This window comes from Dreissena polymorpha, chromosome 3 (genome assembly GCF_020536995.1).
Source record: "Dreissena polymorpha isolate Duluth1 chromosome 3, UMN_Dpol_1.0, whole genome shotgun sequence".
Lineage (NCBI taxonomy): Eukaryota > Metazoa > Mollusca > Bivalvia > Myida > Dreissenidae > Dreissena > Dreissena polymorpha.
Genome location: NC_068357.1, coordinates 61329430 through 61395231, shown reverse-complemented (window position 1 = coordinate 61395231; position 65802 = coordinate 61329430). Strand labels below are relative to the sequence as shown.

The window sequence follows — 65802 nt, the reverse complement described above, 5'->3', positions numbered from 1 at the left end:
CGATGAACGATGTGTTTGATTCAGATCAACTTTTTTTGCCAACTGGTCTGCAAGTATCTTAAAGAAGGTAAATATATGTTTTGTTCCCTATAAAAATAGACCTTTAGTTAACATGCATAGATTGCTTTACCAACATCCAACTGAAATATTTTTGGAAATGGTTATTATTTTCAGAAAAAAAAACACTACTAAATTCAGTTTAAAAAACAACAATCTCTGTAATCATGACTAGTGTATTTATAGTGTTTTATAATTTATGACATAATTGAAAAGTACATCCATGTGACTATTTTGAGTTAATTTGGTGTTCAAAATGTAGAAAAATAACAATGGTATCATTTAAATAAATTGGTTGCCATGGAAGCAAATGTACTACACAACACAAAATTGTATATTTTCATATGTTATTATTTTTATTTGAACAAGTCAATGCATTTTAATCTTACACAAATTACATTTACTTATAATAAGTAGGGCATTATAACTCAAAAAAGTAATTAAATGTTAGAAAACATAAAAATCTCAGAATTGCTTTTCACAATTTGAGATACAATAAAGAAGGGCTTTGCACGTTTTACGGCCTTATTGTTTAACAAGTACTTACCCGTAATCTCATTTACTATTGAAATGGTATTAGGCATTCTATTGATCACAAAACTAAAAATAAAGATCAAAAGGAATTGTGCACAGATAGTAAAACTGACCATTTTCCAAATTTAAGGAACAGAAACAAAATAAAAAAGAATACATGTACTGTAAATCAGGGAGCAAAATGCCACTAATGATGTAGACTCAAACTGAAAATACAGCTTTTTTATGAGTAATCATCATGTGTAATGGATGCAATTAAACAGGGTGATGATTGGATAATTTTTAATGATTCTGTTTTTTCTGTTAAATTTTGTTATTTCACATGGGTCACATATATCAAGTATAAAATGAATGCTTAAATATAAAATTCAAGATGGCCGAGTGTTATAGGTTAAATAATTTAAGGACCCCCATGGATACTAATATTTTTCTGGTGTTTTTATCTCTTCTAAAATTCTATTTTGAGGTTAAAATCTAGCAATTTAAGGCTGCTACTGACATACTTTAAAAAAATGCCTGAATCTGTGAACAATTCCCTTTAAGGTTAAAACCCTTTGGATGTCAGCTTATGGTTTTTTTGATTACCATTACATTCAACATAAAAAAAAACATAGTTAAGGTGTTAAAGGTGCCTTTTCACAGATTTTGGCATTTGTTAACTTATTCATTAAATGCTTTATATCGATAAATGTAAACATTGGATCGTAAAAGCTCCAGTAAAAAATCAAGAATAAAATTAAAAAAAGGAAAAGAACATTGCCCGGACCAGGTTTCGAACCAGTGACCCCTGGAGTCCTGCCAGAGTCCTGAAGTAAAAACGCTTTAGCCTACTGAGCTATTCCGCCGAATACACTTACATAACGTATTTTATACATTATATAAGCAATCTTCGTAGTTTCACAAAATTTAACGAAAAAAAACAGAACTATCCAAATTATTCAATCGTTTCGCGTTGCAACGCTTTATAATTTTTAGGTTTTAAAATCGTCAAAAGATACATATAATGGCTATATTAGACCATGGTAAATGTTCAGTATTACTGTTTCCTCACAAATATCATAACTAAAACGAAAATTTGCGAATCTGAAACAACTTTTTTCAATTTTGTCAATTTACCAAAGCGTGAAAAGATCCCTTTAAATAGGTCAAACACTTAATTAAATGCATCACTTAAACACTGATTACTCTTAAGTTTATACAATTATTTCTATAATAAAACTGTGTTTGTGTTTAAAAATAATTCTAAATTATTTTAGTTCTACACTTCAAATAAAATTCCAGCATGTACATGAAAATGTTTTCTAATTATAATAATTCAGGTTTGAATTTCCATTGTTAGAATAAATATTCACAGATGTTCTCCATTAAAACAGTACTTGGTGATCTTAATCTCCAACCAGCTGTAGCACTTTATGTCCACATAGTGAAGAGACATACACAGTTACAGCAAATTCTTTGACTGAGTCTACATCAACATTTCTGTAAATAAAAATTGAACATAAAAAAGTACCAGTGCAAAAAAATCAAAAATGTAATCCGACTAATGTATCTTAAAATAATTTGGAATAACACAAAACTGACAGTCATGGTTGAAACTCTTATGGCTGGTAATCATCAGGATAAACCAAACTTTAGCATGTACAAGTTTCTTTAATCATTAAGATATGTTATGAAATCTTTATCTAAAATGGATTCCCTTCACATCGGAATTCTTAATTTAAACTTGTCAATAAAATTAACTTAACATTTAAACTTTTTTTTTTTTTACTTTTGTAGTGTTCCGATGCATATGTTTTAGTAAAACCAAAGTTACAAAGAATCATTTAAAGGAGTAAGAATTATAACAGTCACTATATGCAAAACATAAGTTCTTACAAGCAGTTGAACAATCTGTTGCCAAAGTGATCATCCCTTCTTTCACCCGCCAGGATGCATCTGTGCAAGTAGTCGGGTCCTTTCCCTGGTGATTCATATCATTCATGAAGTATCTGTTCACCTAAAACACAAACTTCTTTAATAACAAATATCCATAATTAAATTTAAACACGGTATTAAATTACAAAAAATGTATAGTATATTTACCCGACATATGAAACATAAAAATCTTACTTTTTACAAAATATTTTTTAAATCAGAAAATATGTCTTACCAAAGCAGAATTATACTTTTATTGAATTTAATTTATTATTGTCCAAATTACAACACACAAAGTAAATAACAGCTTATCTTAAGAGGATTTTGTCAATTGTTTAGTCTTATCTCAACAGAAGGGACTGTTAAATAATAAATAGAAATTTAAACATTACTTAAAAGTTTAACAGATGTAAATGACTTTTTTTATTCATGTTACATGTAAGTTTTGACAAAAATAGCTCAAACTTACACATATCTTTAATAATATTACAATCTGACATATAAACAAAGTAAGTATTAAACCTTTAATGCCATACCATCTCAATTTAAAACAATAACACACCTGCAAATTTAGCCAGTATTAATTTAACTTCCAAAACAAAACATTTGCTGTCAATGTTAAAGGGTCTTGTTCACACTCTATCAAAATGAGAATTTTTCAACTTTTTGTAACAGATTTAACAAATAAATGAACAATATACATCAGTGTGCGAAATAACACTAATGCCGCAGACTTTTACTGAAAATACAATTTCGTTTACTAAAAATCATCGTTAGAAATTGATAAAATTATAAAGCGTCTCATACGCGAAACGATTTTAAATTTTTGATTTCTTGTGTCATCGTTATATTTTGTAACAACACGCGGATGGTTTTACAAAGTATAAAATAAATGTCAACCCATGTGAAGACGGTTTGTCAGGTCCGCACATAATGTAGTTGTACTCAATGACGACCAGAACATGAACGCTGAATTACACAAACCCACATGTGAAGACGGATTGCTGAGCGGTTTCGGCGCTTGGCTTTTACTACATGGGTCAGTGGTTCGAGCCCCGCTGTGGTAAACTTTTTTTTCTGTTTGTTTTCTTTTTCTACTTTTATTCTTGTTTTTATATTGGAGCTATAATTTGTAACATTACAAAGATTGCTTACATAAAGTATAAATAGTACACCTGAGCGTACTATATCAGTACGGACAGCCAAGTGGTTGGTGCTAGACTTTTACTCCAGGTGTCAGTGGTTCAAGCCCTGGTGTGGATTACATTTTTTTCTTTCTTTAATTGTATCATTGGTTTATACTGAACTGGAACCATTTAGTTCCGATGTTTACATTTATCAATTAAAAGCATTTCATGACTACCTTCAAAACATGCCAAACTTTGTGAACAAGTCCCTTTAACAAAGGCGATTTTTACCATGGTGTCATGTAGATTCGTCATCTTACCTGATGCGGAATATCAACTCCTTAATTTAGAAATCCTCCATGTCAATCAATAGCAGTTTGTTCCATTGTTAATCAGCGCAAATCTATCCAACTTTGACAGTAAATTTCAACATCGTATTGTTACTCTACGCTCGTTTAACCCCAATGAGTATTTCAATTTCAACAACAAAGCAATTGTTACACTCAACAAACTTTAAAAACGTTGTTAACATTATAAGCGATAACTTCGCGAGGGGTCAGTGCCTTTTTCGTCTGAACTAGTTACCAAGATCACAAGTTATATATGTTTCAGTTCACCTGAATGAATTTCAACTAATCAAGTGCAGTTATTTAACGTCACACAAAAACACGTTTAGCGTCATAAAACGTCGACCTCATTTGAAAGCATTTCTGCTGACGACTTCACATTTATTTATTTTAAAAGAGAAAAATAAATGTATACATAACAATTAGTTTTATTGCTTTTCTACTAGTTCTCGTAGTGTTTATTATTATCTGGCAGACGGCGCCAAATGTTAGTTTTACGTCTTTTAAAACCTTCAATTAAAGAGCGCAGACTGGTTTTACGTTAGTAAGATTCGTAAGAATTCTTAAGTCTGCGAACGCGTTTATGAAACGTTCGTAGGAATTGGCGTAAGAACGTCCGTACGAAAAAATCGCAGAATTCTTACGAAAAACTTAAGAATTGTTTATGAAACGGGGCCATTGTCCCTCACTATTCAGACCTTATGATTGCCTTTTGGACTGCGCGCCTGCCATTGATTTATTCCGTATCGATACTGCTTTCTTTTCATAAAAGTGTCATGACTTTTTCCCAAATACATTAGAACTTACAAAGCATGAATAAATCTGCATCATATGTTCAAGATAAACAACTCCAACGAATGGGCAAAAGTGTACGACTCGCATATTAGGGCAAAGTGTCCAGAGAAACAGAGTTAAGCTGCTGAAAAGAACCTTATAAACCGATATACTTAATATGTTGCATGCAGGTAACACTTTCTTATTGACATTATTAATTTTACAACAAATGAAAAAGGAAGCCTTCACGGTCCTAATAATAGGGAAGTTTAGTTTTGAAGCATATACAAAGGATATGTTTCCTAATTGAATCGATATATTTCATCATTAATATAATTATCATTTGTTTTGAAATAAACTACAACCGAACTGTATCTTGAAACTGCATCAAATGGATACTATGACTTACTATAAACAAAAACCACCGTGAAGCTCTGATTGCTTTCATACATTTGCTAATCCGGCGATTTGAGTTTTGCATCAAATCATTTCGAACAACATTTATAAAAGCATTTTTTAAATCAAACAACGAAAGTCATTTCAAAACCTTTTCATTTATGTTGTCTTCAATAAAAACGTCGCTCGTGATCATGGATTTATTAATTGTGTTGTTAACTAAAACCCGAGGACAAAGATCGGATTTATGCACCAAACCGAACTATCGATTTTACTGGATTTTCACATTTTGTATAAGTGTGAGGTTTTATGACACCCTTTAAACTGGTTCGAAGCCTTAAACTTCTGCAGTTACCGTTCCTATTCATTAACACTATTTAAATAATTTAAGGTGTATTGTTTTAAATCGTATGCTACCGATAATTTATCATTTAAATAAGATGCTGTCCTGTGGTAATTAGAATTTATCGCCAATGTATGTCTCTAGCAATTAATAACCTCCATAGTCCACCTCTTGTTACTATGACGTGTAGTCTCCATAGATATAAAGTACAATACTGTCCACCGTCACCTTTTCCCCTCTAGCCAAGTACGCTTGATAAACACGCTGTAACTTCTCGGTAATAAGAAGTAAAATATAATTGCGAAATGCTGTCAATGATAGCAATAATAATAAAGAAAATTGTTATTTTATGAAACCAGAACTTTATGCCTAATCTTATACAAATCAGAGGGCGGAAGAGAGATTGCATTTCGTGTAAAAAAATAATCATGTGGTAATTATCCATATCCATTCCGAATTGCACACCATTCACAATGTGAATGCTTCTGATTGAATAGGGATACACCTTGTTGGCTTTGAAATTTTTCCAATTTAATCTTGAAAAAAATAAGCAACATTCTGTGTTCATTTTCAAATATTTATAATGTATATACGAAACAAATAGGCGTTGTTTTGCGTTCTTAAGGCCAGTTTTCTCTTTCAAACAGTTTATTTATTTAACATTAGTATTAATGATTTGTATTCATCTATGCCCTACAAGTGGACTTTAGAACGCGTACAAAACAATAAAGACAAAAACATTTATCTGGTGGCGCTCTTATAAAACGGGGCTTTATCTACTAGTATGTGCGTAAAGTGTTGTTCCACCTAAGCCTGTTCAGTCCGTACAGGCTAATATGGGACGACACTTTCCGCTTTTATTGTTTTTCGCGTTTAAGCAAAGTATCTTCATGATGAAAATCCGGTTTAGGCGGAAGGTGTTGTCCATGAATAGCCTGTGCGGATTGCACAGGTTAATCTGGGACGACACTTTACATGCATTAAACTCCGTTTTTATGTTTAATTAGAGTCGGTAATAAGTATAAGAGCGAATACTTTTCAATCTTCAATACTGCAAATATGTTCCATGGCGACAATGCCCTGGGAAAGACCACGTTGTCTTTTTGGTGTGATTTCATTTGGGAACACTTCGCTTTGATTTTTTTTCATAAAATGTGATTTTAATCACTTGTGACCCATATTTTTCAATACTGAATAACCGGTAATATGAATAGCTGTAACAAATCATTTGTCCGAATTAAGAAGCTAAGCCGATGGATTTATTTTTTAATGGAGAAGCATTCGAATGTTAAATATCACATCGTGTAGCACATTTTGAAAGTTTATGCAATCCATTTTCGGTATGATGCTCGTTTACTGAGCATAATGCTCGAATATTCGAGGGTGATGCCCGTTATATTCAGAATAATGATTAGTATTGTGCGTGATGCTCACTATATTCAAAATTATTACTGATGATAATTCTGCACCTATTGATACAGATTTAAAATTAGCTAATGAAAATAAACCCACAAGATGACCGAATGACGAAAACCCATTTATTAACGAAGTAAGTTTAAGAGCTAGCACATTGTACTTTATAAATAACAGTTTATATATGTCAATAACAAAGTGACGTTCGTTATGCGTGACTTGTGTTCAATACACACAATTTAATTCATAATCTATTACTCTCATGATTCAACTCATATTTGCATTTAAAATAAATTTGCTCTCAAAGCCGGTTCATTCTTAACGTTTTTTTATTCAAAAGACCACTATAAGTTTATTTCTGTCTTTCCATTTTTTCCTACGCGGTGCCATTGATATTACGAACTATCGAAATGCAAATATTTTGAGTAATTGGGTTAGTTTTTTAAACACATATACAACACATAGCATCCATCCATGAAAGCTTAAAATAAAGCTGCAATGAAGATAACGATAACGAATAAATCGTCAAAATGTACGAAATGTCCCTTATCCCTACGCATTCCCGAATTATCGTTCATGTAAAATTACGCACGGTTGTGCGGATATGCCGTTACCGAAAGGTTTAGATTACAACCGTAAGATCATTTATGTCAATTGTTGAACCGTAATTTATGCGCATATACAAATAATAAAGTTACTTCTACGTCATGATACTTCAAAGGCACAACATTAACGTTTAGCTTTTCAAAACGAATCATTTTATGTCAGGCAAAATGAGTTCAGGATGTAGAAATTTTAAAATCGCATTGATATAAACGCATGCGTAGTAAAGTATTGATGACAATACGTATGACGTATACGGACTGACTGATTAATGACCTAATGTGATTTCATGTTTTTACGGCCAGTTAATTGTATAGCTTGTTAAAGTTATATCACTGGGGCTATCAGAGAAGCCCATAAACTACTGTTCAGCGTCGACCTGGGATAACAGGAGTTACCCGGGAATGCGTGTGAGTAAAGTGTCATCCCCGATTAACATGTACAGTCCGCAAAGGCTTATCTGTTACATAATTTAAATTTGTATAGAAATTTTAGTTTAAAGTAGGATTATTCTCAACGAAAATCCAGTTTAGGCGGACAGTGTTGTTTTTGATTAGCCTGTGCGGACAACACATGCTAATAAGGGACGATAATAAACGTACTTGCATTATGTTTAGTTTCCCCAGAATTAGGTTAAGGTATTGTGAATTTAACTTATATTCAAATCACAGTTTGTACTCCTGTTAGCGGCAAATTAATAAGTTAATGCGATGACACGAACTGTCACAAAAATCCTTTAAAATGTAAAAATGTTTTCATATTGCTCTATTCAACATCGAAATAAAATAAAGTTGATTAAAAATGCGCTTTCTTTTGAAAATTATTGACCGCTTAATTGAATTGATCACTAATCATAAAATTAAGGCAATGTATTCATGAATGAGGTCGGTTCATTGGATTGATTACAAGATCGCTTGTATTTGAACATTCAAAACTTCTTTGCGTGAATAGTTAAATTATACGAGAATGGGTGTGACGTTCATATACATTATGTTTTTTGTGCACTGGAAAGTCAGGTAAAATGACTAGTTCAATGCAACTTATAATACATCACAATTCATTCATGTACAGAGGATTACTTCAGAGGAGAAATGCAAGGGTCGAAGATACGTATGCTTTTATCTCAAATGCGAGATGTTCAGATTACACCAGATGTAAATAACAATCGTGACGAATTAATTTGCGATGTAAAGTGCTTTGTTATATCTATTGCTATCAATTTCATTCGGCGCCGCAGTTTAATTCCATTTGCATGCACATGCGAGGTTAATTGAATTTTGTGTGCGATGTATGTAAATCTATTAAAATCAATTGCCTTTGAACAAATAAACGTACATCTATTATTTGTATTTCTCTTCTTACGATGTCTGTGTTGTTTCAATATTCATATTTGTGTTATTCTTATTTACAAATATACTTATCCGTTATTGTACGTTATTGCTATGTCTACGTAGATCCATAGAAATTAATGACATTAATTATATAACGTTTGCGATTAAATGAATCACGATGCCGTCTGTTTATTTAAATGGAATTTCATAATAAGTAATACGGAACAAATGTATTATACATGTTCAGTCAGAGCTGCTTCAAGTTATACAAAATGATTACACTCAATTTGTTGTTGCGAAGGTTGTTCACAAAATTTAAAACGTATATCATTTAATTAATGATACCTGAGCTTCTTGTACTCAAGGTTTGACTTTTATGCAATTAATATAATCCCGAGGGATGGCGAGGATTGCTTTTTGTCCTGAATAGAAAGTTATGAAAACGGGCGAGCGTTCTATTCATAATTGTTACCACGTGTGGCGTAGTAATCTTGATGATTAAAAACTAGACCTCGTGGACTTTTAAAGACCAACTATGTATTTAATAGAACCCTCTTTTGTATATTAATCCTCAACAAATAAGCGGCAGCGATATGCAATTCCTTCGAAAACTGTTGAGACTTTCAATGAAACTTAGTGACATCAAATCTTAGTAGGATGCCATTCAGAAGCTCGTGAAAGCTTTGAATTCAAATTCGTATGTACATTTACCAGTTAATTATATTCTTAGTTTTCGTTTAAAGGGAGTAAGGGACGAAAATCAGGTTTTTGACAGACTGTACAGCCTACACAATGAAAAACTATGTATCCTGTAAACTCGAACAAGGATTTCAAAATAGGTAACACGAATAAAATCTTGTACTTCAAAGACGCTAAACAGTCTGTGCTTCTTCAAGCTGTACACTTCTATTTACACGTATTTTGTAGTTGTGTACGATTAATAAAATGAGTTGCGTTCTGAGAAAACTGGTCTTAATGCATGTGCGTAAAGTGTCGTCCCATATTAGCCTGTGCAGTCCGCACAGGCTAATTAGAGATGACACTTTCCGCCTTCACTGGATTTTCGTGTATAAGAGACTTCCTTTAAACAAAACATACCATAACAGCGGAAAGTGTCGTCCATGATTAGCCTGTGCAGACTGCACAGGCTAATCTTAACGACACTTTACGCACATGCACAAAGACCAGTTTTCTCAGAACGCGTCTCAAATAAGAGCCTAGCTGTGGAAAACGGCGCTTCGTGACGTGCGTAAAGTATCGTCTCAGATCGGCCTGTGTAGTTCGAATAAGCTTATCAGGAACGGCATCTTCCGCTTTTAAGGTATTATTAGTGAAAAGAAAGTATCTTCTTAGCGAAAATCCAGTTGAGGCGGAAAGTGCCGTCCCTGATTAGACTATGCGGACTGCACATGCTAATCTGGAAGGGCACTTGACGCACATGCATTAAGCCTCGTTTCCGTAGAGCGAGGCTTATTTAAAGTGTTAATCATTTCATGAATGATTCTTTGCTATGCGTCTTGTATTCAATATGAAAATGGGTTGACTGCTTTGAACTTATAGTTCATGGTATTGCGAAATGTGCTGAATGGAAAGATAAAAATTAGGGCGACTATTCCATTGAAAGTTTTAAAGCGTTCTTGTTACTTAAATCTTTATTTCTCATTCGCCTTGCGTGTGGTAAGAATGTTGATTGTTAAACTAAACCATGTGGATGTGTTTAGACGATAATAAGTATTTTATGGAACCCGAACCTGCCCTTTAATCTCCTTCAAACTAGCGACAGAAAGATATCATTCTGATTCAACATTTATTTTTCAGTTAAGTTTACCAATAAGAAACATCAAATTTTTGTTTAATTTATTTACATAAGATCTTGGTTTGATTCCTGCTCTCGTAAATCACATTTTTGTAATTGTCGGATTAGGACAGTCAAAGCAGGAGGTAAATGTTAGCACAATTTATTTCAAAAAAGATATTGTTCATTGTCATGATGCGTATATGGGTGTTTTTCTAGTGTCAACATATATATTTCTTGGATTATTAATAATTAGTCCAAGTTTTCCTATTTGTATCCTTGGGAATGAGACCGAAGACGCGACACAAACTGATCGAACGAAATGTTTTTATGTATTAAACTTGCTTATTTTCATAAGTAAATTTATTTGTATTTAGATGCATTTGCCATTGTTTGATATTAATGCCTCAAAACTTCAAAGCTATAGTATTAACAGTCAATTTAAAATGAATCTAGACATGAAGAGCAAAATCTAGCTCATGCATTTAAATTAAATTTAGTTCACATAAGCGTGATGAAGACTAAATGCGAATATCCTCAATAAAGGCGTCGATTTCGTAAAGCCGATCAATCGCGACAATGTCATTGTCCGGGTCACATTGTCTCTTTCTATTCAGACCTTATGATTGCCTTTTGGACTGCGCGCCTGCCATTGATTTATTCCGTATCAATACCGTTTTCTTTTCATTTAAGTGTCATGAACCTTTCACAAATACATCTGAACTTACAAAACATTGATTAATCTGTATCAGATGTTCAGGATAAACACCTCCAACGAGTGCGCATAATTTTATGACTCGCACATTAGGGCAAAGTGTCCAGAGAAACGAAATTAAGCTGCTGAATATGACCTTTTAAACCGATATAGTTTATATGTTGGATGCGTGTAACACTTTCTCATTGACATTATTAATTTTACAACAAATGAAAAATGAAGCCTGCACGGTCCTAATAATAGGGAAGTTTAGTTTGGCATCATATACAAAGGATTTGTTTCGAAATTGAATCGATTTATAGTACTATCATACACATGTGGTTTTGTTTTGAAAACATAAAATAGTGAAATAGACTACAAGCGAACTTTTATCTTGAGACTGCATCATATGGATACTATGACTTACTATAAACACAGATCACCATGAAGCTCTGATTGCTTTCTTACATTTTCTTATCCGGCGGTTTTGAGTTTTGCATCAAATCATTTCTAACAACATTTATAAAAGCATTTTTTTAAACAAACAAAAATAGTCATTTCAAAACTTTTTTCATTTAGGATGTCTTAAATAAAAACGTTGCTTATGATCATTTAATAATTAATTGTGTTGTTTTCTAAAAGACCAAGGGCAAAGATCGGATTTGTGTACCAAACTGAACTATCGATTTTGCTGGATTTTCACATTTTGTGTCAGGTTTTATGACACGCTTTAAACTGGTTCGAAGCCTTAAACTTCTGCAGTTATCGTTCCAATGCATTGACCATATTTTAATTATTTTAAGGTTTATTGTTTTGAATCGTATGCTACCGACAATTTATCATTGAAATAAATTGCTGTCCGGTGGTAATTAGAATGTATCGCCAATGTATGTCTCTAGCTATTAATTACGTCTATAGTCAATTTGTTTTAACTATGACTTGTAGTCTGCATAGATATAAAATAAAATAATACATAACTTACTATATATAGTAACAAATTTGTACAGTTGTTCATGAAATTATCATCATTGCGGGGTCATTATAAATATTCGGCCCTAGGGCCGATTATTTATATTCGGCCCTCAGAATGTGTGCGCGTGACGTTCAACTGGAACAAATGGCGTCCACATTCAGTCTTAGCCATAAAGAAGTCAAACATCTACTGGTTATTGTTCTACTCACCGAAGTTGTGTAATAACCATGTTTATTTTCGTAAAATTTAATTTGCTTCCATTACGACAATCTATCAATTGTTCAACAAAACATCGTGTTATTCGACATTTTAACGAAATCGAAAATGCAGTCTCACCAGTTTCATTCCAGTTTTATATCCCAACACTGTTATTCACATTCATAATATTATAATAATTCATCGTAAACACACACACTAATCGTTCGATGATTAAAAATATTTAACTGTTTAATAAAAACACCCCAAGTAGTCCAGTCATTCTAGCTCAGATACGCCCAAAACCTCAAACAAATTGCAACAGAAAATGTTTTTGGTGTTTTTAAATCCTAAATGCATATAGTATAACAGATCAAAAGTCTAGAAAAATCTAAGCTGGGAAAAGTTACAAAAAACGAGACCAAATAAAGACTAATGAATGTATTCATTTTTCTTCTTCGAAACTCCTTATAATTCATATGTATTTCATTCCCCATCATTTTTACATAAAACATCCATGTTAACATAGCTATATCTAAATCTACTATGACAATAAAAGTAACAGAAACTATATTATCTTATATAACACACTATTTGTCCCCTTTTTATGCCCCCGAAGGAGGGCATATAGAGATCGGACCGTCCGTCTGTCTGTCTTTCCGTCACACTTTGCATTTAGGTTTCGAAAAATGCTCATAACTTCTATGTTCCTTGAGATATAACCTTCATATTTGATATGCATGTGTATATGGACAAGGCCTTTCCATACGCACAAAAATGTTGACCCCTGTGAACTTGACCTTGAACTTAGGGTCCGCATTTAGGTTTCGAATCTGCATTTAGGTTTCTCAAAATGCTCATAACTTCTATGTCCCTTGAGATATAACCTTCATATTTGCCTTATTTGGTATGCATGTGTGTTTGGACAAGGACTTTCTATACGCATACATTTCTTGACCCCTTAGACCCTGACCTTGAACTTAGGGACCGCATTTAGGTTTAAAAATCTGCATTAACCTTTCGAAAAATGTTCATAACTGCTATGTCCCTTGAGATTATATCCTTCATATTTGGCATGCATGTGTATATGGACAAGGCCTTTCCATACGCACACAAATTTTGACCCCTGTGACCTTGACCTTGAACTTTGGATCCGCGTTTAGGTTTCAAAATCTGCGTTTAGGTTTCGAAAAATGCTCATAACTTCTTTCAAAGCGTTTATAGGGGGCATACGTTATCCTATGGTGACAGCTCTTGTTATATATAAAATTGAAAAGTGGGCGGGGTATTTCTATATGATAACACAGCTTTTATTGAGCAGTGTTGAATATAACAATTTAATCATTGTCTTGTATAGATCTATAGACTTTTACAAACATACATTTGTTTAAAATATGAGATAAGAATATATCCGTCAGGATTTTCATAATTATACAAATATTTATTTAAACTTTGTGTTGTTTCTCTATATAAAGAGTGGGTGTGGTAGTCTTATACAAAGTAATTTCATTTCAATTCATGTGAATTTTCTATATACATGTAGACAGTATTAGATACATAGATTTTCTTAAATAAGTTTATACACATTTGCTTAATGTTTAAAGATATATAAATAATGCATTGACCTTGGGTCACAATGGTTGACCTTGACTTTTAAAAGGTCAAATATCATGTAATGCAGTTGAACGATGTAACTATTACAAAATCTGTAAACTTGATTATTTTGTACATAGTAATTTCAATAAAATTATGTTACGTACACTGATAAGTACATTTTTGAATTTAAAATAACTGCATATGGTGTAAAAACATGTTTAAAAGTCGCAGTAACAATAATGGATATAATGACAGTTTCAATTCTTAGTTAATCTTGAAGTCTAATTTGTCATTGTACTATTGGCGTCTCATTAATTAAACATGTGTTTTAGTCAATATCAGAGTCGGTTTCGTTGAACTTCTGTTCATTTGTACAGCTTATTCCGCGACATCCTGAGCATCCCATAGAACACTATAAGCCGTTTTTCCTACATGGACATTTCTTTGTGTCACAGTGTTGTTTGCATTTTACCATTTTCAGTAGCTACTTGGGTGCAGCAGGTCGATCCGTTTTCTGGGGCATAAACTTATTGTCTTTCAGTTTGAATCCCCATTCAGTAGGCGAAAGGTTTTCTCCATTTTCAATCCATTCATGAACTTGGAAAAACGTTCTCATACTGTGGTATTTAGCGGCGGCAGATGTTGGAGGCAATGACTTTATCTTGACGTGTTTGGTGCTCGACATGACCTTTTGCGAAAACATCCTTAGCCTCAACAAATCCAGTGTCTCAACGGACAATCCGCCAAATAATGCAACCAGAATTCGTTCAACACTCACAATAACAACATCCTTGTTGCTGTGCGACAAATAATCGCAGGCATGGTTAACTACCTATTCATTGTTAAGGAAAGTTTTTAAAGCTGCGCCTTTGCTGATACTGATAATATGGGATGTTGTATTACAGTCAGATAGTGCATGTAAAACTGGCAATGTTCTGGTTGGTCCGCCCAATACTTGTTTGGCCTTCTGAATATCCCATATCCGAACAACTTTTGATGTCGTTTGATTTGCTGCTGGCTTTAAGACGACTGTTTTATGAATTGACTTTATGTGATAAAGGGCAATTACTAGCAAGTCCGTGTCCTCGCCTACGATGACAACATTGCCGGTTTCTGCAATTTGTAAAGCAGTTTTTACTATCAACACATCAGCATCCCCTTGAGCGTGTAAAAATCGAACCCATTCCTCTCCAATTCTCCAGCAAGCGCAAAAATGAAGTTTTGTTTGTTTTCGGAATTCTTTATTCCATCCTGAAATTACATTTTTATTTTATAAGTAGAAGAACTAACTTTTCTGACCAAACATTCAATTATATGGTATATTTATAAATTTCAATTTTGAACGAGATGGACTTTGCATTTCGTGTAAATAGAACTAAATATGAAACGAAATATACTGATAAACTTTAATGACATATAACACTTAGTGATTGTTGACTTGGCACATTAACATCTTGTCAGCTTCTATCAAGCAGACAGTTACGATATAGATTAATTGACCAATCTTACCTTTTAAAATTCAAGTTTTTGTTCTGCTACCCATTCGTATTAACTGGATATGTAACAGTTCAAAATACATCCCCATGGTGATCCATCTGAAATGTTAATATACGAAAATCAGTAGTTAGGTTTCAGAATTTTACTAGTGATTTAATTAAGGGCAGCACCAATGATCGACACTCATTTCCTGTTTAATATAGATAATAATAGGTTAGTGTTGATTATAGATCTGGTTTATCATGCCAGGCTTAGAAAACACAAAACACTTATCTATTATTCTATTTATCCCACTTTTTATTCAGTAAAACTTTGTATTTAAACAAAATTAGTGTATGAACTACGGGAATTCTATCATTCTAACAGTATTTGTTTCAGATTAGAAACTAGGTACAAAAATAGGATTAATAGATGACTACGGTGTTATGATGGATTTTATCGCACGAACTGATTCAGTGCCTTTGTTTTTTCACGAGCCTGCTGGAATATTGGAATACAATTTTACACAATCAACGAGTGGGCCACATACCATCGAAACACCACAATCATTAAATATTTCTTTGATTATACACATAATTACGATAAAAAATAAAAAGCAAGATTACAAGTATCAACGTAGTATATAATGTATACATTAAGGTTATAATCAAAGCAGTTTATTGAAATAGACGTCTATGCGAATTTTTACAGGCAATCATGACGATTATTATGTATACATTAAAGAGGCCATTTAAACGTTCGGTTTTTAAATCCGTTTATAGATTTTATGGCAGATTCAGGCTTCCGTAGTTTTTTATTTTTCAACAAATTCTCGCCACCGATAGAAATCGATTTTTGGTAATAGCTGAAGCAATCAAAAGCAGCATATAATACATGTACAGACGAAATATAACACATAACACAAAGATCATTGAAGCTCCTGTTTTGAGACGGAACATGCTTTTATAAACGTTTTTGGATTGTCATCAATGAGAAAACACGAAAACACATTACATTTTTCATTTAAGGACATTCTGCACCGCTTAAGCCTGTTCATGCGCAAAAATATAAATTATTGAATAAAATATATATGGTGGACGAACCAGTTATCGAACACCTAAGAAATTAAGTTAAATTTGCAAACACTTAAAATAACAAAAACAATTTGTTCTAACAAATAACTAACAGTTCAATCATTAAATAACTTATCTGTAAAGTTTTCAAGCAAATATCCGTCAAGAATTCATAACAATGATTCCTTGTTTATTGTCACCTCTAGCAGACAAAACAAAATGGCGGCCGATGTAAACATGACCTATTACCGAACAGTTCATAAATACTACTCCAGTGAATAAAAACAAACATGAAACTGAACAATTTTTTTTGAAACATGAAAATTAACAAAATTAGAAAAGCATGTAGCTTTGAACACAAAAAAACAAGTCTATTCCTCTGCAATATTGTGGCAAGGACAATAGAACGGGTCATTTCTCCTAACAACATTTGTGGCTGTGCAAAACTGCAAGTGCACCCAGTGGCTACAGTTATCAAAGTCACACTTGGCCCACTTTACAAATATCAATGATACGCAGTTAGCAAGTTCTTTTGGAATAAATGTACACGGGGTAGTAACATCAAAGTAATGTCATTTTAAAAGGCGGCTCACTGAACCAACTCTTATAGTTAAAAGCATTATAATGTTTAAATAAATAATTATTTTTAAAATGATTGCACATATAAGTATATATATAAATGTGTGTATAAGAATGTATATACGTATTTATAACAAATATAACTAATACAATAAAACAACTTAAAATAAATAATGAATTGCTAAAATTTATCCTGCAAATTAGTTATACGTACGCATCTGAGAAATCATTGTATATAATTGAACATTAGATACATATAATTTATTTCTTATACTTAGGGCAATTTACCTTGCATTAGCACATTTGCTTGTTTTTGTATATTCACATGTTGTATTTTACTGACCTTTTTTGTATGTCTCTACTGGGGACAAGTTTTATATTGTGTTTTCTTCTCACTTCTGTGATTATTTCTTCTCACTTCTTCATGTTTATAGAATATTCATATTTTTGTATCTCTAATTTTTGCTTTCTATTTTTGTATGTATGTATGGACATCTTTAAAATAGAAACTTACTGGACAAACCCACATAATAATATTTACACACCCTCCCTCTCTTTAAATGATTAAATTATGCACTCTGAACGTAAAAGGGCTAAAAAATAAAGACAAACGCATTAAAATCTTCAAATGGTTAGACGAAAAAAAATATAGTATATGCCTACTACAAGAAAGTCACTTGACACATACTTTAGCACAAACCTTAAAAGATGAATGGGACGGAGACATCTATCTTAGTGGACAACATACTAATAAACAAGGCATTGCCTTTCTTATAAAAAATAATATAGGGATCACAGTCAATAACTTTAAAGAAATAATAATTGGCAGACAAGCAAGTATAGATATCAAAATACACGAAACAGAATTAACATTAATCAATGTTTACGGCCCTAACATAGATGATTCCACATTCTACGAAACATTACAATCCTTCATAATTAATAACCAAGATAAAAACATTATAATCGGTGGTGATTTTAATACTGTTCTTAACCCATTATTAGACAAAAAGAATGGAAACCTTTATACTCATCCTAAAAATAGAAATAGTTTAAATAACATAATTGAAAACTACAATATGATAGACATCTGGCGTACAATATATCCAAACGAAAGCAAATTCACCTGGCACTCAAACACAAAACCAACAATATTTTGTAGATTAGACTATTTTTTAATATCTGAATCTCTTTGCAACATTATTGACACATGTAACATAAAACCAGGATTTATGACTGACCACTCTCTAGTTGAACTTAAACTGCACAATATACAACCTGAAAGAGGCCCAGGATACTTTAAAATTAACAACAGCGTCTTATTAGATACACAATACCAAATACAAATAAAACAGGAAATATTAAATACAGTTCAAAATAATAAAGATGCAAACCCAAACACCTTATGGGAAGTAATTAAAGGAAATATACGTAACGCAACAATTAGATACACATCATTTAAACAAAAAGAAACACACAAACTTGAAACTGAAACCATCAAAACCATTGAAACACTTGAAAAACAATTGCATCAAACAAACACAAATGATACCACCGACATTGAAAATGAAATAACATTAAAAAAACAAATACTAGATGGAATCTATCATACACATCTCAATGGAATAATACTTAGAGCGCGTGCTCATCATGTTGAACACAATGAAAAAAACACAAAATATTTCGCAAACATTGAAAAACGTAGAAGTGAACAAAAAACTGTACACAAATTAGTAGTCAATGGCAAAGATATAACAAACAGAGCTCAAATACTAGAAGAACAACGTTTATTTTTCGAAACCCTCTATAAACGAAAAAATGTTGAAAATAACACCCTCTTTAAAAATACACATCACGCTTTAAACCAGGAGGAAAAACAACTGTGCGACGGATTACTTAATGAATATGAATGTGGATTAGCCCTAAAAGAAATGCAAAATAACAAAAGCCCAGGATCAGATGGCATCACAATCGAATTTTATAAAATATTCTGGAATGATATAAAAACACATCTAATTAATTCACTTAACTATTCATTTAACAACGAAAACTTAACTACGCTACAAAAACAAGGTATTATATCACTTATTCCAAAACCTGGAAAAAACTTAGAATCCTTATCAAACTGGCGCCCGATTAGTTTACTTAACAATGATTATAAAATTGCAACTAAAAGTATAGCAAACAGAATAAAAAAAATATTACCATCAATTATTTCAAAATCTCAATCTGGTTTCATAAAAGGACGCTACATTGGTGAAAACGTTCGTCTTATCCAAGAATGCATAAACTATTTCAACAATTCAAATAGTCCTGGTCTAATATTCTTTGCAGACTTTGAAAAGGCATTCGATTTGCTTGATCATTCATTTATGTTCTACGGCTTAGAAAATATGAACTTTGGTGAAAGTCTCATTCAATGGGTCAAACTATTCTATACCGATATTAATAGTATAATCATTAACAATGGCTTCTTTTCAAACAGTTTTAACATCGAAAGAGGGGTTCGACAAGGATGTCCACTCTCATCATCGCTATTTATTATTTGCATCGAGTATCTATCACATCACATCCAATCAAATAAACACATAAAAGGCATATCACTAGAACCTGACGAAGAAATCAAACAATCCCTATTTGCTGACGACGCCACCTACTTTTTAAACGACAATTACGATTCTTTCCATAACCTAATAGAGTCGCTAACCCTTTACGGAATGACATCGGGTCTTAAACTAAACAAAAGTAAATGTACCGTGCTACGAGTAGGTAAATTAAAACAAAGTAATGTTCTATATAAAAAAGAAATGAAATTTAATTGGACATCCGATGAAGCCACAACGTTAGGAATTACTTTCACAAATAATGAAAAGGATACAGTTCTTAAAAACATACTACCTAAATTACATAATTTTAAAAACTGCTTAAAATCATGGCATCATCGTAAACTTACACTAATCGGAAAAAACACAGTATTAAAAACGTTTGCACTTCCTAAATTAATATATGTATTAACAGTTCTCCCAAATCCACCAAATGATGTTATTAACGATATAAAATCAACAATATTTAATTTCATATGGGACGGTAAGCCTGATAAAATAAAAAGAACTCAGTTAATTCAATCTGTAGAAAATGGAGGTATCCAATTAACGAACATTGACTCATTCTTGAATGCAATCAAATGCAGCTGGGTTAAAAGATACCTAGATAATACCAATACGAGTAAATGGAAATTATTCTACCAGAAAATCCTAAAAAAATATGGTGACTCCTTACTCTTTGAATGTAACATCAGCAATACTATCTTACATGAAATTGCAAACGAAAACATATTTCTGTCTGATGTTCTATCAGCGTGGAGTGATGTCACTCATAACTTAGAAACCCAAACCAGTAGTAAAACAATTTTATGGAACAATAAAGACATAACTTCAAACAATAAGACGTTTTTCTATAAAGATTGGTTTGAACGAAGCATTAAATATGTCGACCAATTATATGACTACAGAATTAAGGATTTCTACTCTTTTGATAATATATGCTACATATACGGAATACCTTCAAATAATTTTCTGAAATACTACACACTAATCAAAAGCATACCCATACATATTAAATCTGAAATCAATACAAATAATACACCATGTACTCAAACAATATTTGTAGAAAACATACTTGGAAGAAAAAACAAAACAAATAAAATATTTTACAAACTACAAATTAAAAACCCTACGGAAAACTCCAAAATCCAAAATAAATGGAAAGTCCTTTTTGGAGAAAATGAACTTAATTGGAAACACATATTTACCATGCCATATAAAGCAACTATTGAAAGCACACTGAGAAATTTTCAATATAAATACATCCATAGAATTATAGCTACAAATAAATATCTCTATAAATGCAAATTATCTAACTCAAATCTGTGTGACTTCTGCAGTGAAAACATTGAAACTATAGAACATCTTTTTTGGGAGTGCAAACACATCCAGCCTATTTGGAATCAATTAACATCCTTTCTTGAACAACAGCAACTAAACGTTAAACTATCTTTCTTAAATGTAAGTTTCGGAATTAACTCATTGAAATCAATAGACGGTAATAATATTGTGAATTTTATGGTTATATTGATGAAATATTTTATCTTAAACATGAAGTACAAAAAACAAGTACCAAATTTTAATTGTTTTGTCCATAGTCTTAAACTAAAAATCCAGATTGAGAAAGAAATAGCCCTCAGTAATGACACATTACAAATCTTTGAACAAAAATGGAATCGGATTAAATTCTCATAATGTTTTGTCCACTTATATACATTTTCACTCTGATGTTAGTTTATCTTTCTAAAATAGTTTTGTTTATGTCTATATATATATAGTTTTTCAATCTGACAAGATCATTGTGAAGAAACAACAAAACACACAAATACAGTATGCTTTCTTCCGACTTTTTACAACTCATCATTTTTCATAACTATTCCTCTGTTGTTCTTTTCTTTTCTCTCTAAAAAAAAAATAATAATATATATATATATATATATATATATATATGTATATATATATATATATATATATATATATATATATATGTATATATATATATATATATATATATATATATATATATATATGAGCATATCTTGTATAACATGTCTGAACTGTATTGCTTTAAACAATCACTGTGTTGTGTGACCATATACATGTTTACATTATATGTATGATATTGAATAAAAAAAAAAAAAAAAAAAAAAAAAAAAAAAAAGTTCTTTTGGCTGAAAGAGGCTGCATACACAACAAGTTTCATCATCATCTTCATCTTCAGAGGATTCAACATCAGTGTTTAGATGGGAGGGTCCAGGCTCTGGGTAAGTGTGTTGTTTTGTTGATTGTTTTTTTTTCAGTTGTTTGTTCCTTGTTTGTGAAACTGTTTCTTTTGTGGGCATAAGCTTCGAATGTTTGTTGGATTGTTCAGTTTGTTGCTTGTTTTTCTGTTCATTTGTTGTTTCAGCTCTTTCCCTGAGTTTCTGTTCAATTATCGGATCTGTTATTTCTTTGCCAGATGTAAATTCAAGAATGTTATTCTTTTTCTTTGCATTGTTGAATTCTTTCTTTTTGTTAATGACAACTTCTGCTTCATAGAAGAAAACATCAGTATTTCTTTCATGCATGTTTTTGTTGATTTCAGGAACAGATGGTGCAGCAACATATGGTAGCGAAGTGGTAAAATGCTCCTTGCTAACAGCTGACTCGTCAACAGGAAAAGCACCTGATTTCTTGAAGGCAGATCGAAGATTTTCCACAGACAATGCTGCTACGTATGCTGCAGATCCAAGAGGAGCAACATTGTACCTTGTTATTTTTGTAGAGGGATTTTCTCTGATAAATCTGTGACACATGGAGTTGTAGATTTTTTGAAGGGGTCCAAAACAACCCACATCAAGGGGTTGAAGGACATGGCTTGTGTGGGCCGGTAAGATGAATAGAATAATGTTATTCTTCTTTGCCCAATCCAGCACTGGAACATTTATGTGGCTTTTATGACCATCAAGCAGAACAAGGATAGGCTGTGACTTGTCCACTCTTTGCACATATCTGAGGAAATGGGTGTCCATGTAGTGTAAAAACACAGCTGAATTTGACCAGCCACTGTCAGACATACACCCTGATGACCCTTGTGTAGACCCTTGTAACAGATCTGCATTCAGGCGTTTCCCTTTGAAAACAAAGAATGGTGGAAGCTGTGTGCCTAATGCGTTTCCACATCCAATTATTGTTGTAACGCAGGACCTTGACGAAGTAACTGCTGGTGCCTTCAATGTGCCACTTATTATGAATGGTGGGGTATGCTCTGTTTGGATACCTTTTTCGTCAATGTTATAGACACACTCAGGTTTGTTGTGCAGGTCATGTTTTTCAACAACGCTCATCAAATTGTTGAAATATTCATGAACATTGGCCTCTGATGTGGCTTCAGCTCTGTAGTTGGACAGTGCCCTCGGACGAACAACTCGCAACTCAGGCCATCGCTGCTGGAAACCCTTAAACCATTTCACAGACAAAGGTTTATCATTTGGCCTTTTACCAAGGAACACTGCATAGTTTGTAGCACTTGCTACAACTTCACTGATGGTATAACCATACCCAAGGGCAGCCATTGTCTTGACATGGTCAACTAGTTTGACCTCTTCTTCCTGAGAGAAGAGTGGAGCTGGTCCGGGTTTGAGGCATTCAGGGTCAATAACCCCTTTCACACGGTCCCATAGTGTAGTATGAGGAATACCATACTGTTTTGCAACAGTTCTTACTGGCAAGCCACTGTCTTTTACTTTAAGGTATGCATTGTGAAGAGCTGTTGGTGAGTAAAGACCTCTGTGTTTAATTATCTTCTTAGGATTAGACTGAAAAAAAAGAAAAACAAACTTAACTTTATGATGATCAATTGTCAAGAAAGAAAAGCTGGAATATTTTTTCGGAACTGTGCTGTAGCTCTAAGAGCGATAATAAAACAAAGTCACATGACTATCACATGACTGTCACGTGACCCGGACTCGACGAAAAAATCTACGTCTGCTGCAACCAAAATTGCAAATGGAAATACGCTTTTTGGTGTGTAAATGCACGTTTTGATAAATGCATTCAAAAAGTAATAGCAAAAAATACATAAAACCGTGTAAATAACAATAAATGCATTTCTTTTACCTGTTTTCGGCGCATTTGTTGCAAGCTTAGTGGACAAGTAGGTCACGGACTTCATAAATGACCCTTTGTTTATGGATGTGACGTCATGCGCACTTTTGCGCATGCGCATATAGAACCAAAACAAACCGTCCGATATCAGGTTCTGTTCGATAATAGGTACTTACACGATATATTGCTAGACTTACCTTTCTCATTCGAATTTTGATCCTTATATTCAACTGTCCGGCTTTTAAGAAATAATCGAAGCCCACTATCGTTCATCTGCAGACGATGTTATTCGTGCGTAGATCTATGGTAGTCGAGACTAGTCACAAAATATAATTTAAAATTACTAAAAAAAATCATAAATTTTACAACTTTCCCCAACATGGATTTTTCTAGACTTTTAATATTATTTATATAATGCTTAAATCAACATATTTGCGCACTCAGAAATTCTGTTGCAATTTGTTTGAGGTCAAAGTGTAGATTGACTGGACTAAAGTCCTATTTGTTGTTGTAAATCCAAAGCGTCTAGTTAGTTTCGTCATTTAAATTACGTCACATGAGATATGTCATAAATTGCGCAATTAATTCAATGAACATATAAGTACGGAAAGCTGGTTTCTCATAAATTTTAGTGAAGGACCAAAATAGTATGATTTTATGACTCAAAACCTTTGTTAATCTATAATTTAGTATAAAAGTAAGATATATATTATAGACGTTAATACACGGCTGAGCCGGGCCGGGCAGTGATAAAAGGCTCTCGGGCCGTTATGCTCCCTGCGGGCCGATTATCACTGCCCGGCCCGGCTCAGCCGTGTATTATCCTCTAAATACTGTCCAATGTCGCATTTTCCCCTCTAGCCTGATTGCGCTGTACATTCTCGGTCATGAGAAGTGAAATATTATTGCGAAATGATGTCAATGTAGCAAAAATAATAACGATAATAGTTGTTGTTGTTTTTTGCTCCGCGTATGGGTCACTGTTTTAAATAATAATTTAAGAACTAGAGCAAGTGTTACTTGATCTGCTACACCGTCTCAAGATATATTTAAACGTATTGTGTACCTTTGCGTGTGGGTAATGATGATTTTTTTTCATTATACCTTATCGACGCTTTCTAGATTGATGAGTATTTATTACATACAGCACTTATAAATTAATCCATTTTTAATATGCGGCAGCTAAGTTTTCAGTTAGCAATTATTTATATTCAATTTATGACAGACGCCATTCATAAACTCTATGATTCTGGTTAGATCCATGCGCTCGTTATTCGTATTGGCTCTAATCAGTTAAATAAGGAGTTGATGTGAACACATATGTTTTCTTTTAAAGATATTTCACATTGTAATACAATGTCTATGATACATGTTAGCGTTCTTATGTTTATTTTTTATCAAAAATATTACTTTTACCATTTGATGTTCGGCCTGCAAGTGTCTTCTTGAACGAGGCCGAAGTCTCAATTCGAATCAAATCGAACGAAATGTCGTGTTATATATTAAACTTGTCTGTTAGTGTATTTAAATTGATTTACATATTCAAATGTAAAATAATAGTTCGAGCCTTAGCTCTGTAATGTGTAACATCTCAAACCCGCTAATTATTTCTTCTTTTAAATATTGTTTGGGAGTAAAGTATTAAAGTATTTATCATATTTGTCTCTACATTTTGTATGTGGTTTACAACATCATATAACACTAAATGTCACTGTTTTAACATTTAATAGACATAAACAGTTAATGATTACAATATTACACGTGACTTTTCTTCGGAATTTGCATAGGAAAAGTAAGGGAAAGGTATGTACTTTTCAGTACAGAGAACTGATGAATCCTATTTGTATTAGGTTCATAAACTTATCTCAAAATCTAACTGTCTCACGATTATTTATAAAATATCTTACAAACTAGATAAATGCATCCCTATAAAGCCTTACCTAGATATGGTGTGTTTTCGAATTCGGAAACGGTCCTACAACATTATACCTTGTATGATTATTAGCTTTGACTTAATTATCTTGAATATGCTGTGCATTTTATAGAAATGACCTTTTAAAGCGCGTGATAAATTAAACTTTGCCTAAACTTTTGCTCTACTGGAACGTTTGGTGGTCGTATAAAGCAGTCGAGTTGTACATTCAAAATTAATTTAAAATTGAACACTTAATGTCTAAGTGATTACTATTGAACTTGTGTGAAATGTCACAATACAGAAGAAATAGACGCCGCTATATGAATATGTTAACCGAATTACTTTCAAAATGCCGTGTAATAGCCAGTGATATTCAAAGCAAGTACTGATTTACTTGTCTTTAGACTTTAAACAGAAGATATCACTAGACAAACAACACTTCAACGTAAAATTGACAAATGCGGAGTATACCAAATGTATCGGTAATAAACTGAGTTATTTTATTGCATTATATTTATTTACAGTAAATTATATTAAATACTTTGCGTTTCCTTTTTAAGCGAATGCAATTACCGGTTCATATCAATTAATGCAGAGGTGATTCAAAAGGTCACATTTAAGGTGGCGTCATCAATCATGCCGACTGAAACAGTGCGTTGCCTTCGTCAATAAGCCACGTGGAAAAGTGTTGTTTATCTGTGGTAATGGACCATGGAATATCGAAGGTTTACAATCATGTATTGGTTTAAACTTATTTATTACGACATAAAAACATATTCACAAGTTACATGACATTGACATAGGATTGGGCTGAAAGGCGAACCTTATTGGAGCCCTCTCTCTCGAAATAATATATTTACGCATGACTTTGTCATGACGTCGTAGTGAGTTGGCAATACAAAATACAAAGTGCAACTTATATACAAGTCCAAAAACAAAATACAAAATGCAACGTATATAAAAGTACACTAACATTGATAAAAACAAACATAAGCAATTTTTCAGGGGAAAAGAAATGGAAACTGTGGGGAAAAAGGGAAACATAAACAGAACAATAGTATTGATTTCGAGGTAGAAATTTATGGAGGAGAATAATGGCAGAGAGAAGAAAATGGATGGCGGCTAGAATCTCTTTGTTGATTTAATGAAGCGCTGAGCATGGTTAAATATGATACAATTTTTATCGAAAAAAAGCGAAGGATCGCCAAACAGAAACACATATAGTGATGGAGAGCATATCTTCGATACACTATTTGTAAGCTGAATTCGTACTACACTGAACTAAGCGCAATGAAAGAAAAAGTGGTTGTAGTCTTCAATTTCGTCACAAGAAATGCAGTTAGTCGAGTCAATAATGTTTTGTTAAAATGATGGGCAGCAAGATAACTAGAAATGGTGCGAAGACGTGTATGTTAAATTTGAAGATTTCGCGGTCCATGATACAAATGTTTTGGACTTTCGGAAGGTTCAGTGATAGTATTTAACATATGTTTAAATGCGGCTATAGAGTGGGCATTCTGAATATGACTTGGCAAGGAATTGAAACTGGCGATGGTTGAGGGTAGAAATGTGTTCTTATAAAATGATGTTCGGAAGTTGACGTTTTGAATGTCGCTACTATTTCTTAAATAGTACGGGACAGACCGACCTACTGTAAGCGGGACAAGGATAGCAAGGTAATCAGGAACATGCAACATTTTTCATTTTGTAAAACATAATGAGTTTGTGTTTATTTCGCCTAGATTCTAAAGATTCCCAAACGATTTCTGATTGAAGTATTTCAATAGATACTAGTTTCGTTGTGGCAGTAGCAATTCTTGCTGCTTCGTGTTGAATTCTGTTGAGCTCATATTTTTCGGCCTGTTTGCAATCGTCGAATAAGATGTCACCGTATTCGATAATTGGGCGAATAAACGAGATGTAAATAGTTTCAAGAGATTGTCTATCTAGTTTAAATTTGAGTTTTCTCGTTACGTTTATTCGTTTCCAACACTTTTCTTTTACATAATAAATATAGATTGCCCAGTTTAAATGATCTGTAAGAATTACACCAAAGTGTTTGTGAGAAGAAACCTTTTTAACTGGAGTTTTATTCATAAGTAGTGTAGGGTGCGCATGGTCGTGTGTGCTTTTAGATACAAGCAAATATTCGGTTTCGTTCGGATTGAAATTTACTAGCCATTTAGACGCCCAGACGGATATTTTTGGAGATCATCGTTCAGAGTGTTATCGGCATGAGTTGGATTTTCAACAATGTTTGAAAGTGAGGTATCGTCAGCAAATAATCTAATTTGAACATATGTCATTAACAATGTCATTGATGTAGATAAGGAATAACAAGGTATCTAGTGTAAGTACGACACTCCACTGAGAACAGGAACCTGGTAGGACAACTCGTTGACTACGGTTGGAAAGATACGAATTAAACCAAATTAGCATAATGTTAGATATTCCAATTTCGTTTACTTTAAAAACTAGGCCGTCATGCCACACTCTATCAAAAGCTTTTGATATGTCGATGTCGCAAAATACTACTCTGACCTCTTTACCCGAATCAACAGCTTTGGCAAACATATTATTAAGATACGTTAATTGGTTTGTTGTGGAATCGCCAGGTAAGAAACCCGATTGGTACGGCGTTAGGATATTGTAGTCATGCAAGTAATTGAACGTATGCTTGAAAACTAATCTTTCAAAATCTTTTCCAAGTGTATTTAGTAATGCTATTGGACGGTAGTTATTTGCAAGTCTCGGGTCGCCGTATTTAAAAATTGGACAAACATTGACGTCTTTCCAGATTGACGAGAAGGATCTCGTGCGAAGTGAAGAGCGTACTCAGATGACCAGACAATTCTAAGGACAATTCACGGAGCTATCAATTATTTATCCCATCAGGACCAGAAGCTTTCCCTAGAGGCTATTCCTTTAGAACTAGTTCTTCTTCATATTAAGTTTACTGAGGCTTGATTGAGTTTTGGTTGTGATAATGACGCTCGATTGGTCATTGTCGGCTCGGGTATTACTTATATGTACCACGGGTACTCTTAAGTATACTTGCATGTACCCTGGATACGGTAAATATACTTAAACGTATCAGGTCGAAATTAGACTGTACCCGAGTTGTATTCCCGCCCAAAATCCGAAGTCGTAAAACGCGCAACCGATTACCGTAAAACGATATTGTTTAAACAAACTTCTCATTAAAAAAAAACTGCATCAACATGCTTTTTTGAGTATGAGTTTTGATTATATAGAGAACATTTAACAGAATTTTACATAAATGTGAACATGATTAATTTTTAAAAAAAAGAGCCGACAACGACCGATTTAGCGTTCAAATTACCGGGTACGTTTTAGTATATTTACCATACTTGGGTACATGTAAGTATACTTAAGAGTACCCGGGGTACATGTTAGTAGTGCCCGAGCCGACAATGACCAATCGAGCGTCATAATTACGAATTAGGACATCTCTGTTGGGTATACATTTACTGGATAATTTAATTATATTGTCAGTTATGTTTTTTATATAGATGTCAATATTTTCGTTTTGTAATGAGTCCCAATCAAAATTGGAAGTATCATGTCGCAATTTAGTAAAATAGCCCTTGTCAAAGAGCCAGACATGTCTTGAGTAAGTACGTTGTCTATTTTTATAAAGTTTTAATAGAGCATAAACAGGACAATTATATATTGTCGTTTGATACCAAGCGGTCCTTCCGCGATATGAAGCGTATTAAGACATACATTCGCTCTACCATGGGCGAGGATCGCCTTACAACGCATGCACTGAATCGCCATATGTTGCCAAAACTGTATATATATATGTTTAAAATATTTTCAACGAAACGAATATCGCGTATGCGCCCACCACTGGCCTTTTTTCGGTGGGGGATGTGACCCCTGATCCCCTAAAATATGCCAGCACATCCTTGGAGGTCTCGCTACGCTTCTGAACTCATTAAGAGTTCTTAGATAAATAGTTATTCATGCAATTAAGTATGTAAAGACAGTTGGTTGTAACAACTTACCAACATTTAGGAGTGAACAATAAACGAACGTTATTTATATAAAAATATACGATACGATAAATATATAAAAACATTAACAAAGGATCGTTTCTACTTAAAAAACAATGCAATAAATGTCCTCGTTTTATTTATTGCCAACTTATTTCCATATTTTTTTGTATTTAAGTACGAGTACAGTGTATATAGTATTACATTTAAGTTTATTTCAAGTTGGACCAATAAATCTGCTGTAAATTGCTCGACCTTTAGAGCTTCCTCTTATCGATTACCCCAGTTCGCAGTAGATTTTATTGATTTAAATCAACTTTACTTCCTTGTTGCTTCGAGTTTGATATTGTATAATGGACATTTACCATGTTTGTTCAACAGCGTGTATATATATTTTGGAATATATTGCAGATTATAAAATGTGTACATGGAAACAGTAAGTAATCTTGCTTGGAGCAGTCATTTCCATTATTATACAAGTAACAGTTTAATTATACAAAAATGTCATAATATTACGAAGCATTGTACATAGAAAGAAAGATTTGTAGACTTAAGTGACGCTCGATTGGTCATTGTCGGCTCGGGTACTACTTAAATGTACCCCGGTTACTCTCTAAATTTGTTGTTGTCGGCTCTTTTTGCAAATTAATTATTATCATATTTATGTCTGAATTCTGTTAAATGACCCATGTGTTATCGAAACTCATACTCAAAAAGCATGTCGAGGCATGTTTTGTTCAAATAGATTTTTGTATTCTGTAGCGTGTTTAACGACATCGGATTTTAGGCGGGAATTCAATACGGGTACAGTCTTATTTGGCCGGGTACGTGTAAGAAAATGTTCGTACCCGGGGTGCATTTAAGTATACTTAATAGTACCCGGGGTACATTTAAGTAGTACTCAAGCCGACAATGACCATTCGAGCTTAAGTGAATTGGATGTTCTACCTATTTGTTATTATAATGATGTTGTTCAACATTACACATACTTAGTTCTAAGATACTTAAGTTCTTATAATACTATTGCATACGCTTAAAATATATTTAAATTGCAAATGGTATTCACGTAATTTCTATACGAAGCATATCCGATACGGATTTCAGATATCTTTGATATTATGCTGCATGCAGGTTTCACTCTAAATACCATTTTCGAGTTCATCTGCATGGTGCTATTTTGTTATATTTTATATAATATATTATGTTTGACGAATATTAACAGCAAACTCGATTAAATAGGTTCGCATATCAACGTTTAACTGGTGGTACGAATATTCTCAATTGTAGCATGTAAGCCTACCAACAACCTAGATATAGTGTTCGTGGTCGATGGCTCTGGCAGCGTAACGGCGGACGGATTTCTAGCAACCAAACAATTCATGTCCAGATTTGTCGACCTATTCGAGATAGGACCATTGAAGACGCAGATTGGTGTCATGGTGTTTTCAGATAATTTCTATATCCCGATTGACTTGAACACATTCTCGAGTGCAAGTGATTTAAAAGACGCTATATTTAAGATTACGTAAGTTTCATTTTTTTGGAAAGCAAGTACTGTCTTATACATTTTTCAATTAATACAACCATAACGGAAATATATGCATTCCTTTTAAACATGTTTACATTTAACCGGAAATCTGTATGGTCATTCACTGTGAAAGTATTTGAAAATAATGTACCCTTATAAAGCCTTATTTATAATCTCAGTCCGTATGTATGTGAAACATCATCGAATAAGACGAGAATTTTCCTATGTGGAATCAAGTATAAATATACCTAACCAATTTTTTTATATTATAGAACCAACACTTTTGTTTGTGTTTTTTAATAATTATGAATGAAAGCAGCATGAGTTACAATCGATTTATCAAATTTAATATGGTAACGCGTTCGCGCAAATGCTCCATACACTAACGATTCTGTTCAATAGATCTAAATTTAAATATAGATTAATATAGAAATTTCCTGTTTAAATAAATATTTGTTTATATTGTAGAAATAGACTAATTGATTACCCAGAAATAATTATTTTGGCATTCATTATTGTTATGTTTATATGAATACACCATTTTGTTCTGTTCTGTTTTAGAAACATCACGCATGGGTAAATGCTTCACGAAATGTATGTTACATATATAAGTAAAGTAAACGTTTGCAAACATTAAATTAAATTAACTTATGATAACCCTTTTAGATATCCAGGCGGTTCGACGTCTACAACAAAGGCCCTCACTGCATTAGGCGATGTTATGCTAACGTCATCGCGCGGGAAACGGAGCAATGTTATTCCAATTGCAATCTTAATAACAGACGGTTAGAACAATCTTCTAAATATGACGTACATTTGTACATTGTTAAAGCCTGAAGGGAACTTGAATAGATCTGTAAAAGTGGTAATTTAAATAAAACAGTTACATATTACAAACCTAAACAATAATGTATACATTATATACAAAAAACTACAAAACAAAAAAATTACTAAGAATATATTTATCGAAATAATATATATATATATATATATATATATATATATATATATATATATATATATATATATATATATATACTATATTCTATAATATTAGAAAGCAATTGTAAAGCTTTTCACACACACACAATTGGAAAATACCTATACTTCAAACGGAACGTAAAATTACGCTATATAATTCTACATTATAAACGGTGCAGTGGTAGCAGTGGTCGAATACCGGCGAATGCAAACTGTTTTACAGATATGTATTTTTTCCGTTGATATAATAGATCTCTTAGTATTTAGATAATTTTCAAAAATATGGTTTATGAATCTTAATTCATTATATGGAATTTCAAAAAAATCGAAAATCTGGGAATGAGTCATTTTAGAGCACTGATAAAAATGTTGACGACATGTGCCGTCTCTAACGATTTCTATACAACGACATATCGGAATAATGATGCTTACGAAATACAGTAAATACTGTCTTAAGAGTCTATAATAACCAACGAACCAACCAAAACACCAACCAACCAACCCATTACCCACCAAACAACCAACATTCCAGCCAACAAAAAATCAACCAATCAATCAACCAAACCTACCATCCAACATTATGCGAACATTTTCCTTTTTTATATGAATTAAAGAAATGCAAAATGTAAATAGATGTGTACAAACAGATATATAATAACCATTAGTGATAGCGATTTATCAATTATATATATTGCAAACAGTACACGTGTTAGTAATATGTTATACGCTTACATTCGTAATACACTGGTGCAGTCTTTGTAAAATTCACATCAATCAAAGAATTTTTTATGTGTTTACAGGGGAATCTGATACTTCGCCAGTTAACGCTGCAACACGTTTAAAAGGTAAGGATTGATTAATGTAGATTGATTTCTTTAGACATATTTTTATGGTTATTCAATCACATTATTATCTTCTCTTTAATCAGTAAATATATCAACAAATTCGCTAAATCAATTACAAGGATGCCTCATATATTCCCTTACAATTAAAATTAGGCATGATCTATCACCATGTTTACAAGCCATTCAAATTAAAACACCACTTAAATTAATAAAAAGGAAAATTGGTATTGTCATTAGATTACACAAATCATAAAAAGCAAAGGACACTAAAATGGTTTAAAGAAAATTTTTACATATTGCGTTTACTTCAAGAAACACATGTGTTTGAAATAACTAAGAACATATGATAGTCTGAATTTAGTGGAATAAGTTTTTACAATGGGAAAAATCAAAAGAAAAGATTTAAGACATTTCATTAAAAAAGATGGTATATTTTATTCGTATATTTTATCTTATGCGGAATCCAGAATAACTGGATTTGTTAAATGCAGATGTATTTGTGAAAACGTTAGGACAATGCTGTTCATTGTCACCAAAATGTGTTTTATATCACAATTTCAAATTTAAATGAGAAAAGTGACGATTGTAAAGAAATACAAATGGAAGCACGCGAAATAAAAACAAAAACAAATAATGGACGATACAACCTATATATCAGATGGAACGCTGAGGACTTAGGACGGATAAATAATAATAAAGACGTCAATGAACTATCTGGACTCAAACTAAATGTACAAATCCATTGTAATACAATTTGAATCACTTAAAAAGACACAAATAAATGTTCACCGATAAAACACTTTTTCGACCTCTTAAAGGGTCCTTTTCACAGATTTTGGCATGTTTTGAAGCTTGTCATTAAATGATTTATATTGATAAATGTAAACATTGGATCTAAAAAGCTCCAGTAAAAATCAAGAATAAAATTTAAAAAGGTAAAAAAGTAGCCCGCAGCAGGGCTCGAACCAGTGATCCCCAGAGCCCTGGAGTAAAAACCAATTAGACCGCTCGGCCATCCTGTCAAGCATGTATAAGAGACGTATTTTATACTATATATAAGCAATCTTCGTAGTTTAACAAAATTAAACGACAACAACAGAACTCTCCAAATTATTCAATCGTTTCGCGTTGCAACGGTTTATAATTTTCAGGTTTTTAAATCGTCAACAGATGCATATAATGGCAATATTAGACCATGGTAATGTTCAGTATTACTGTTTCCTCACAAATATCCTAACTAAAACGAAATTTTGCGAATCTGAAACAACTTTTTTCACTTTTGTCAATTTACCAAAACGTGAAAAGATCCCTTTAATAACCAAAAACACTCTGATTTAACTTAAAACATAATGAAAATCTCAATGTAGTAATCAACAACTAGCCAAATAACAAGCTTTTAGGAAGGTTAAAAAGGTGCATACAAATACAAGAAAGCACACAGCCTTTCCTTACTTGCATCAACTGTACACACTTTTGACGGAAGATCACCCTTACATCACAGGTGGTTAGCGTGTGGCTATGATATTAATTAGTGAAAACATCATTTTGAATGATAATTAATCATATTATAACGAAAAATTAACTTTTCTGAAAGCGATTTTCATGAACCCGGTCTTATTCAACGCAAAAATAAATTTTCTTTCGGGAAATGTATATATCTTGTTATATTTCTACACATGCTGGGTCAAATTTTAAGAAATAACACGATACACAATTCGCTTGACCCAGTTGAAAATGATCAGGCAGTATTCATGAATGAAATCTCCAGTTGTAAAGACACACCTTCGCATTGGACCAATGAAATCACTCGTGTGTTTAAAATGTCAGTTAGTTGAAATGTATGTAAACAAAGGTTTCAAACGGCGCTGGACAGTTAGTTTTGATGCATAATGTAACGACAAGCACGGTAATAATGTTTTTCATACGTTTTATTGAATTATGGTATCGAGGTACATGAACTTTGCAGGGAAAATGCCCTTTACTCCGTGAAGCTTTCAGTCTTAAATACTGCCTGATTAGTGTCAACTGGGTCATGCGAGTTGTGTATCGTGTTATTTCTTAAAAGTTGACTCAGAATTTGTACAAATATTGCAAGACATATACATTTCCAGAAAGGCAACTCATTTCTGCGTTGAATAAGACCGAGATCGTAAACATCGCTGCACAATTGATGAAGATATGGCTGTTCAAAGCGATGCACCCCGTTTTTTCGGGTGATTTTGAGTTGCATACCTTGTTATATTTATATTTGATAGTGATTTTTTTTTCTGAAAAGTTAATTTTTCGTTATAATATGATTATTTATCATTCAAAATGATGTTTTCACTAATTAATATCATTGCAACACGCTAACCACCTGTTCCTTACATAAACAGACATTGGATTTTCGGATTTTTTTAACATTGTTTATTATTATGCTACATACAATTTTTTGGCATGCGGTGACATGGGAGCGGGGCTTTTGTTCGTCTCATTATGTCAAATTCTTTTGTTCAATAGGACTGCACAATTCAGAAAGATTTTGATGGCTCTCAATATTTGTTGCAGTCTAACAAATGAAATTCAATACATCAAAACAACACTAAATTTCAGGAAAATTGATTATTAAACATTACATATATCAAAAGCCACATTCAGAAAGAATTCACAATAAGATTTTATACAAAATTGTATGTTTTAAGAGCAAACAAACAAGACATGTAGATAAAATGATGGTATCGTGTAAACAACCACAGGAACGCAAAAAGCATTAAGAAATCTATCAAATAAAATCTTAGACAAAGTGCAAAAATACATTATTTACTTTGCAATCTTTTTAGTCAGAGTATGGTAAAATAATCGTTATTCAGAAAACGGAGTGGTGATATACGTTGCCATGGTGAACATGCACGATCCGACAGGCGATATGCAACAGGTGGTTTCCAAGCCGGAGTATTTAATGTATGTGCAGAACTATAACAGCCTGGCAAACTTGGTTGGACCTCTGTCAGTTTCAACGTGTGATGGTATGTGTCTTGTTCTGTAAAAGCTGTGCATACTGCATGTGCGTAAAGTGTCGTCCTTGATTAGCCTTTGCAGTCCGAACAGGCTAATCAGGAACAACACTTTCCGCTTACATGGTATTTTTCGTTTAAAGGAAGTCCCTTTTTACCAAAAATCTAGTTAAAGCGGAAAGTGTCGTCCCTGATAAGCGTGTGCGTACTGCACAGGCTAATCTATGACGACACTTGACGCACATGCATTATGCCCAGATTTAACAGAACAAGACAGGAATGTTTTTCTTTGATAGCTGCACTTGAGCACGTCAATATGTATTTCATCACTTTGCATATGAAATATTTGTAAGGTTAAAGAACCCTGATAAAACAAACAAATCATTTTTTTCGCCATGAAAACGAAATGTTTTAAGTCAACAAAAGTGGGAATTAATGATCGAATACGCGCTCTTGCTAAAAATAATGTACATTTGCTATTTTACTATTAAAGTTGAGTTTTTTACTGATAAATCATTGGCAATTTATTAATTAACTTTGATAACACTTTTTTGATTAACGCACATACACAATGACCCTCGATGACTTAACTATATGTTTAGTAACATCATTATAGACAATAACGGTTATTTACGATGCTTGCTCACTGTTCTGTGTTAACAAACCAACATCAGTATTATCAAATGCTATTTGCTGTTTAATAAATCGCAACATATGATGTATTATTAGTCTGAGTTATCCTTAAACAGTGGTTTCGTCATTAAACACAAATAAAATAGTATGGGATTTTAACGCAACAATATTTTTCATTCGAACTGACATTAATGCAAACCTAAATGGTATTTGTTTAATTTTGTAATTTTTATGATGCATATATTTAAATGTTATGTTGCATTACGTACCTTGTTATATATAATATCAAAACAGTGGCCCAGGGGTGTCTAACGACAACGTGCCAGAATGGGGGTACTTGTCACCAAGGCCAGACGACCTACAGATGCGAGTGTCCTTCCCTTTTCACCGGCTGGTACTGTGACATATGTAGGTGTGGGAATATGGGCTCGTGCAGTATCGATGGTGACAGATGGAAATGCTCATGCTATCCCGGATACACTGATGAAACCTGTTCTACGAGTACGAAACCAAAATGCATTAGTGACATGATTTTCTAAACATATATTTATATATTTAATCACAATAATTGAATTACTGGTGATATTACTAATGGACTTTAGTTAAACTGCAAATACAAGACTCACTTCTATATGTATTTTCATTGATAACAATTAATAGATGAGTATCAGTCTTCAACTTAAATCAGATATGTACGTCATGACACAAATACGTCAACGACAGTACATTGCTTTATATCTTACTGCAGACATCGACGAATGTGCGAGTTCTCCGTGCATACATGGCACGTGCTTTGACAGGTTGAACGGGTATACGTGTCGCTGCCAACCCGGCTATACTGGTAATCATTGTGAAACAGGTAACCACAAAGAGTGCGTGTCCTTCAATATGGTTTGCACGCACCACACCCGTTAAATATTCTTGCATACGAAATAATATTAATAAGACAGTTGGTTTCTATATTGATTGAGACCAAAGAAATAATTTAAGCACTATAATCAATAAATACTGAAACACTAACTAAGGATTATTTAAATTGTACGATAATTATATGTGCATAGTGAATATACTGTACTATGAAAAATTATGTTCAATGAAAATCGTTTTATTTTATAGATATTGACGAGTGTAATCCCAAACCATGCGTTCACGGCACGTGCCACGACCATGTGAATGCCTACTCCTGCAAATGCAATGCAGGGTATATCGGGATTCGATGTGAAATAGGTTAGTTTATGCATGAAAATTGCATCATTTTATACTCGATTATTGATGTCGTATTTTTAACTCGGGTATGGAAGAGAGGCGTCAAACAAACGATTTTTGGTCAATATATTTAGTTAGCATTAACCAATCTTGATAACAATACGTGCATGAAGATCGAACTTAGGACGTGGAGAGTGTAACGTTATGGTCAAAGTCACATTTGAAAAAAGAAAACACATTTCGCTAAATAACTGTAGTTTTTATGATAAAGTCGCTCTGAAATTGTAAGTATATATAGTCTTTATCAAAACTTGGTTTTGGATTGATTAAGGGGCCAGTCGGATTACGGTCAAGATGACTGTTGCTAAAAATGAAAACAAAACAGCAACAGGATATTTCCGATTTATACCTTAAGTTTGCATCCGTAAATAGACCTGAAACTTAATATATATATGATGACATAGCTTGGGACTGCAAGGCTAGAGCAGTGGTTGGAACACAAGCTTCTCACACGCTTCTGCTCTAGGCGATTCGGGTTCAATTCCCGTTCCCGAAAGAATGTTAGTTTGGTTTTTGTCTCAACTTTCGTTAGTCTGGAAATTGTATTACCTTAGGCTGCTTTAACAATTCTGGCTGCACAGATAATGCAGCCTCAGGCGCAAAATGACCTCAAATGACCAAACAATTTTGCATTAGAAAACGAGGTTTTATAACCAAAATTCCTTCAATATTGAGATCGCCGGGGGAATCGGACATATTCAGGAACCACATTTGTATAGGTCTTTAGAACATTTTACTTAACATATAGTGTTTATCTTCAACGAAACGTATGCCTTCTTCTAGATCAAAAATGCATCTACAACCGGTTATGAGCGTCCTATAGTGGATACATTGAAAGAAAAACGCGATCAATTTTGACTTGAACTGGCAGTTATTCATAATTTGGTTAACAAATATGTGCAATCGACAAAAGTAGATATAAATTAGATCTAGTTGGACTTTTGTAAATTCCTAAAAGCCATGCAAGAGTTACATTGAAACATTGAAAATCATATTCAATTTATAAAACCGCCACTTTCCTTGGCAGTTATAGACTTAAAGAAGCAACGAAAACAATAGAATCTAGTGGTATCATTGCTTGGGCATCATATTTATGTATGATGAATGCCAAAGGAATGAAAAACATTTATGGATCTATATTTCGTAACACAGCTTTTCTCCTCAGTTAACCAATTATCAAGGTCTTAGTAAGATCCGTTGTAAGTATGTGCTTTTTTTCTTTTGTTTGTTTTCTAAATGTTCTTTCTCGCATTTATTTGCATAGTAACAGGAGTTTATAAGTGCCCGTGTTTCAGAGATCAACGAGTGCGAGAGTTCTCCGTGCCAGAACGGCGGGACCTGCATTGACAAAGTTAATATGTTTGAATGCGTGTGTTCCGATGAATACTATAAACCGCATTGTGAAACAAGTAATTAACAACTTTTCTTTTGTATCTTGTTTACTATATTGACTGCAAAGTGCAAATTATGCATAGGGTGCATACATTTAAATTTATAAAGTTTAATATACTTCTTACACTGAAGTGTACGTTTTAACCTGTTATACATCATAGGCATCAGTTATAACTTTACAGTGCACCATTTCCGTAAACAGGGTTGGGCATAAGCTAAACACATCCCCAGGTGCAAACAGATTATTAATAACGTCGACAAATAACAAGCTTCATATGTTATAAACTTTTTTAACGTTTGCCTCAAATATCATGTTTAAGGCAATCCTTCCTACTAACCCGACGTCCATAGATCCGTTTGAAGATTACGAATGCGCTCTGTTTTTCAAAGAGTGTTTACATAGCGTCTCGGGTTACGCTGAAAGACATTGGACAAAACAATCGGTTCTCGAATGTAATCGAAAATATTCGAGTTTATTTAGCGCCAATCAGGATTCAAGATTCCAAGATGGCCGAAAATGGACTAAAGAAATACGATATTAACGCCCATTAACACTAGAGGATACGATTTTGATATAAAAAAACAGATAGTCTAATTAATTTACGTAGAGAAAGTTTGTCTTGGGAGAAACATTGTAGCATTTCTTTTGAGTTCGGTCTATTCGCATGAAAAAAAATCACGATTATCGTTGTTAAGACGGAAAATGGCAAACGTGGTTTTATGTAAAGCTTATCTGACCGATTTATTTAAAATCAATTATATACTACTTATTACATACAAACTGTAAATAACACGCGTTCCCCCTCCCAAGCTCGCTTTCCGTAATATGATAGGCCTTCAAAATGAACTTGTCCCCGAGTCTAAGAAATCTAATCGGTCTATCACTTTAAGATGTCCTGATCAAAATTGTCATTTATGTTGTCCATTGTAGCCCTGTTCAATGCATACACATAGATGAGGTATTTCGGGTGTATTCAGTAATTACCGGAGAAAAGACGATTGGGAAATTGATATCTGATTCGTCAGCTCACCGTATTAAGTGTTAATTTTTGGAAGTCATAATCATTGGTTATCCTCTTTCATTAATTTCAATAAACAATACAATATAAGCTTTGTTCAACTTAAATGGGAACTATGTTGCTACCATATTCATAAAACGTGTTTCGGTAAAATAAAAATAACTTATTCACATTTGTTCAAAATCTTGCTTACCTGGTCAAGTAATGATATTCAAAACTATTATGAAAATACTCTTCAAACTCTATAACGTTTTTGAATAATAAGAAATAAGACTAAAACAAATTGGCACTAATAAACGACCATTAATAACTCGAATCACACCAGGGTTTTAAGAGTAGTTTCGCTGAGAAAACAACAAATTCAAATGCCCGTAGCGTATCATGCCTAACATTTTCACACAGTAGCCCTAATCAAAAATGTATTTATTATTACCGTTTTGATAATTTTCTTACTTTGCTCAGTTTTAAGCCCACAATTTTATATGTATGATGTGAATTGTCTTTGTGTAAATTAGGATTTACTTCTAACATTGTCAGTTCATCTTCAATTGCAATTCAACAGATAGAGCGGCTACAATTGTGTACATAACCATTGTAATATCGACATAATAAAAAAAATCACTGAATTCTTAACAAAATTAAATGACGCAATGTAAGTTATCAACAACCAAAACATGATGTATATTTATATTTTGGAATCAGAAATGTCCTCATGCATGAATAAATCATATACACGAAGTAGTCGTTCATATTAATAACTATTTTTATGAACTAGTCTACCCCATGGTATGGTATAAATTTTAGATATCTGTCAGCCCATTATGACGGACGTGATATTCCTCCTTGACTCTTCTGTCAGCCAGTCACCTGACCAGTTTACCAGACAGCTGAATTTCGTCACCCAGTTCATAGATCACGTGATAGTGGGAGCGGAGAACTTTCAGTTCGCAGTCGTCACGTTTTCCTTCGAGGCAAAAGTCGAGATTGAATTGGCTGAGTTTAATAACAACGTCAGCTTGAAGGAGGCCGTGAGAAATATACCATTCCGGTACTCCCTGAAACTTTATATATGCATTTGATTGTTTTCTCGGATTCCATTTTCAAAACATTTTAACGCTATGCTTATTATGTTTGATATGTAAACGGCAGTATTATTTTTATCGGTTTCAAGCAATCTGCAAATGTTTGAATACTATTGTTGTTGTTTTTTGTATATCAAACTACATTTTTTTGATTGTTACAATAAATATATAGCATAAATGTAATAAAGAAAGTATGCACAAATAATGCATTCTCGGTATTTAAATTAACAAATCTGCATTTATAGCCTGTTTATTGACCTTCACCATATATGTCCAAATGTACATGCTTGAATAAGCCTAAATTAATACAAATATGTGTGATAATTTCATGGTTTGCATAGTTTCAAGTGTTTTATGCCACATACTGTTCGGCAATGAGTTGCTCAGATGTCGCAATACAAGTTCTCTCCTGCTGTTATACACACACAGACACACACACACACACACGCATGCACGCACACACGCACGCACGCACGCACGAACGCACACACGCACGCACGCACGCACACACACACACACACACACACACACACACACACATACCGGTATTGCCAACATGGTGAGGTACACGTTTTGTACAAACATACCGAGGTCTATGCTTTCGAGTAGATCTATACGGATATGCAATACAAATCTTTAAATAGGATGGGTCATGGATCATAAACGACACCTTGTTTGTCAGAAAAAGACTTATTTAAGAAACCAGTATGGCACAATCGTACCGTGGTATATACCTCAGTATGGACACACACGACACACTCATAGTATGGCACAATCGTCCCGTGGTATTTACCTCAGTATGGACACACACGACACACTCATAGTATGGCACAATCGTCCCGTGGTATTTACCTCAGTATGGACACACACGACACACTCATAGTATGTCACAATCGTCCTGTGGTATTTACCTCAGTATGGACACACACCTCACACACTAATAGTATGTCACAATCGTCCCGTGGTATTTACCTCGGTATGGACACACACACAGCACACTCATAGTATGTCACGATCGTCCCGTGGTATTTACCTCAGTATGGACACACCAACAACAGCTGTTTCTTCAAAGTGTCCCAGTGTGAGGAATGACATTATAATGATGCTACAAGAAACGTTTGATGAACATCCAACAAGCCGTTCATGAGAAGAAGGAATTTGAAGTTTTTTTCTATATTTAACTGTAGTGGCCCCTACTAAGGGCCAAGTGCGTGCCCCCATCTAAACTTTGAGAAAGGATCTCATAAGAATGCTACAGACCAAGTTTAATGAAGATCCAGCAGGCGGTCGTTTCAATATATTTATATTTTTAGCCCTAGCAGCTCCTAAAAGGGGCCAAGTGCCCCATTTCAACATATATATATGAATGGACCCCTAAAGATATTACAAAGTTTGATGAAGATTCTTCAAGCCGTTCATGATAAGTCATTTAAAGGTTTATCTAGTTTTAGCTCTAGCGGCCGCTAATAGGGACCAAGTGCCCCCATTTTTAAGAAATTGACAAAGGACCATATAAAGATACTACAGGCCAAGTTTGATGTACATCCATCAAGCTGTTCATGAGAAGTATTCTAAACGTTTTTCTAGTTTTAGCTCTAGTGGACCTTAACAGGGGCCAAGTGTCCCCATTTGAACAAATCCGAAAAAAGACCCTATAAAGATGCTACATCCCAAGTTTGATGAAGATCCATCAACCAGTTTATGAGAAGTAGCCATTCAAAGCAATTTATGCTTTTAGCTCTAGCAGCCCCAATAGGGGCCAATTGCTATGAACAAATTTGAGAAAAGGGCTTTATAAACATGCCACAGACCAAGTTTGATGAATAGCCATCAAGCGGTTCTTGAGAAAGTCATTTGAGATTTTTCTATTTTTAGCTCTAGTGGCCCCTTATAGGAGCCAATACCTCCCATTAGAATAAACTTGAGAAAGGATCTTATAAAGATCCTACAGACCAAGGTTTCATCTTCATCTTTCGTATAGAGGACAAAATTCAAAGACTGGAATGTTCCAAGTCCTACGGTGGGTAGAGGTCAAGAGTCACCTCTCACAAGCTGTACTAAAGTCATTACGGAGATATTTACAGATTATAACTATGTACACACGTGAGCTGACTATGCTTATGAAGATTATCAAGCGGTGCATGAAAAGAAGTTGTTTCAAGGTTTTTCTAGTTATAGCTCTAGCCGCCCCAAATAGGGGCCAATTACTCCCATTTGAACAAATTTCAGAAAGAACATTATATTGGTGCTAAACACCAAGTTGAATGATGATCCTTCAAGCGTTTAATGAGAAGACGTTTGAATGTTGTTTTCATTTTGGCTCTAGCTGCCCCTAATAGGGGCCAATTGCTCCCATTTGAACAAATCTGCAAGGATGCTACAAACTAAGTTTGGGTTAATTTTTAGTTATGGACCTTGTCAGTGAGTATCTATGTCTATATTCAGATTAATACCTCTGATAGTATCGAAGATATTTAAAAATGTCCAGTTTTTACACGCAGATAATCGTATCGTGGTATATACCTCAGTATGGACACACACGACATACTCATAGTATGTCACAGTTGTATCGTGGTTTTTACCTCAGTATGGACACACACCTCACACACTCATAGTATGGCACAATTGTACCGTGGTATATACCTTAGTATGGACACTCACAGCACACTCATAGTATGGCACAATCGTCCCGTGGTATTTACCTCAGAATGGACACACACCTCACACACTCATAGTATGGCACAATCGTACTGCGGTATATACCTCAGTATGGACACACACGACACACTCATAGTATGTCACAGTCGTATCGTGGTATTTACCTCAGTATGGACACACACCTCACACACTCATAGCATGTCACAATCATACCGTGGTATTTACCTCAGTATGGACACACATACAGCACACTCATAGTATGTCATGTCTATATTCAGATTAATTCCTCTGATAGTATTGAAGATATTTGAAAATGTCCAGTTTTTACACGCAGACAACAACCTGGCTGTGACAATACCCAAACATTCAAAGTAAGAAAGCAAATAAAAATCAAGAATTCGTAACTTTTATTATAAGGAAGTATTTTAACACGAGGAACAAAAATTAATAAACTATTTGTAAGGAAGTATTTAAACATGAGGAACTAAATAAACTATAGCTGTTTTTCTATAGCTTACTTGCATATTAATAATTATGCAATAAGAACTGTCTCATCGCCCTCAACTATTCGAAGTGCTTGTCAGTAGAAAGAGAGCTTGTCAGTAAAAGGTGAAGGCCATGATGGTAAACAACTATTCCCAATAGTGTGCATGGTTAACAAGAAAACCTGGACTGAAATGAATTTTTTTATCGAAAATCATGATACATGTATTTCTAAGTGTAAAGGGACCATTACTCCCCAAATTCTTGTCTTCAAGCAAGTAACACCTAGTTTTTGAGTCTGGACAATCCAATAACAACCTTGTCTAAGATTTTAGAGGGTAACATTATGACCAAGTTTCAGCAAGATTGGGACCAAATTGAGAACTTTTCGAGTGTTAACAAGGTCTTTCTATAAATTGACCCAGTGACCTAATTTTTTCTCAAAACAACCCAATGTGGAACTCATCAATAGTAACATTATGACCAAGTTTCATTAAGATTGGGCCAAAATTTTTACAAAGTAACGCAACACCAGGAGTCAAAAACACCCCTCCTGCTGGAGCTTGGCAGTATTTATATGAGCGCAGTCATGGAGAAAGGTCCCTTACAGGAGGTCAATAATAAACTGAGAAAATATAAGTAGAAAATCTGTTTTGAACTCTGGCATTGAATCCATCAAACAACATGTGGTACTACATAAAAGACCTAAAGACACCACAGCATTCATTCAAGTAAACATGCAGCCACAAGTTTCTCAGTGTTATATCCAAGATTATTCGATAATGGTTATGGCAATATTTATATCAGTGCAGTCATTCAATAAATCCCTTACGAGAGATCAATTCCTATCGGTAATAAAGAAGTTATTTAAATTCGAACATTTTCAAGCTCAAATGTTTGCCAAAGGGATATAAACACCCTAATGAGCACATTTTAGGAAACCAACAAAGTTTTAGTATCAGAATTGCTCAGAAATATAAAATACCGAAGGCAAAAAGGCATGAGCAAAAATTCTAAAGTGTTAATTGTATGATATATAATATCAGGTGAGCTAATAAACATATATAATAAACATGATCTGTCTAGATTTATCTTTTGAAATAACAAGATGTGTTTGTGAAACACAATGTCCCCCTATATGATGTTTGACCTTGTAGGATGACCTTGACCTTGTGAAGGATGACCTTGACCTTTCACCACTCAAAATGTGCAGCTCCATGAGATACACATGCATGCCAAATATCAAGTTGCTATCTTCAATATTGCAAAAGTATTCATAAAATAAGCGATTTGGGCCACATATATTTGACCTCTGACCTTGAAGGATGACCTTGACCTTTCACCACTCAAAATGTGCAGCTCCATGAGATGCACATGCATGCCAAATATCAAGTTGCAATCTTCAATATTGCAAAAGTATTTATAAAATAAGCGTTTTGGGCCACATATATCTGACCTCTGACCTTGAAGGATGACCTTGACCTTTTACCACTCAAAATGTGCAGCTCCATGAGATACACATGCATGCCAAATATCAAGTTGCTATCTTCAATATTGCAAAAGTATTCATAAAATGAGCGATTTTGGCCACATATATTTGACCTCTGACCTTGAAGGATGACCTTGACCTTTCACCAATCAAAATGTGCAGCTTCATGAGATACACATGCATGCCAAATATGAAGTTGCTATCTTAAATATAGCAAAAGTTATTGCAAAATGTTAAAGTTGGCGCAAACAGACAGACCAACAGACAAACGGACCAACAGACCAACAGACAGGGCAAAAACAATATGTCCCCACTACTATAGTGGGGGACATAAAAATATAATAAACTATTTCAGAATTGCTTAAACAATAAAAACAAGTTACTCAAATAATAACTAGAACATTGTTAAACCTTGTTTGAAATAACAAAAGAACACCTAAAAAGGAATTACTACTACATGAAATAAGCTCATACTGAACTGTTTTATAAGTATTTACAGTATTTCTTTCATTAAATGATGATTAATTATCCAGACAGTGTTGTTTCTCTATAGTATTTTTGCCATATATTGATGGTCAATCACCTTAACAGTGCTCATTCTCTACAGCAATCCAATTACACGACAATTATATAATGATGGCCAATTAGCCCAATAGTGGTCATACTCTGCAGTAATTCAATCACTGTACATATAATCAATGACGATCAATTAGCATAAAAGTGCCTGTCCTCTGCAGTAATTCAGTCACATAATGAGGATTAAAAGTAGCCTCACAGTACTCATTGATGATCAATTAGCTTAACATTGCTCACACTCTGCAGTAATTCAATCACTGTACATATAATCAATGACGATCACATAATGATGATCAATTAGCCTTACAATGTTTATCCTTTACAGATGATCAATCTTAAAATGATGATCAACAAGCAAATTTGTTGAAATGATATCCCCCGCCACATACATTTTGTTCAAGGATGGGTGCAAATCAGACGGATGAACATACTGACAGATGGACGGATGGACAACACCAATTTGATATCCCTCCGCCTTTGGCGGAATATAATTATGAGAGAAGGAAGGACAGACAAGTTAGCGACTATATGCTCTCCCTTGATGGAGCACAAAATCTCTAACCTGTAATTTTAAGTACAAAGATGTATACATAATTATGGGAAAAATGCTGGTCAGTTTAGGGGTTTAGCGTACAACCTTACATGAAGCATTTGTGTAACCTTGACCCTTGATGTGAATACCTTGATGCATAGTAAAGGAATAACTAAATAATGAAGAATTCATCAAATTTGTGACCTTTGACCTCAATGTGTGACCTTGACTTTAGCCCCTAGGATTATGGGTGTTGAATGTGAAGCACCCCCAGATGATTGAGAACAGCCATGGCAAGTTTCGTGGCTCTGGCTCATGTGTTAATGGAAATAAATCTCTAAGCTTATATTAAAAAGCATTTTTTCAAGATACAAAGGGCCATAACTCCGTTATTAACAGATGGTGTACAATGCCATTTGGCGTGCATCATCCTCTTATCCATATATACACTCATACCAAGTTTCAATGAAATCCGCCAAAGCACTTCCAAAGTATGGCTCCGGACACAACAGTGCCGGACGGACAGACGGACGGACAACGCCAAAACAATATCCCTCCGCCTATGGCGGGGGATAATTAGCCTTACAGTTCTCATTCTTTACAACAATTCAATCACATAATGATTAACAATTAGTCTAATAGTGCTTATCCTTTACAGTAATTCAGTCACATAATGACGATCCATTTCAGTAAATTAGCCTTACATTCTGAATGTTAATATCTTTTTGTTTTCCGTTTCTCAGCCATTATCCAATTATGGACAGTGTTCTTAATTTTTTTCCAGGTGAGGTTCTGAAGAGCGTCATGTTTCCTAGAAACCTTTTCACACTCATCTTTCTGTAGTTCCCTTCTCATTGCTATATTTGTTTTGAACAAAGTTTTAAGTAGCCTGTGCTGATGTTCTGTAAGCTTCACTACTTCTCCTGAAATATATCAAACATTAATTGAATGACAAGTCAAATGATTCGCCTCACAATAAACCTGGAAGCTTTTTTTTATAGAACGCCATTTCTGTTTCCCCCATAATACTTTTTAAACATTGGCACACAACAGTTAATGTGAAACAGACCCATTCAATAACATTTTTAAACCAAGCAAGGGCTTGGATAGAGAACACAGACCTGCACACAAAACTCCCCAAACTAACACAGTGGTATTTGCACACAAAAGATGGTTAACAGTTGTTAAATCCAATGATTTATAATGGTAAATAAGACCATGGTAAAACTGGAGTTTCTATTGCCAAAATTAAGAACCCTTGTCAACAAGAGCGATCAATAATCGCAGGTGTCACCTAATGAGAGCCAATTTCAAAGATAAGTGTTTTTAACAAAGGGAGATGATTTGAAAATGGGAAAACCTAGAGTTATGGTTTCTTGACCCTGAACTTCCTCTTAAGGAGCTTTATAATTGTTTGAAGTTAGAAGCTGATAGCTTCCATACTTTTTGAGATATGACAAGGACAAGGTTTTTGAACAAAGGGAGATAATTTAAAAATGGAACCACTCAGAGTTATGGTTCTTGTCACTGCACTTCCCCTCAATGAGCTCTATAACTGTGTGAAGTTTAAAGTTGATAGCATCAATAGCTTTAGAGATATGCTCCCGACAAAATTTGTGACGGATGGACGACAAAGAAGTGATCCCTATATGTCGCGGCTACTTTGTACCAGGCGACACAAAAATGCATACAAGAGGGCCATCATGGCCCTTAATCGCTGAAAAGTTTACAAATAATAAAAGTATGTTTTTTAAGTGCAATTGTTTTCATAATCATTGTTTTAATGCGCATTATAATCAAAATTTCATTAATTCGATAAACCAGTATAACTATTTTATAAAGTCGAAAAAATGGTATTACTTAAAAAAACATTCGATAAAAGCTGATAAGTCTGAAAAATAATCAAATATTTTCAAACATTTAAGCGATGACCTTTCCCCATTTCCTGTCAATCACTCATTGTTGACAAATATCTAATAATAGGCAGTACAACAAGTTAATAATTTTGTTAATTTAATTTGATTCAGGCAGTTTTATTCGTTTCAGAGATATTTAGTTTTTTCCTTCTCCTCAAAAGTGGCTAAATTGGACTTACGAGGGTTTTGAAAAACAGAGACGATTTTTTAAGCATTCTCGGTTTCAACTACCACCATGGAAAATTTATTTATAGGTTAATACCACATCAGATAGAAAATCGCTGTACAAATTAGAATCAATATGGTAGAGCAAAGCATGGGAAAATTGTTTCATTGTATCAACTTTATGCATACACCTGCTACCTATTACAGTTGTTACATTGCAGATTTTAATCATAATTTTTTTTGTCATGTAAGAAAAATCATTAAATAGGCTCTGGAAATCAATAATTACTAGAAGGTTGTTTTTGGAAATAACAAATGTCTCCCGATATGTAATGTAATTATGGAACATAAAGCCAAGAGTGCGTAATATTAAAAAAAACAAGAGGTGTGTTTGAAAGAAACACAAAGTCCACTAATGCGCCCCTTTTTTGTTGTTGTTGACCTTTGACTTTGAAGGATGACCTTGACCTTTCACCACTCAAAATGTGCAGCTCCATGAGTACACATGCATGCCAAATATCAAGTTGCTATGTTCAATATTTCAAAAGTTATCACAAAACTTTAACCAATGTTAAAGTTTTGGGACAGAATGAAGGAATGGCAGACAGACAGCCAAAAACAATATGCCCCCGATCATTCGATCCGGGGGCATAATTATCTGTGTTGAACAAAATGAAAATATGCACGACTAGGCAAGACATTAATCATTCCTATAAAGTTTTATTAAAATCCAAGAAATAGTATAGGAGAACCGCTTTGGACAAATTTTATTCTAAAATGACCATAAAAGGGCAATAACTCCGTCAAAAAATATCAGAGCGCAACAAAATGACAACATGCACAACTATAGACCTCATACTGATCACTTGTGTGAATTTTTATTAAAATCCAAGCTATAGTTTAAGAGAAATGTTCCAGACAAACTTTTTTTTAAATTTACAATTAAAGTGCCACAACTCCACCAAAAATTATTCAAGCGGAACAAAATGACAATATGCAAAACTAGACTTCATAATCATCATTCCTGTGAAGTTTTATCAAAATTGGACCAGGAGTATAGGAGATATGGAGTGGATTTTTTTTTCTACAATGACCATTAAAGGGCCATAACTCAGTCAAAAATTATCCGTGCGGAACAAAATGATAACTAGACTTCATACTAAACATTCCTGTGAAGTTTCATCGAAATTGGACCAGGGGTATAGGAGATATGGAGCGGACAAAATTATTGGGATCAATTGATAAATCAGTGGACCCTTCGGAGTCATTCTTTTTAAATAACATACAGATGTACAAACACAGCATGTGCAAACGTAGCTAACAAAAAGGAACCTACCAGTCTTGGGCCGGTTATTGCCACTTTTCTTGGGCTCTGTCACCTTATCCGGATTAGATCTGACACTACAGCCCTGTACAGCACCCAGTGTGGATACTGGCACAGTCTCCATATCTTCCTCTATGGCATCTGGAAGAGGGAGAAAAAGACAAAAAGGTAATGCAGATTGCAAGAAAAGGAGTTTTGTACTGATCTAAATAGACAGCAGTGCAATCATAGAGAGGTACACACCCCCACTAAGTACCCCAAGATCATACTGAGGTATTCACATCCACAGATGGCAGCCATTAAAGAACATACAGAGGTATATATGTACCAAGTGCTAAGAGTAGACAAAATGAAGTCCTGCAGGAAATGCGGCACACAAAGCGCACAGCCATTTCACAAAACAAAGAGCATGCAGCCCAAAACCAACATATAACAAGCAACAAACAGACCACGACAACACCGACAAGAAGCCGACATAACATTTGAGCAAATTTGGTAGAGGTCCACTAGACAATGCTACATGACAAATATCTAAGCTCTATGCCTTGTGGTTTAAGAGAAGATTTTTAAAGTTTTTCCTGCTGGTTGCCATGGCAAATAGTTGGCCAAATAGTTTCAGAGGAGATGTCATTTGAAAGTGTGGACGGACTAACAACGGATAGTGAGTGGTCACAATAGCTCACCCTGAGCACCTTGTGCTCAGGTGAGCTAAAAATACACTGTTTGACACCTCTCCAACATATAGGGACAATCACATGGAAACATGGAAAGCGTGCAAAACAGAAAAGTAAAGCAGTAGTTTGAATCAAATCCTTCAGGTAATCACAAAAATTGATTTAAAGTGCACCAAAACTTTAACTGGAAATTTTAAGTTAAAAGGGGACACTTCTTGAAAAAGTTGGGAGTGTTATATGGCCCTCCAGTCTTCTGATGTGGGTGATAACGAGGAACAATTAGTTTATGTTTTATACAAATACAGTAAAAATGTACTGAAAGTGCATCAAAACATTAACATAAAATTCTAAGTAACAAGGGCTGTTTGTAAAACATGCATGCTCCCCATATGGGCTGTCAGTTGTAGTGGCAGCCATTGTGTGAATACGTTTTTTGTCACTGTGACCTTGACCTTTGACCTAGTGACCTAAAAAATCAATAGGGGTCATCTGACAGTCATGATAAATGTACCTATGAAGTTTCATGATCCTAGGCCTAAGTATTCTTGAGTTATCACCCGGAAACCATTTGACTGTTTCGAGTCACTGTGACCTTGACCTTTGACCTAGTGACCTGAAAATCAATAGGGGCTTATCTGCCAGTCATGATCAATGTACCTATGAAGTTTCATGGTCCTAGGCCTAAGCATTATTGGTTATCATCCGGAAACCATTTTACTGTTTCGAGTCACTGTGACCGTGACCTTTGACCTAGTAACCTGAAAGTCAATAGGGGTCATCTGCCAGTCATGATCAATGTACCTATGAAGTTTCATGATCCTAGGCGTAAGCATTCTTGAGTTATCATCCAGAAACCATTTTACTATTTCGAGTCAGTGTGACCTTGACCTTTGACCTAGTGACCTGAAAATCAATAGGGGTCATCTGCCAGTCATGATCAATGTACCTATGAAGCTTCATGATCCTAGGCGTAAGGATTCTCGAGTTATCTGGAAACCATTTTAATGTTTCGAGTCACTGTGACCTTAACCTTTGACCTAGTGACCTGAAAATCAATAGGGGTCATCTGCCAGTCATGATCAATGTTCCTATGAAGTTTCCTGATCCTAGGCCTAAGCGTTCTTGAGTTATCATCCGGAAACCATTTAACTATTTCGAGTCACTGTGACCTTGACCTTTTACCTAGTGACCTGAAAATCAATAGGGGTCATCTGCCAGTCATGATCAATGTACCTATGAAGTTTCATGATCCTAGGCCTAAGCGTTCTTGAGTTATCATCCGGAATCCATCTGGTGGACAGACCGACCAACCGACGTGCAAAACAATATACCCACTCTTCTTCGAAGGGGGGCATAAAAAATGGGCATAATTCATTAAATATTGGTTATGGACCTTGTGTCATATGATGTCCACACTAGTTTGAATCAAAAACATCCAGTACATGTAATTACAAATATAGATTGAAAGTGCACCAAAACTTTACCCTGCAATTCTAAGTTAAAAGGGGGGATAATTCTTGAAATATGGGTAAGTTATGGTTCTTGTGTCAAATGGTATATGTGTTGATCAGGAACACAATTTTTAAGTTTGAAACAAATCCATCACGTAATAATAACAAAGTTAAAGAGAAAGAGCAACAAAACCTTTAACCAAGGTGTGGAGCGGATGCAAACACCAATGCATGAGTGAGTAGTATGTATATACCGGTATATATATATATATTTCAATACTGTACCAGTATGCTGTTCTAAAACAACTTACAGGGGTACAAATGCACACTTTTTCAACAAGCTTTATACATACATTTAAGTTTCAAACTTGAAATGTGGGAATTAAATATGGCCTTAAGAGTTGAAAACAAGAGCTGTCACCAAAGGAGGATTTATGCTCCCTTTTTCCGTATTTTTGTAAACCTAAACGCAGTGTTTTTCCACATTTTTGGAAACCTAAACGCTACATTGTGTGACGGAATTTTAGACGGAAGGGCAGACAGACAGACGGACAGTACGATCACTATATGCCCACCTTCAGGGGCATACAAATGTGCTCATGAACAGTGGGCAATGTATGGATTATATGAATTTTAGCTAACTTTCAGTCAAGTCATCTGCTTCATGAATTTCCTCTTCATCATTGCTATCCTCACTCTCACTGTTTACACCATTGTCTGTCAAAGAAAGAACAATAGCATTATCATGACCCTGCATCACTCAAAAAGAAGACTGTAAGAAGGAAGACATCTTGCCTTATGTCCTAGTTGCTGACCCAGATTCAAATCTCACCTACAATTATACAGAGAACCATTCTGTCCAAGTTTCATTGGGATAAAATTGAAAATGTGGTCAAAAGGCTTTTCTAAAATTTGGCCCCATGCCTTAGTGTCTTATCCCAGATTCAAACCTGACCTACATTTTGCACAATCATTCTGATCAAGTTTCATAAGGAAGAAGTTGAAAATGTGGCCGCATCTACATACCAACTCGACTTATAGGAAAACAATCTTGTAAATCTCATCAAAATCCACTCATTAGTTTCTGATTAGATTCAATAACAAGAAGTTCAGTCAGTTTTCATACAAAGGGCAATAACTCCTGACCTGTCTGATCTGACCTGACCGACTAGGCCGCTAGGGGAACAATCTGGCAAAATTTGGTCAAATCCACCCAGCAGTTTCTGACTAGATGGGCAAGTTTGGTCAAAAACCACCCAGCAGTTTCTGACTTGATGCAATAACAAGAACTGCATATGGAACGACTGATAGGGGAACCTAAGAAAAATGCAATTTGAAAAGGATAGTGGGCTAAACATGGTGTTTAGCTTGTTCTTTTTTTTTTCAGAAAACAATATTCTGATACCGATTATATTAACTGATAATCTGATGTTTGATCAATTAACCAGTTAAGCAGTTAATATATTTTATATTGCCACCCCTAAATTATTCAAAATTCATACACTGTTGCTTTTCACACAACTTTGTCAAGACTCATTTTCTTTTCTCATCTTACCTAATTCAAGATCTATGTCATCAATGGACTTCCCGCTGAACTGTCCAATAGTTCCCTTGTTAAAGGCTGTCAGAAGACATCCCATCCTAGCCACTTCGATTATTTCTTGTGGGAGGCGATAGAATGATCTATGAATATTGATGTCATGCCCCATAAACCTTGCCAATACTTCCAAATCGTTTTTGCTGAGATTCAAAATCTGGACCACTGTGGCAACATGCTTCCTCAATTGTGTACTAGTGACACTTTCTGGGCATTCCAGACTTGCTTCTTTTGCAAATTTTCTTAAGACGTCTGCACTTCTAAGGGGAAACTGCGACCTAGAATTGGATCTTGCAAAAACGTATGCATTTTCTTTATCTACACCTGCGTCTGCTCTGTATCTCAGCAGAAGATCAATGTTTTTTTGTATGTTCGGAGTAAGAAGGACTGCGACAGTACGATCCCTTTTCCCACGAATTTCAACTCTGGACAGTGTTCTCAAAAGGACTTTCTCTGTTTCACTTAAAGAATCTTCTACTTCTTTAGGTGCCTGCTCTGATTTATTTCTTCTGTTTTCATAATGCACTACTTCAATTCTCTCTGTTTCTCCGCCACGCCGTCTGTTGAATAGAACAAGTTTTGCCAGTGTGTACTTTGCTGAGAAGCTCCCAGTTATGTTTAAAAATCTCTCTTCCAAAGCTTCCGTCAATGATTCAGAAGTTCTCTGAAGGTGTGTCTGAAGCTTTGAAATGTCTTCAGACAGAGGCAGCATCTTCTGCTTGTTCCTCTTGTTATCTGTAAGTGTATGCAAGGCAGCGTAAGAAATTTCATTTGTCCATTCCTCTTCACAAACATTCAGAAACTCAATGGCTTTTTCCTTAACCATCTGGTGGACAGACAGACAGACATAACAAGAGATGTGTTTGTCAGAAACACAATGCCCCCTATTGCGCCGCTTTGAAATAATTATTATTTTTTTTTTACCTTTGACCTTGAACTTTCACCACTCAAAATGTGCACCTTCATGATAACGCTGCTTTGAAATAATATTTTTTTTTGACCTTTGACCTTGAAGGATGACCTTGACCTTGAACTTCTACCACTCAAAATGTGCAGCTTCATGAGATACACATGCATGCCAAATATCAAGTTGCTATCTTCAATATTGCAAAAGTTATGGCCAACGTTTAAGTTTTTTCGGACGGACGGACAGACTGACACACTGACTGACTGACGGACGGACAGTTCAACTACTATATGCCTACCGGGGGCATAAAAAACACTGGTACTGGTCTGTTCTAGGCTATGTTGCAACCTACCATCCAAGCAAGCGGAGGCACACACAGGAAACAGTGCAATTATACAGAGGTACACACCCATACAAAGTCCTCAAGATCATACTGAGGTATTCACGCATAAAGATGACAAACAGCTGTTAAAGAACAGAGGTACATACATAGCAAGTGCTTAAGTATCTAACCAATGAACCTACCAGTGATGTGCTTGAAAGCGTCATTTATATGGGGCTTTGACACCTCATCTTGTTTTGAACCGACACTGCAACCCTGATGTACAGCTGCGGTCGGGGATATTGGCACAGCCTCCACATCCTGCTTTGTGTCTAGAAAAGGAGAAAAAAACACCATGTTAATGTAGACTGTAATGAAGTGATCCAGGTAGTTTGTACTGGTCTGTTCTAGGCTATGTTGCAACCTACCATCCAAGCAAGCGGAGGCACACACAGGAATCAGTGCAGTTATACAGAGGTACACACCCACACAAAGACCTCAAGATCATAATGAGGTATTCAGGCATAAAGATGACAAACAGCTGTTAAAGAACAGAGGTACATACATAGCAAGTGCTAAAGTAACTTACAAAGGTACCTACCAGTGATGTGCTTGAAAGCGTCATTTATCTGGGGCTTTGACACCTCATCTTGTTTTGAACCGACACTGCAACCCTGGTGTACCGCACTGGTCGGGGATATTGGCACAGCCTCCACATCCTGCTTTGTGTCTAGAAAAAGGAGAAAAAAACACCATGTTAATGTAGACTGTAATGAAGTGATCCAGGTAGTTTGTACTGGTCTGTTCTAGGCTATGTTGCAACCTACCATCCAAGCAAGCGGAGGCACACACAGGAAACAGTGCAGTTATACAGAGGTACACACCCACACAAAGTCCTCGAGATCATACTGAGGTATTCACGCATAAAGATGACAAACAGCTGTTAAAGAACAGAGGTACATACATAGCAAGTGCTAAAGTAACTAACAAAGGTACCTACCAGTCATGTGCTTGAAAGCGTCATTTATCTGGGGCTTTGACACCTCATTTGGTTTTGAACCGACACTGCAACCCTGGTGTACCGCACTGGTCGGGTATATTGGCACAGCCTCCACATCTTCCTGCACGCCATCTCGAAAATAGTGAAAAAGACACAGGTGTAATACAGACTATAATGAAGTGACCAGTTCTGTACTGGTCTGGTCAAGGTCATCTGGACTTACAAAAAACCTGCCTTCAAACAAACCTTAAGTATACAAGTTTCAGTGCAATAGTAGAGATACTGATGTAGCAAGTGCTAAAGTAACTTACAAAGGTACCTACCAGTGATGTGCTTGAAAGCGTCATTTATCTGGGGCTTTGACACCTCATCATGTTTTGAACCGACACTGCAACCCTGGTGTACCGCACTGGTCGGGGATATTGGCACAGCCTCCACATCCTGCTTTGTGTCTAGAAAAAGGAGAAAAAGACACCATGTTAATGTAGACTGTAATGAAGTGATCAAGGTAGTTTGTACTGGTCTGTTCTAGCCTCTAGGGCTATGTTTGCAACCTACCATCCAAGCAAGCAGAGGCACACACAGGAAACAGTGCAGTTATACAGAGGTACACACCCACACAAAGTCCTCGAGATCATACTGAGGTATTCACGCATAAAGATGACAAACAGCTGTAAAGAACAGAGGTACATACATAGCAAGTGCTTAAGTATCTAACCAATGAACCTACCTGTCATGTACTTGAAAGCGTCATTTCTGGGGCTTTGACACCTCATTTGGTTTTGAACTGACACTGCAACGCTGGTGTACCGCTCCTGTCCGGGATATTGGAATACCCTCCACATCCTGCTTTGTGTCTAGAAAAAGGAGAAAAAGACACTATGTTAATGTACACTGTAATAAAGTGATCCAGGAAGTTTAGCACTGGTCTGGTCTTTGCTCTCCAGAGCTACACTAAACATATGGTCAAACAAGAGCTGTCAGCATCTATAGGATGACTTATGCCCTCTTTTTCCACATTTTTGTAAACCTAAACGCACAGTGTTTCTCCACATTTTTTAAGAGATTTTACACATATATTTGACCTTAAAGTTTTGGGACAGACAGAATGACAGACAGGCAAAAAACAATATACCCCCTCTTCTTCGAAGAATGGGGCATACAAAACCTTAAGAAAGCACTTAGTAGCAAGAAGCAGTACCATCATACAGATGTATAATGTCATCTACTTTTCATTTCATCTAAATATCTTTACTATTGACAAAATTACCAATGAAAAACCGAAAGCTATGTTGTTTTGTTGCGGTAACGCACCTTCTTGAGTAAAATAACATACAACGTACAAAATACCAGAGATGTCCCGCAAAGTATGTATCCAATCCCTTGAAAAATGGTTAAAGTTATGAACCTAGTAATAAACATACACTATTGTCTTTACATTTTTAAAGTGTTTAACCTCTGTGGTTTTCACAACAAACCAGTTACCAGTTCCTGTTTATTTGTATTCGTTGCTATATGTAAACAAGTAAGTTTTAAATACCAACAGTGTCACTGCAAAAACTTGTGTTATGCACAAATATTTATCGTTATATCAGTGAAATGAAGTGTAAGAGGTAAAAACACAATGAAAGGCCTAAACAAGTTTCTTTGTCACAGTTGAAAAGGGGAGCTTTATTTCATACAGATAATGATGATGATGATGATGTCAAAGGAGCTGGCTTTGAACCTTCCTGTTCTAACAGTGCAGAAAAGGACTCATCTACATGCATATCTGGTTTTTAGACCAGACAAAAGGGTTTAGCTTAATTGGCAAGACTGGTGTTGCAACTAGAGCTTTGTCACAGACGTGACGAAAACCCCACATGCCGCATTGACACAGAATATTTTGCATGTTGTCTTCTGATCACAAAAAACAGTGGACACCAATCTCAATGTTTAAAGTGACCCCCGTGACCTGGTTTTTGACCCTGCATGGCCCATGTTCGAACTCAACCTACACATCATCTAGATACAACTTCTAACCAAGTGTGGTGAAGATCGGATGAAAACTACTTGAATTAGAGAGCAGACACCATACTGAATGTGTAAAACGTACTAAGTGACCCAGTGGCCTAGATTTTGACCCGGCATGACCCATATTCGAACTTGACCTAGACATCATCTAGATACAACTTCTGACCAAGTTTGGTGAAGATTGGATGAAAACTACTTGAATTAGAGAGCGGACACCATGCTCAATGTTTAAAAACGCACTAAGTGATCCCTTGACCTAGTTTTTGACCTGCCATGATCCATGTTCGAACTTAGCCTAGACTTCATCTAGATACAACTTCTGACCAAGTTTGGTGAAGATCGGATGAAAAACTTACTTAAATTTGAGAGCGGGACACGGACCGACCGACCGACAGACAGACAAGCTCAATCCTATATATCCCCCTAAACTTCGTTTAGTGGGGGTATAATAAATGATCAACTCCCTTTTGGTTGTTGTGTAGATTTGTTTGTCACCTCTTACCAATTTACTTCAAGGTTTAAATTTTGTTGAATACCTCTATCTGTAGGTAGTGTGTTTCTAGTGTGTGTGTGTGTGGGCTCTTCCTCACAATGTCTGTACAGTAAATGTTTTATTAGACCTTTGTATTGCATTAGTGCACTTTTTGACCACAATAACTTAATGCTGTGGGTTTGAACTCTGCTTAGGCCGTACAACAAATTGGTGGCCTCTTAGGAGGTGGTTACTTAAGTTATGACTTATACAATGTATATGATAATTTTGTGAACTGCTTGATAAAAAAAATAAATTTAAACTGTTTGCAGGGTCAAAACCCAATTAATGAAAGATAAAACCAATAACATGGAATGTTTCTTTTTCAGCAGATAAAGATTGGAGCGATTCTAGAAATGAGCCATCCAGTATTGCTGAAAACATCTCTTCAAGCTCTCCTGGGTCCAAAATGAGCACCAAAGGCCAAAGCGTCAAAGGTGTTTCTGATTATTGTAATAAATGAGGTCATAGACCATGATAGTTTTGCCTGATGAGCGGGCTTTGAAGCCGTCAAGTCATCTCTGGTCATTATTTCGTAATTGTCTTTAATTCATATATTTGTTACCTATACGATAGACTATGGATACCTCTGTCTGTATGTGTTTAGGTTGAGTACGTTGAATTTTACTGTGTGTGTGTGTGTGCCTTGTACCTCACAGCATTTTAACATTTCCAGATTTCAATCCTTATAAATTGCATATACATTACAGCAGTGTGTTTTTAACAAGGGTCTCTGTAAACTGTGGGTTTGAGTCCCACTGAATACACAAAATCTTTTAAAAATGTAGGGTCTATGCTTATTAAAGGGTGGTAGTGATATAGCAGTTATGGTATTGCCAGAAACAGCGGTAATGTAAATAGGTTCAGTGTTCTGCTGTGAATCTGTACTGTGGGGACAGGGACCCTTTAGGGTTAAAAAGTGGGGACCAAAAGGGAAAAATTTGGGAACAGAGAAATACATTTGTAGCAGAATTACATTTTCAGAAACTAGAAATGGCGCGGCAGAGGCCGACGCGTATCCCCACGCCGAATGTTTGACCTAGGTGTGCCCCAGGGTTGGTAATGGGGCCATGCATAGCTGAGATTGACAGTATTGTCATAAGAGAAGTTCATCATCAATTAGAAGTGAATTGGTGTAGTGGAGAAATGAAGAAGTTATAGTAAAAGGCAATTTTGGGTGGGTGTGACATATGTGGGCAGGGCGCCCCAGGGTTGGTAATTGTGCCATGCATAGTTGAGATTGACCATATTGTCATAAGAGAAGTTCAGTATCAATTTGAAGTGAATCGGTGTAGAAATGAAGAAATTATAGTAAAAGGCAATTTTGGGCGGGTGTGGTCTATGTGGGCGGGGGGCCCCAGGGTTGGTAATGGGGGCCATGCATAGTTGAGATTGACCGTATTGTCATAAGAGAGGTTCAGTATCATTTTGAAGTGAATCGGTGTAGAAATGAAGAAATTATAGTAAAAGGCAATTTTGGGTGGGTGTGGTCTATGTGGGCGGGGCGCCCCAGGGTTGGTAATGGGGCCATGCATAGTTGAGATTGACTGTATTGTCATAAGAGAAGTTCAATATCAATTTGAAGTGAATCAGTGTAGAAATGAAGAAATTATAGTAAAGGCAATTTTGGGTGGGTGTGGTCTCTATGTGGGCGGGGCCCCAGGGTTGGTTATGGGGCCATGCATAGTTGAGATTGACCCTAATGTCATAAGAGAAGTTCAGTATCAATTTGAAGTGAATCCGTGTTAGAAATGAAAAAAATTATGGTAAATCATAATAAAATGGAATTTTTTGGTGGGCATGGCCTATGTGGGCGGGCGCCCCAGGGTTGGGATTGGGGGCCATGCATAATTGAGATTGACCCTAATGTCATAACAAAAGTTCAGTATCAATTTGAAGTGAATCCGTGTAGAAATGAAAAATTATAGTAATGGAAATTTTTTGGTGGGTGTGGCCTATGTGGGCGGGGCGCCCCAGGGTTGGGAATGGGGCCATGCATGGTTGAGATTGACGTATTGTCATAGGTGAGGTCCAGTATCAATTTGAAGTGAATCGGTGTAGAAATAAAGAAGTAAATGTAAAATAACCTAAAAAAATGAGTGATTATTTTCTGACGCGGCCCCACCCCAACCCCCTATACTTTTGACCCAGGGGTCAGATCAAAATTCCAAATAGTGCAGGGTCGCACATATGCTCATAGCTACCATGTGTGTAAATTTCAAGGTTCTAGTGCTTTTAGTGTAGGAGGGAGATAGTGGCCAGGACGGACGGACGGACGGACGGCGGACGGACGGCGGAGATCACCACAATATCCCCACCTTTTTTTCAAAAAGCGTGGGGATAAAAAGGACTCATCTACACACTCATTTTGTTTCAAGAACAGACAAGAAAGGGCAAGCTTAAGGGAAAGACTTGTATTACAATAAATGGTCAGCTATCTTTGGGTTTGTTTGGGATATTTGATTGTGATACCTTACAAATTACTTAAAGAATAACATTTTGGTGAATACCTCTATCTGTATGTATTGTGTTTCTAGTTTGTGTGTGTGTTCCTCGTACCTACAATGTCTATACAGTAAATATTACATATTTTGTTTGTATTCATTTTTTTGTACCACAATAACTACAGGCTGTGGGTTTGAACCCATATTAGGCCATACAACAAGTCCGTGGCCTCTGAAAAGGTTGTACTTCAGTTATGACCAATGAATGATAATTTTGTGAACTGATTGTTTAAAAAACTGAAAAACTGTATGGAGGTGCAAAATCCAATTAATTAAAGATAAAAACCATTAACATGTGATGTTTCTTTTCTGGCCACATAAAATGGGAGTGGTTCTAGAAATTAGCCATGCAGTGTTGTTGGAAAACAACTCAAATACAAGCTCTTGTGGTCCAAAATGAGCACCAAAGGCCAAAGTGCAGAGGTGTGGGTCTGATTATTGATTAAATTAGATCATAGACCATGAATTTGGTCTGTTGAGCTGGCTCTGCTAACCTTCAACACATTTCTGGTCATTATTTCCTCCATGTTTTTTATTCATATATTTATTACCTTTACGATAGGACTATGGATACTCTGTCTGAATGTGGTTCAGTTTAAGTACATAACATTCTACTGCGTGCGTGTGTGTGCCTGGTACCTCACAGCGTTTTAACATTTCCAGATGTCAATCCATACCAACTTAAAGTTTTACTTTTTTGTGAATACCTCTATCTGTATGTACTGTGTTTCTAGTGTGTGGTGTGTGTGTGTGCCTTGTACCTCACAATGTCTTTACAGTAAATGTTATATGACCCGGTACACCTTTGGATTGTATCAATGCACTTTTTGACCACAATAAGTACGGTAAATGCTGTGGGTTTGAACCCTACTTAAGCCTTAAAACCAGTAGGTGGCCTCTGAGGAGTTTGTTGCTTCAGTTATTACTTATTTATGACAATTTTGTGAACTGCTTTATTTAAAAATATATATATATATATATAAACTGTTTGCATGAGCAAAACCAAATCAATGAAAGAAAAATTCATTAACATGGGATTTTTTGTTTTTTTTTTAAGATAAAGATTGGAATAATTCTAGAAATGAGCCATCCAGTATTGCTGAAAACGTCGCCTCTTCAAGCTCTCCTTGTCCCAAAATGAGCACCAAATGCCAAAACGTCAGAGGTGAGTCTGATTATTATAATAAATGAGGTCATAGACCATGATAATTCAGCCTGATGAGCCGGCTTTGGTCATTATTTCCTCCATGTCTTTGATTTATATTTGTGTTGCCTTTACAAAAGACTATGGATACCTCTGTCCGTATGTGTTCAGTTGAGTACATAGCTCTCTACTACGTGTGTTTGTGCCTGGTACCTCAAAGCATTTCAAAATTTCCATATGTCAATCCTTATACTTGCATATACATTTATTTTAATACAGCAGTGTGTTTGTTTACCAGGGTCTCTGGCTGCTGTGGGTTCGAGTCCCACTGAATACAGAAAATCATGTAAAAAAGTATGCTTATTAAAGATGGTAGTTATATAGCACTTCAGGTATTCACAGAAACAGAGGTAATGTACATAGGGTGTTTGTTTATCTGTAAAATGCAGTGAAAGAGGTTAAAACAAAATGAAAGGCAAATACAAATACTTTGTCACAGTTGCCAGAGAGTGCTTTATTAAATAATGATGATGATGACAAAGAAGCTGGCTTTCAACCTACCAGTTCTAACAGTGCGGAAATGGACTCATCTAAAGGCACATCTTGTTTCAAGAACAGACAAGAAAGGGCAATCTTAAGGGGTAAGGCTGGTATTATAATAAATGATCAGCTCTCTTTTGGTTGTTGTGGAGATTTGTTTCTGATCTTTTACCATCTTACTTAAAGAATTACATTTTGGTGAATACCTCTATCTGTATGTACTATGTTTCCAATGTGTGGTGTGTGGTGTGTGTGTGCCACTGTGCCTCGTACCTTACAATGTCTGAACAGTTAATGTTATAATAACCTTTGGATCGCATCAATGCACATTTTTACCACAATAACTAAATACTGTGGGTTTGAACCCTTATTAGGCCGTACAACCAGTCTGTGGCCTCTGAAAAGGGTGTAACTTCAGTATGACTTATGAATGATAATTTTGTGAACTGCTTGCTTTTTTAAAAATGAAAAACAGTTTGGAAGTGCAAAATTCAATTGATTCAAGATAATATTCATTAACATGTGATGTTTTTCTTATCTGGAAGATGACGATGGGAGTGGTTCTAGAAATGAGCCATCCAGTATTGCTGAAAACTACTTCAATTTAAGCTCTTCTGGTTCCAAAATGAGCACCAAAGGCCAAAATGCAGAGGTGGGTCTTATGGTTATATTTAATGAGGTCATAGACCATGATAATTTTGCCTGATGAGCTGGCTTTGCAGACATCAAGACATTTCTGGACAGTATTGCCTCCATGTCTTTGATTCATGTGTGTGTTACCTTTACAATAGACTATGGATACCTCTGTCTGTATGTGTTCAGTTGAGTACATAATTCTACTGTGTGTGTGTGTACCTAGTACCGCACTGCGTTTATGCTTACTTAAGATGGTAGTGATATAGCACTACTGGTATTCCCAGAAACAGTGTTAGTGTAAATAGCGTGTTTGTATGTCAGTGAAATGCAGTGCAAAAGGTCAAATAGTCTTGGGTTAACACCGTTTTGTTGTTCTGTTGTTGTTTTCTCATTAATTTCAACAATAGATGTGTACTGTGGCATTATCTCATCCCCATAATTTCTTTACAGCTGCAGAGTTAAGCAGCGACAGTAAATGGAGGAGGAGCATGGAAATGATGATCATGAGTATAATGAAGTAAAGGTATTCAGATGAAACCTGAAATTGAGTGCTTTTCGGTCTTCACATGAAGTGCTTTTCGGTTGGTATATTGTCGATATATATCCAATTTAGGGCATTAATACATCATAATAAACAAAAGGTAGTATAAATATGCATGAAATATAAACATTTATAATTAATTAAATCCGTTTACACACAATAGAAACGAAATGTTTCATATATAGAGAGAGAAATTGAGTTCTTTTCGGTCTTCACATGAAGTGCTTTTCGGTTGGTACATTGCCCATATATATCCAATTTTGAGCATTAATACCTCATAATAAACAAAGTAGTATAAATATGCACAAAATAAACCATTTATAACTAATTAAATCTGTTTACACACAATAGAAACGCAATTTTTTATATATATATATATAGAGAGAGAAGAGATTGAGTGCTTTCGGTCTTGAGTGCTTTTCGGTCTTCACATGAAGTGCTTTTGGGTTGGTATAGCCGATATATATCCAATATTGGGTATTAATACCTCATAATAAACAAAAGGTAGTATAAATATGCATGAAATATAACCATTTATAACTAATTTAATCCGTTTACACACTTAATAAAAACCCAATTTTTCATATATAGAGAGAAATTGAGTGCTTTTCTGTTGGTATATTGCCGATATATACCATTTTGGGCATTAATACCTCATAATAAACAAAAGGTAGTATACACATACAATCATATAATCATTTATAACTTAATAAACCCGTTTACAAACACTAGAAACGATTTATTGCATATATATAGAGAGAAATTGAGTGCTTTTCGGTGCTATTCTGTGCTTTTCGGTGATTGTATGGACCGTTCCAACACTTCATGATGTAACATAAGACAAATATGTGTCCAACGTTATATCATAACCACTTATTTAATTTTAATTGATAACTCAATTTCCACCCTAAGACAAATATGTGTCCAAAGTTATATCATAACCACTTATTTAATTTTAATTGATACCTCAATTTCCACCCTAAAATCCATCTATACCAGCTGCTTGTACTGGTACTATATTTACGACAATGGCGTCCATTTGCATGAATGTAACGAAATTCGCTAGTTTCAAAAGCCCTTCGATACTGAAACATAAACCCTGAATGCATGGACATCAATATCTTTTGCATAAAACGGCAGTTTGTGAACGTCTGCATATGCTCTACATTGTTCCCAGTTCGGGAATGTTTTTACTTGTATATAACCCACTGCAGAA

General features: G+C 34.9%; 2 protein-coding genes and 1 long non-coding RNA gene across 8 annotated transcripts; 1 reads left to right on the top strand and 2 right to left on the bottom strand.

Annotated features, from left to right (window-relative positions):
* Positions 1-12925: 12925 nt before the first annotated feature.
* On the bottom strand, positions 12926-15925 carry LOC127874420 (uncharacterized). The gene is made up of 2 exons (XR_008046893.1): positions 15602-15925; positions 12926-15343 (listed from the first exon to the last, which is right to left on the bottom strand). It is a non-coding gene; the product is annotated as an uncharacterized LOC127874420 (long non-coding RNA).
* Positions 15926-30164: 14239 nt separating this feature from the next.
* Positions 30165-41666, top strand: LOC127873805 (transmembrane cell adhesion receptor mua-3-like). Its single transcript, XM_052417796.1, has 10 exons — positions 30165-30279; positions 31131-31368; positions 32038-32156; positions 33153-33197; positions 36047-36202; positions 37118-37324; positions 37572-37682; positions 37940-38050; positions 39385-39498; positions 41305-41666. Exons 1-10 carry the CDS (start codon positions 30210-30212, stop codon positions 41577-41579), a joined length of 1446 nt encoding a protein of 481 aa, XP_052273756.1. The 5' UTR covers positions 30165-30209; the 3' UTR covers positions 41580-41666.
* A 2964-nt stretch (positions 41667-44630) lies between these two features.
* Positions 44631-57529, bottom strand: LOC127874419 (uncharacterized). 6 transcript variants are annotated; one of them, XM_052418723.1, is made up of 8 exons: positions 57407-57529; positions 57000-57128; positions 56677-56808; positions 56278-56406; positions 55880-56008; positions 53493-53567; positions 50738-50866; positions 44631-48243 (listed from the first exon to the last, which is right to left on the bottom strand). In XM_052418723.1, exons 1-8 carry the CDS (start codon positions 57519-57521, stop codon positions 48035-48037), a joined length of 1047 nt encoding a protein of 348 aa, XP_052274683.1. In that variant the 5' UTR covers positions 57522-57529; the 3' UTR covers positions 44631-48034. The 6 variants fall into 6 exon arrangements, with proteins under 6 accessions (XP_052274683.1, XP_052274684.1, XP_052274685.1 ...); XM_052418724.1 differs by lacking the exon at positions 53493-53567; XM_052418725.1 differs by lacking the exon at positions 55880-56008.
* Positions 57530-65802: the final 8273 nt, after the last annotated feature.

What these genes read in the sequence shown, in the direction of transcription:
- LOC127874419 (XM_052418723.1), bottom strand. Translation starts at nt 57,521, where the DNA reads ATGTGGAGGGTATTCCAATATCCCGGACAGGAGCGGTACACCAGCGTT. An exon ending in CGCTTTCAAGCACATCACTG is followed by an intron (nt 56,809 to 56,999) that starts GTAGGTACCTTT and finishes ACTATTTTCGAG; the next exon opens with ATGGCGTGCAGGAAGATGTG. An exon ending in AGCAGATGACTTGACTGAAA is followed by an intron (nt 50,867 to 53,492) that starts GTTAGCTAAAAT and finishes TCCCTCTTCCAG; the next exon opens with ATGCCATAGAGGAAGATATG.
- LOC127873805 (XM_052417796.1), top strand. Translation starts at nt 30,210, where the DNA reads ATGTTTGTTCAACAGCGTGTATATATATTTTGGAATATATTGCAGATT. An exon ending in GACGCTATATTTAAGATTAC is followed by an intron (nt 31,369 to 32,037) that starts GTAAGTTTCATT and finishes TAACCCTTTTAG; the next exon opens with ATATCCAGGCGGTTCGACGT. An exon ending in TAAACCGCATTGTGAAACAA is followed by an intron (nt 39,499 to 41,304) that starts GTAATTAACAAC and finishes TATAAATTTTAG; the next exon opens with ATATCTGTCAGCCCATTATG.